The sequence below is a fragment of the Oncorhynchus keta genome, chromosome 26, assembly GCF_023373465.1.
Source record: "Oncorhynchus keta strain PuntledgeMale-10-30-2019 chromosome 26, Oket_V2, whole genome shotgun sequence".
Taxonomy (NCBI): Eukaryota; Metazoa; Chordata; class Actinopteri; order Salmoniformes; family Salmonidae; genus Oncorhynchus; species Oncorhynchus keta.
The window spans coordinates 20,368,553-20,440,641 of NC_068446.1; the positions used below are offsets into that span (position 1 = coordinate 20,368,553).

General features: G+C 46.0%; 2 protein-coding genes across 5 annotated transcripts in view; one reads left to right on the top strand and one right to left on the bottom strand.

Moving 5' to 3' along the window:
* Positions 1-10,206: 10,206 nt before the first annotated feature.
* Positions 10,207-52,570, bottom strand: plpp3 (phospholipid phosphatase 3). Of its 2 annotated transcripts, none has more exons than XM_035757230.2 (7): positions 52,015-52,570; positions 26,516-26,670; positions 23,746-23,838; positions 23,435-23,622; positions 23,245-23,302; positions 19,164-19,340; positions 10,207-12,756 (listed from the first exon to the last, which is right to left on the bottom strand). In XM_035757230.2, the coding sequence occupies exons 1-7, from the start codon at positions 52,121-52,123 to the stop codon at positions 12,628-12,630; spliced, it is 909 nt and encodes a 302-aa protein (XP_035613123.1). In that variant the 5' UTR covers positions 52,124-52,570; the 3' UTR covers positions 10,207-12,627. The 2 variants fall into 2 exon arrangements, with proteins under 2 accessions (XP_035613123.1, XP_052336283.1); XM_052480323.1 differs by lacking the exon at positions 26,516-26,670 and adding an exon at positions 25,912-26,069 and having other exon boundaries at positions 52,015-52,569.
* A 6,055-nt stretch (positions 52,571-58,625) lies between these two features.
* Positions 58,626-72,089, top strand: part of prkaa2 (protein kinase, AMP-activated, alpha 2 catalytic subunit) — a 21,519-nt gene continuing 8,055 nt past the window's right edge. Inside the window, exons 1-9 of one of the 3 annotated variants that reach the window (XM_052480354.1) lie at positions 58,626-58,994; positions 60,246-60,387; positions 60,938-61,031; positions 67,926-68,070; positions 69,092-69,179; positions 69,283-69,507; positions 69,719-69,881; positions 69,988-70,155; positions 70,368-70,523. In XM_052480354.1, coding sequence (XP_052336314.1) covers positions 58,895-58,994; positions 60,246-60,387; positions 60,938-61,031; positions 67,926-68,070; positions 69,092-69,179; positions 69,283-69,507; positions 69,719-69,881; positions 69,988-70,155; positions 70,368-70,523 — 1,281 coding nt within the window. In that variant the 5' untranslated portion in view covers positions 58,626-58,894. Of the gene's footprint in view, positions 58,995-60,245; positions 60,388-60,445; positions 60,888-60,937; positions 61,032-67,925; positions 68,071-69,091; positions 69,180-69,282; positions 69,508-69,718; positions 69,882-69,987; positions 70,171-70,367; positions 70,524-72,089 lie in introns of those variants that run through there. The other 2 variants (XM_035757229.2, XM_052480355.1) reach the window with 2 other exon arrangements.

Genomic DNA, 72,089 nt, shown 5'->3' on the forward strand with positions numbered 1-72,089 from the left:
GCTACCTAACGTTAGTTAGCTACTAATACATCGTACTTGCCAGTATATTAACTATATATGCTATCTAACTAACTAGCCAATGTGCATTGACTTGATTATTTACATCATTCTTAGCTTAGCTAAGTGGTATAGTCATTGTGCGTTGCCAATGGACATTGTTAATTAAGTCATAAGATGTCTAGCTCGTCATTTGCTATGCTAACAAGCTAGCAAGAAGTTGCATAACAACAGCATCAACTTCCGTCAGACAGGCGAAGCGCCAGTACACTCAACTGAAATGAAACCGTTCGTTCATGCGATATACTCATTAAGTATGTAGTATACAGCATGTTAGAATGGGTACTCAAACACAGCTTAGGATTCTGCTCTATTTTTCAAGCGGCGCCGTTGGTGTTGATCACAGCAGAAAACGTAGCCTGTGCGGTGATACGTCAGCACATGTGTCCAACAACAGGACCATCTAACTTGCCCACTCTAGCTATAGCTAGATAGCTAGCTAGTGACATATTTCATTACGCCGTAAATAATCTTTATGCAATCTTGTTCTGCTAATGGACAGAGAACACAGGGTTTCACAGCGCAAGACAAGGTGGAGGAGAGTCTCTAGTCAGAGATCACATTTATTTTGGGAGATTGCGAAGTATGACATTTTCATTCAAGACAGGAGAAACAGATTGTTTCAGTTGATAATAAAATAGGTTTAATTTAGTTACTTTTTCCTAAAGTTGTTTCCAAAACGTTCTAGCAAGTCAAGTTATCATACAAGGCAGCTAGCTAGCTAGCTAGCAACCTCCACCTAATAATTATAATCTAAAACAAACGTCATTTACCATCACAATAAACTAAAACGGGAGACAACAGTCAAAGTATAACTGGCTTAACAGCCAATGTGTATTATATTTTAACATAGTATTATTATATTTCTCACTTATAGGAATTGGCCATTGTTTACAAGTTGCTAGATATCCCATAAACCCATTCCAAACACGTAAAATACGCACCCTTTCCCCTCAGCCCTCAAATTAAGTGGAGACTTCTGATGACATATCATGACGTCTGACGAGTTTACACTTGCAGGGCAAGGGGCGGGGGAGGGGGGAATTCATTTTAAATGGACTGCTCTTGCCTGGAAAATAGTCACTCGTTTGTCCCGCAACGATTGTGTTTTTAGCCATCGGTAGCTTGTGGGTGCTTTATATGCCCTACAGTCAATTATGATTACATTTATTTACATTTAAGTCATTTAGCAGACGCTCTTATCCAGAGCGACTTACAAATTGGTGCAAACACCTATGACAACCAGTGGAACAGCCACTTGCATCTAAATCTTGTTGGGGGGTGAGAAGGATTACTTACCCTTACTTACCCTATCCTAGGTATTCCTTGAAGAGGTGGGGTTTCAGGTGTCTCCGGAAGGTGGTGATTGACTCCGCTGTCCTGGCGTCGTGAGGGAGTTTGTTCCACCATTGGGGGCCAGAGCAGCGAACAGTTTTGACTGGGCTGAGCGGGAACTGTACTTCCTCAGTGGTAGGGAGGCGAGCAGGCCAGAGGTGGATGAACGCAGTGCCCTTGTTTGGGTGTAGGGCCTGATCAGAGCCTGGAGGTACTGAGGTGCCGTTCCCCTCACAGCTCCGTAGGCGAGCACCATGGTCTTGTAGCGGATGCGAGCTTCAACTGGAAGCCAGTGGAGAGAGCGGAGGAGCGGGGTGACGTGAGAGAACTTGGGAAGGTTGAACACCAGACGGGCTGCGGCGTTCTGGATGAGTTGTAGGGGTTTAATGGCACAGGCAGGGAGCCCAGCCAACAGCGAGTTGCAGTAATCAAGACGGGAGATGACAAGTGCCTGGATTAGGACCTGCGCCGCTTCCTGTGTGAGGCAGGGTCGTACTCTGCGGATGTTGTAGAGCATGAACCTACAGGAACGGGACACCGCCTTGATGTTAGTTGAGAACGTCAGGGTGTTGTCCAGGATCACGCCAAGGTTCTTAGCGCTCTGGGAGGAGGACACAATGGAGTTGTCAACCGTGATGGCGAGATCATGGAACGGGCAGTCCTTCCCGGGAGGAAGAGGAGCTCCGTCTTGCTGAGGTTCAGCTTGAGGTGGTGATCCGTCATCCACACTGATATGTCTGCCAGACATGCAGAGATGCGATTCGCCACCTGGTCATCAGAAGGGGGAAAGGAGAAGATTAATTGTGTGTCGTCTGCATAGCAATGATAGGAGAGACCATGTGAGGTTATGACAGAGCCAAGTGACTTGGTGTATAGCGAGAATAAGAGAGGGCCTAGAACAGAGCCCTGGGGACACCAGTGGTGAGAGCGCGTGGTGAGGAGACAGATTCTCGCCACGCCACCTGGTAGGAGCGACCTGTCAGGTAGGACGCAATCCAAGCGTGGGCCGCGCCGGAGATGCCCAACTCGGAGAGGGTGGAGAGGAGGATCTGATGGTTCACAGTATCGAAGGCAGCCGATAGGTCTAGAAGGATGAGAGCAGAGGAGAGAGAGTTAGCTTTAGCAGTGCGGAGCGCCTCCGTGATACAGAGAAGAGCAGTCTCAGTTGAATGACTAGTCTTGAAACCTGACTGATTTGGATCAAGAAGGTCATTCTGAGAGAGATAGCGGTAGAGCTGGCCAAGGACGGCACGCTCAAGAGTTTTGGAGAGAAAAGAGAGAAGGGATACTGGTCTGTAGTTGTTGACATCGGAGGGATCGAGTGTAGGTTTTTTCAGAAGGGGTGCAACTCTCGCTCTCTTGAAGACGGGAGGGACGTAGCCAGCGGTCAGGGATGAGTTGATGAGCGAGGTGAGGTAAGGGAGAAGGTCTCCGGAAATGGTCTGGAGAAGAGAGGAGGGGATAGGGTCAAGCGGGCAGGTTGTTGGGCGGCCGGCCGTCACAAGACGCGAGATTTCATCTGGAGAGAGAGGGGAGAAAGAGGTCAGAGCATAGGGTAGGGCAGTGTGAGCAGAACCAGCGGTGTCGTTTGACTTAGCAAACGAGGATCGGATGTCATCGACCTTCTTTTCAAAATGGTTGACGAAGTCATCTGCAGAGAGGGAGGAGGGGGGGGAGGATTCAGGAGGGAGGAGAAGGTGGCAAAGAGCTTCCTAGGGTTAGAGGCAGATGCTTGGAATTTAGAATGGTAGAAAGTGGCTTTAGCAGCAGAGACAGAGGAGGAAAATGTAGAGAGGAGGAGGAGTGAAAGGATGCCAGGTCCGCAGGGAGGCGAGTTTTCCTCCATTTCCGCTCGGCTGCCCGGAGCCCTGTTCTGTGAGCTCGCAATGAGTCGTCGAGCCACGGAGCGGGAGGGGAGGACCGAGCCGGCCTGGAGGATAGGGGACATAGAGAGTCAAAGGATGCAGAAAGGGAGGAGAGGAGGGTTGAGGAGGCAGAATCAGGAGATAGGTTGGAGAAAGTTTGAGCAGAGGGAAGAGATGATAGGATGGAAGAGGAGAGAGTAGCGGGGAGAGAGAGCGAAGGTTGGGACGGCGCGATACCATCCGAGTAGGGGCAGTGTGGGAAGTGTTGGATGAGAGCGAGAGGGAAAAGGATACAAGGTAGTGGTCGGAGACTTGGAGGGGAGTTGCAATGAGGTTAGTGGAAGAACAGCATCTAGTAAAGATGAGGTCAAGCGTATTGCCTGCCTTGTGAGTAGGGGGAAGGTGAGAGGGTGAGGTCAAAAGAGGAGAGGAGTGGAAAGAAGGAGGCAGAGAGGAATGAGTCAAAGGTAGACGTGGGGAGGTTAAAGTCGCCCAGAACTGTGAGAGGTGAGCCGTCCTCAGGAAAGGAGCTTATCAAGGCATCAAGCTCATTGATGAACTCTCCGAGGGAACCTGGAGGGCGATAAATGATAAGGATGTTAAGCTTGAAAGGGCTGGTAACTGTGACAGCATGGAATTCAAAGGAGGCAATAGACAGATGGGTAAGGGGAGAAAGAGAGAAAGACCACTTGGGAGAGATGAGGATCCCGGTGCCACCACCCCGCTGACCAGAAGCTCTCGGGGTGTGCGAGAACACGTGGGCGGACGAGGAGAGAGCAGTAGGAGTAGCAGTGTTATCTGTGGTGATCCATGTTTCCGTCAGTGCCAAGAAGTCAAGGGACTGGAGGGAGGCATAGGCTGAGATGAACTCTGCCTTGTTGGCCGCAGATCGGCAGTTCCAGAGGCTACCGGAGACCTGGAACTCCACGTGGGTCGTACGCGCTGGGACCACCAGATTAGGGTGGTCGCGGCAACTATATAATTATTAATATACACCTACTGTATGATAGCTGGCAAATTAATTTTCTAACTAACGTTAGCCTGTCTAGCTACTTCTGAAGAAGGATTTTTTCCCCCAAACATTTCCAAAAGCTAACCAAACAAAAACATAAGACGTGTTTGTACATTAGTAGCACAAGTTCTAACTTATTTACATTAGTTTTTACTTACACGTGTATGTCGACTCCATATTGACGTTGTGGTTTTAATTTTTGGCGGACATTTCTTAGCAGATGTACAGTCATCACAAATTGAATTATGGGGCTTTTCAGGCCCGAAGTGAACATAATTGTACACTCACACACTCCATTAAAAACGACGGCTGAGGGGCTTACATTGCAAACTTCCCTTGCTTGGCTAATCATTTGGACCAACGCCAAATATATATATATATGTTTAACCTTCATTTAACTAGGCAAGTCAGTTAAGAATAAATTCTTATTTACAATGACGGCCTACACCGGCCAAACTCAGACAACGCTGGACCACTCCATGGACGAGTGTGTCTTTTATGCCTTTGAAACGCAACCATAGTAATAAAAAAAACATGTGTTTTCATGTTCTTCTGTGGTTTGGTGACTTCCTGTTCTTCATTGGACTCTGGCCAGACTGAAGAAGATTAAGAGTTTTGAAAAATACGAAGTACAGAGAACGTATATAAACAGAGCCTTCAAATGCAAGGAGGCGTTAAGATTTCACTCTGTTGTGGACGCTCCCGATTCAAATGAATGACATTTGGCGCAATGCAACGGGGTGCTTATGGTTCATGTGAATGAGGCTTCCCGCCTCAATCACACCTACGGCATCATTGTGCAAAATGGTACAACAGCATCATCTGGATATGTGTGCAACAAAAGTTCAACGGTCACCTTCTGTTAACATTTCTGTCAATTCGTCTACAGGTACAATTTGATGCATACGTTCGATAGATAACTCCAACGTATGCACCACACATAACGCACTGAAAGTGCCACTGCAGCAAAAATCGTTTGGCGTGATTGTAACGGCTGTCAAGGAGGAGTAGTAAGAAGGATCGGAGGACCAATGCGCAGCGTGGTAAGTGTTTATATATTTTAATTAAGTAATAGAACACTTGAACAAAACAATAAACGACCAACGAACAGTCCCGTGCAGACACACGACGGAAAATAATCACCCACGAACCACAATAGAAAACAGGCTAACTAAATATGGTTCTCATTCAGGGACAACGATTGACAGCTGCCTCTGATTGAGAACCATACCAGGCCAAACACAGAAATAGCAAATCATAGAAAACGAACATAGACAACCCACCAAACTCACGCCCTGATCGAGGTTTTAGGTTTCTATTCAATGTGTATCGCAGAAGTTCAGCATTACGGCGTGTTTTAAATATAAGGACAATGTTCCCTCTTTAGCAGCTGCATAATAGGAGAATTACGGTTACATTTCTATGACCGAATTTGCTTCAGCATTACAGATTGAAAAGAACCCGTAATATGCATCATTGTAGGATTATAGTTTTTTTAGGGCTTTGGTGGGTCCAGTATAATCCAATACTGTATGTACTGTGTTTTGTTATGACATTGTGTAACTATTGTTTTATGGTAATAAAGATGAGACATTAATGTCAATGTTTGTGTTAGGTAAATCAGACAGACACACAAAACACACAAGTCGGCCTCTCTTACACATCACTTCCTTTTCCAAGTCTATTGTTTGTTCAGATGAACTTGGTACCTTCAGGCGTTTGGAAATTGCTCCCAAGGATGAACCAGACTTGTGGAGGTCTACAATTTTTTTTCTGAGGTCTTGACTGATTTCTTTTCCATTTCCCATGATGTCAGGCATCACTGATTGGGAACCATACTTAGGTAGCTCTGATTGGGAACCATACTTAGGTAGCTCTGATTGGGAACCATACTTAGGTAGCTCTGATTGGGAACCATACTTAGGTAGCTCTGATTTGGGAACTACTTAGGTAGCTCTGATTGGGAACCATACTTAGGTAGCTCTGATTGGGAACCATACTTAGGTAGCTCTGATTGGGAACCATACTTAGGTAGCTCTGATTGGGAACCATACTTAGGTAGCTCTGATTGGGAACCATACTTAGGTAGCTCTGATTGGGAACCATACTTAGGTAGCTCTGATTGGGAACCATACTTAGGTAGCTCTGATTGGGAACCATACTTAGGTAGCTCTGATTGGGAACCATACTTAGGTAGCTCTGATTGGGAACCATACTTAGGTAGCTCTGATTGGGAACCATACTTAGGTAGCTCTGATTGGGAACCATACTTAGGTAGCTCTGATTGGGAACCATACTTAGGTAGCTCTGATTGGGCACCATACTTAGGTAGCTCTGATTGGGAATCATACTTAGGTAGCTCTGATTGGGAACCATACTTAGGTAGCTCTGATTGGGAACCATACTTAGGTAGCTCTGATTGGGAACCATACTTAGGTAGCTCTGATTGGGAACCATACTTAGGTAGCTCTGATTGGGAACCATACTTAGGTAGCTCTGATTGGGAACCATACTTAGGTAGCTCTGATTGGGAACCATACTTAGGTAGCTCTGATTGGGAACCATACTTAGGTAGCTCTGATTGGGAACCATACTTAGGTAGCTCTGATTGGGAACCATACTTAGGTAGCTCTGATTGGGAACCATACTTAGGTAGCTCTGATTGGGAACCATACTTAGGTAGCTCTGATTGGGAACCATACTTAGGTAGCTCTGATTGGGAACCATACTTAGGTAGCTCTGATTGGGAACCATACTTAGGTAGCTCTGATTGGGAACCATACTTAGGTAGCTCTGATTGGGAACCATACTTAGGTAGCTCTGATTGGGAACCATACTTAGGTAGCTCTGATTGGGAACCATACTTAGGTAGCTCTGATTGGGAACCATACTTAGGTAGCTCTGATTGGGAACCATACTTAGGTAGCTCTGATTGGGAACCATACTTAGGTAGCTCTGATTTGGAACCATACTTAGGTAGCTCTGATTGGGAACCATACTTAGGTAGCTCTGATTGGGAACCATACTTAGGTAGCTCTGATTGGGAACCATACTTAGGTAGCTCTTGCCCACATGGGTTTTGTGGGTAGTTGTTTTCTGTATTGTTAGTTTCCTTACAGAACTGTTTGTTTTCCTCTTGGTTATTGTTTGTTCTGGTGTTCTGGTTTGAATAAAATATCATGAACACGTCTCACGCTGCGCTTTGGTCCAGTCATTCACACGAAGAGGATCGTTACAACTTGTGTGTGTGTGTGTTGTCTCTGTCAGTCCTCTGTGTCTGTTTCAGATAACAGGATTTTCTCAGATTCATGTCAGAAAATATCCACTGTTGATTAGAAATGCTAGAATATAATTTCAATTAAATCTCAATGTGCTTTTTGGATTAATACAACAGCAAAAGCATTATTGGAATTTAAAAAAAAAACATGAACTCTATTTCATGTACAGTATTTTGGGAAACTGGAAGATGTAATTTTCCCATAAAGATCCTGCTTTTGGAACATAATCTTGGGTAAACCAGATTATCACTACTCCCTCATGTTATTGTTTGTCTCTGATCCACCACCTACGCATCTAGTCTGTCAGAGAATTGAATGAGATCATGGAAACCATTCAACTGTCTTCATTGTAATCTAATACCTACACATAATTGGATTTACTAAAACTATGTCAGCACCTTTAATACCCTCTACATTTCCCCATGAATCTGCCTGTAGTGAGTAGATGTGTTTAGACTGCTGTTGTCTTCTGTCTGGTTTGAAACACAAACATGTTAGATGGATGCAGGTGAGAGGTGGAAGGCCATGGTACTAACACCACTGTCCTCTCAGAACCTGGGTTCTAACACCACTGTCCTCTCAGAACCTGGGTTCTAACACCACTGTCCTCTCAGAACCTGGGTTCTAACACCACTGTCCTCTCAGAACCTGGGTTCTAACACCACTGTCCTCTCAGAACCTGGGTTCTAACACCACTGTCCACTCAGAACCTGGGTTCTAACACCACTGTCCTCTCAGAACCTGGGTTCTAACACCACTGTCCACTCAGAACCTGGGTTCTAACACCACTGTCCTCTCAGAACCTGGGTTCTAACACCACTGTCCTCTCAGAACCTGGGTTCTAACACCACTGTCCTCTCAGAACCTGGGTTCTAACACCACTGTCCTCTCAGAACCTGGGTTCTAACACCACTGTCCTCTCAGAACCTGGGTTCTAACACCACTGTCCTCTCAGAACCTGGGTTCTAACACCACTGTCCTCTCAGAACCTGGGTTCTAACACCACTGTCCTCTCAGAACCTGGGTTCTAACACCACTGTCCTCTCAGAACCTGGGTTCTAACACCACTGTCCTCTCAGAACCTGGGTTCTAACACCACTGTCCTCTCAGAACCTGGGTTCTAACACCACTGTCCTCTCAGAACCTGGGTTCTAACACCACTGTCCTCTCAGAACCTGGGTTCTAACACCACTGTCCACTCAGAACCTGGGTTCTAACACCACTGTCCTCTCAGAACCTGGGTTCTAACACCACTGTCCACTCAGAACCTGGGTTCTAACACCACTGTCCTCTCAGAACCTGGGTTCTAACACCACTGTCCTCTCAGAACCTGGGTTCTAACACCACACTGTCCACCCAGAACCTGGATTCTAACACCACACTGTCCACTCAGAACCTGGGTTCTAATACCACACTGTCCACTCAGAACCTGGGTTCTAATACCACACTGTCCACTCAGAACCTGGGTTCTAACACCACACTGTCCACCCAGAACCTGGAATCTAACACCACAACTATTTAGTTATGTTCAGTTCTTAAAAGACTTCTCTCTCCCGAGCTGAAAACAGACTTTACTGCAGAGAAAATTACATTGCCCTTTCCTCACTCCGTCACACAACATGACACTGTACATACACACTCACACATTCACACACACACCCAGGCACGCACACACATACACTTGCTCCTCTGCTCTGCCAAAGTGGGAAATCAACTCCTCTGAGCCCTCTCGAGTTCACTGTGTATGTGTGTGTAAATTACACCCGTATGACCTAAATACTTATAATTACAGTACTTCCAGTCCTATTTCCTATGGTGTCTGTGGTGTTTGTTGTTGACTGGAACTGTTGCTGGTGTCTGTGGTGTTTGTTGTTGACTGGAACTGTTGCTGGTGTCTGTGGTGTTTGTTGTTGACTGGAACTGTTGCTGGTGTCTGTGGTGTTAGTTGTTGACTGGAACTGTTGCTGGTGTCTGTGGTGTTTGTTGTTGACTGGAACTGTTGCTGGTGTCTGTGGTGTTTGTTGTTGACTGGAACTGTTGCTGGTGTCTGTGGTGTTTGTTGTTGACTGGAACTGTTGCTGGTGTCTGTGGTGTTTGTTGTTGACTGGAACTGTTGCTGGTGTCTGTGGTGTTTGTTGTTGACTGGAACTGTTGCTGGTGTCTGTGGTGTTTGTTGTTGACTGGAACTGTTGCTGGTGTCTGTGGTGTTTGTTGTTGACTGGAACTGTTGCTGGTGTCTGTGCTAACACATTTTACCTTCAAGAAATGTATAAACACTATTTTAAAAATGGGAGGTTCTTCTCGAGTCCAGCTCCTGTGCCAAGATAGATGTGTGTAGAATACTACTTTCAGTAACAATTTGCTTTTAAAGTGTTGTTCATGACATAAGTGTTGTCGATATCTTACGATGCTAATGTAAAGAAATATAGACAAATATGACTCTCAAGTTGTTGCAGTTGACATAAGCTTTTATAACATTTTGGTCACGTTTTGAATCGTGTTATGACACTTATGGACGCTCTTAAGACACGGTTACGGAGTTGTCATGAACAACACTTCAAGTGTTACCTTATTTTCATTAGACTCAGTTCAGACATGAAACTGACACTACAGACCATCGACATAAACCCATACAGTCAAAGACTAGACTTAGACATAGTTGTGTTTATAACGGGATTTTATTTAAAACCACATGTAGTAGAGCTAAGTACATTAAGCAGAAACAAAAATGTTGCTAATATTTATTTTGTACAAAATGAGACAATACAAAAATACTAATAGTGAATTTTAATACAATTGTAGGTTTGTTTTCAATGCAGATTAAAAACTTACTACCACAAATCTACAATATTTGAGTTAACTAAATTTAAAAAAATCTGTAAATCAATGCTTTTTAAGCAGCACTTGGTAGAGAACAGAGGTTGTCGTTTCATAGTGGACAATAGTTAAACATAAGAAATAATATCTTACACAGTTAATTTTTGTGAACTATACATTATTTATATATTTATAAAATGAAAAGGAAAGTGTTTGCCAAAAAGATAGGACGGACTAAACGTGATTAGAAAGATGTGCAACGTTTTGAAGTGGTGTTGTTGAGAAGATGTCTTCGGCTCCATCCAAAATGGCACCCTATTCCCTATCTAGTGCACTTATTTTAGCCAGAAGTGCATCCTATAGGGAATAGCATGCCATTTGAGATTTGCCCTGAGTAAGCTGAAGTGTAAAATAAAATGACTGATGGGGAGCAGTTAGTTAATGACATGACTGGACTAGCACTGAACATGTTAAAGATGCATCGTAGCAGAAAATAAAAATATTAAATCCACACTTTTCTAACGTTCTCTGGACAGGGTCTCAGTCCTCCACCTCTGGCCCTCTCTGACACACACACACACACACACACACACACACACACACACACACACATATAGTGGCACACATTCTTGGCACAGACAATGGTGTGTGTGAGGAGGGTTCATTCTACACACACACTACCCGGTTCATCAAAGACACACACACAAATACACAGGACACACAAACCTATACACGTCACACACACAAAAGCAGACACACTGGCAGGCACCAACACAGTGACACACAGGACACATACATACATACCGCTAATGAGTGATTAGATGGGCCAGAGCCCCTCCCTGCCAGCGGAAAGAGCCCCTATCCCATAATGTCCCAGTTTAGCTGTCAATCAACCCTGTGTCCATGGTGACAGACCACACCCCCACATACGCAGCCAATCAAGCGGCAGCATGGCACAGCCACGCCCCCAGACAGGGTGACAGGTGGCTGAGAGATATTTACCTCCCCCTCCTCTTCCTCCCCCGAATCCCCCAAACTAATACCAATCAATATCCCTACTCTTTTAACATCTCTCTTTCAAGAACCCCTGCTTCATCCACCCCGCTCTTTCAGAAAGCATCATCCCAGGTTAGGTTACTCAGAGGGGCAGCTAGAAGAGCCTTGTCGAACTGAGAACTAGACTAAGTCCAAACTTCTACTTGGTGGTAGGAGCTAGAGTAGTATGGGTCTGGTTCCTCTCCAGGTCTCTTCCTTCTCTAGTAGTAGTCAGTAGCTGGTGGACAAGTTAACTATTTACAGCCTTACTTTATCCGTCTACGTCACGTGTCACACTCATTCAACGGAGGGCAGAGTGCCTGCGGGTTTCCGCTCCTCCCTTGGACTTGATTGATGAATTCATTAATAAGTCACTCATTCTTAAGAAACTCCGCACACCTGGTCGTCTAGGTCTTAATGGAAAGGAAAGACCAAAAACCAGCAGACACTAGACCCTCCATGGAAAGAGTTTGACACCCCTGCTCTACGTGATCATCAACAAGTGTTCTAATAGCTGCTCCATCTGGTGGCGAGTAGTGATAATTGACAGTCAACTGGATTATAGTGCTGTAAGTTATTCTGCTCTATATATTGTTACTCATATACTGTACGTGTCGTTTGCTAGTCATTTTGCAGTAATATCGTTCCTATCACTAAGGAAGTTGTTATCCTATGTCAAGGCCTCAGACAGAGACGGTCTTTCTTTCCTAGCTTCATTCATTCACTCATTCATTTATTTCTTTTACACTTCTTTCCCTTTGTGTAGTTACAAAGTGTTCTGTTTCAGTGGCTCTGCACTGCTGTCTGTAACTTCTTGTCTTTCAGCTTTTGAGTCTTCTTTTTGCTCTAACTTGGGCTCAAATCAGAATAGTAGTATTAACAATAGTAGTTAAAGAATCTGGATAGTGAGAGTGGTCTCTGCAGGGCAGGTCTCAAATAACAGGCTATTTCCTAAGTAGTGCACTACTTTGGACCACAGAGCGTGATAAGTAGTGCACTACTTTGGACCACAGGGCGTGATAAGTAGTGCACTACTTTGGACCACAGCACGTGATAAGTAGTGCACTACTTTGGACCACAGCATGTGATAAGTAGTGCACTACATAAGGAACAGAGTGTGATATGAGACACGGCGACAGTCTCTCTGGTCGCTACATTCTACTGTCCAATGGGAGGCAAACAGTGCTGTGATTAGGCTCCTCGGTCATGGGAAGGGGCGGGGCCTGTCTCACACCATGTTGTGGTGGTTGTTCCGCTCGATGATGTCAGCAGGGGGGAGGAGCTCCTTCTTGATGGGGGAGGGAGGGGGTGAGGCAGGCTTCACCCTCGGCTTGAACAGGTCAGATACATAGAACACCTAGAGAGTGATAGAGAGAGAGAGAGGTAGAGGGAGAGAGAGGTGGAGGGAGAGAGAGATAAAGTACCTACACATAATAAGCAGCTATAGTGAGGAATTTGACCAGAGGAAATGACTGAATATGGCTCACAGTGACCACAGCCCTACATCATCATCATCATCATCATTAGGACGAGAACACAGTGAGCCAGGCGTTTCTCCCTTCCTCAGCCCTCTCTCCACCCTCTTCCTCCCACTCCCCCTCAGGTAGTGAGCTCACTGTGCCCTAGCGTGGGAGGCAGAGGGAGGAAGAGAAACGGAATTGCCAGTCTCTTCCTGAGGTCACCGCTCTATCCTTCTCTTTCACCCATCTCCTCCCTGAGAACTAGACTAGTCCCCTCTCCTCCCCACTCTTTCCACCATCCGCCTCACCCTTGGTCTCCCGAGAGGGAGGAAGAGATATGGAGGTCCTGATGACATCATCGGGCCAAACAGGAAACCGGGAAGACTGGGCAGGAAGTGGGCGTATGGAAAAGGCTCTTAGCAACGGGATATATCAGCCCTTAGCAACGGGATATTACGACTTAAGCCCTGAAGACCCCTTCTCTCCTCCTTCCTTCACTTTCTCTCCATTCTTCTCTTCCTCTTTTCCCCTTCTTTCTCTCCCCCTTACTTCTTTCCTTCTCCCCCACATTCAAACAGGCTCAGCTGATGCCGACCGATATAAAGGTGAGGGGTCATATTACAAACCGCCTGCTGTCAGAGCATGACCTTTAACAGCCTTTACTAATGACCTTTGACGGAGTCATGACATCATCATAGAGAGACCCATAATAGACTCTACCAGCTCAACAACACAGAAAGACACTTCACTAGAAAAAAAGGCCCTGTGTGTGTGTGTGTGTGTGTGTGTGTGTGTGTGTGTGTAGAGTCGTACTTACAAATGTAAATTCATATGTGGCGTGTTTGAGTTTATTTGTATTTTTACAAGGACAGTGCACATTAATCAATGTTTCAGTAAAAGGGCCGGTTGCAATAACAATACAGACAATCAATGAGCAGTGAGCCCATGCAGAGCAACATAGGACAAGCAAGACGTAGGACGCAGACAGAGCAACAAGACAAAATCCATAAAAGCAACAAAGTGTTTCCACACCTCACAAGCTACAGACAACAGACAACATGAAAAGCGGCAACACACTACTAGGGATTATGTTCACAAGTCTGATTAGCCATGTCTTCATGTGATAGGTGGTGCAGTTATGTGTGTCTGATGGCAGTGTATTCCAGACATGGGAAGCTCTCACAGAGAAAGCAGATTGACTAAAGGTGCTTTTCCTTAAGGGAACTATACAGTCACCTCTCATGGCAGACCTTGTGGATCTGCTGCCATATGTTTGGGTTTTCTGTTTAACAAAAGTACTGATTGGAGGGGGAGCCAGGACATTTAGGATCTTGAATACAAGACATGCATCGGTGTATTGCACAAGATTTTCCCAACTCAGGAGCTCATCCTTTCTGAGGATGTAACAGTGATGATGGCTATTGGGCTTCCTATCAAGCACTTTGAGAGCCTGTTTGTAGACAGACTGAATAGGTTTTAATGTTGTACAGCAAGCTTGGGCCCAACTAGTCAAGCAGTATGTTAAGTGGGGGAGTATCATAGATTTAAAGTACAGTTTTTCTACCTCTGAAGTCAAACAATTTCGTATAAATCGGAAATGATCTAGGTTGAATTTGGTGATTTGAATGACCCTTTTCACCTGCTTTTTAAAAGAGAAGTTGGAATCAAGTATGATGCCAAGGTACTTAAAATCAGATACCACCTGGAGCTTCTCCCCTGACACATAGACATCTGGCTCAGTAACATCAGTTGCCCTCTTTGTGAGGAACATGCAGACTGTTTTTTTCACATTGAGATGCAAACACGAGTCACTGAGCCACTTTGTGACCTGGACCATTACAGTAGTGAGTTCTTGTGCAGCTTGTTGTTTGCTCTTTGCGTGCACATATATCACTGTATCAACTGTGTGTAGCAGCGCTTTGAGCAGAGTGGTGAATGGTATCACATATCTGCTCACTACAGTTAAAGATGTGGGCGGCATTGCAAAACCCTTCCTCAGACGGGATGCATTCCAAAACACTGTCCTCACAAGGACCTAGTCATCCAATCAGAGCAGGCCTTGTCCTCCTGCTGACCACCTCTGACCTCTCACCCCTGGCTGGTCGTAGCATTATCACAGCAAAGAGGCTTCCTGTGCACACACACACACACACACACACACACACACACACACACACACACACACACACACACACACACACACACACACACACACACACACACACACACACCACCTTCCAGCCTATTGTGTGAGAAATGCAGACTCAGCAGCAGACACCAGGAGAGTAGGGGAATGTGTGCTCCTAAATATGGTCCTACTGGAAACATGCCAGCGGAACATTTAAAGGGGGCACACTGTCTCAGGGAGTCAGGGAGAAGTCTGGTGTGTATAGAGTGTGATAGATAGAGGATACAGTCATCCCCACTGATGGAGGTGTTTTGTCCCTCTATCCCTCCTTTCGTCAGACCGCTCCATCACTGCGTACAGCCTGGCACGGGTCTGCATTTGCCTTGGCGAGATTGCAGTCATAATACTATTTTTGATGGCAGTCTGCTAGTCATGTTTAAAGTCCTCTGTCACACCATGTGAATCACGCAGACACTGAGTCAGACATTGTGGCATGGCAGGAAGGAAGTGAGCATGTCTAAAATGAACAAGCACAGCTCACTGTGTTTTATAGAATACAGCGCCTGACACAACCTGTGGCTTTCATCAGAACCTACCACAGCTCATAGCGTGTCTAAGGCAAACCTCTTGCTCCAACAGCTTGGTGTGTGTGTTTTTCTAAAGCAAACCCCTCGCTCAGAGACCGCATGAGATAGCAGTATGGGGAATTGTCAGATTATATATAGAGACCTTCAACATCACTAACAGAGAAGCCTCTATACACCGAGTATACTAAACATTTGGAGCACCTGCTCTTTCCAGGACATAAACCAGATGTATTCAACTCTTACCCTACGAAGTCCGGAGCCTGCTGGTTTTCTGTTCGACCTGATAATTAACCCATCAGTCGAAGCCGGGGGAGGGGGTTCTGCTAAGCTATACGGAATTGTTTTAAGAAGGTCATACCAAGGATCATTTAGCTATTTGATTTGGGATTTTATATTCTACCAACCTTATTGCTATTAGCCCATACAAACGCATTGAATAACATATTCACTACATGGAACAACAAATAATCCCCCCCCAAAAAATCTAAAGGAAGTTCATTCTGAAGTGTCTCTCCTATATCTGAGAGATAAAATAAAGATCAGGAGGACATCGACCTTAGTGCATTAATTGCGCACACCTGGTCGAAATCAGTCCCTGATTAGAGGGGAGCAATGAAAAAATGCAATGGAACTGGCTTCGAGTTGAGTTTGAAGGACATGCAGTAGACTGACCAGGTGAAACCTATGATCCCTTATTGATGTCACTTCTTAAATCCACTCCAATCAGTGTAGATGAAGGGGAGGAGACAGGTTAAAGAAGGATCTTTAAGCCTTGAGACAATTGAGACATGGATTGTGTATGTGTGCCATTCCGAGGGTGAATGGGCAAGACAAAATATTTAAGTGCCTTTGAACGAGATATGGTAGTAGGTGCCATGCACACCAGTTTGAGTGTGTCAAGAACTGCAACGTTGCTGTGTATCAAGAATGGTCCACCAACCAAAGGACATCCAGACAACTTGACACAACTGTGGGAAGCACTGGAGTCAACATGGGCCAACTGTCATGCCCTGACTATAGAGAGCTGTTTATTCTCTATGTTGGTTGGGTCGGGGTATGATTTAGGGTGGGTTATCTAAGGGAATTGTATTTCTATGGTGGCCTGATATGGTTCCCAATCAGAGACAGCTGTTTATCGTTGTCTCTGATTGGGGATCATATTTAGGTAGCCATTTTCCCATTGTGCTTTGTGGGATTTTGCCAGTGAGCATTATTATTAGCGGTTAGTTTTTTATTTTTGTTCTTTGAAGTTTTCATTTCCAAAATAAAGGATGGAAACCTACCACGCTGCATCTTGGTCTACTCCTTATGACGAATGTGACACCAACATCCTTGTGGAACGCTTTCGTCACATTGTAGAGTCCATGTCCCAGACGAATTGCGGCTGTTCTGAAAGTGTTCCTACTGTTTTGTAGACTGACATGTCTGTGTGCTTCTGTAGAAGTTCTTCAGACATCAGAAAAGGCCAGTGGGTGAGAGTGGTATGAACACGCAGGTACCTTCATCTCTCCACTGTAGCTTATTGAGAGGGTTAAATACCTCTAAATTGCTAGAATCACCCATATCTCCACCTCCCTTCCTCCCCCTCTCTTAACAGCCCCTCTAAAGTGATCCCAGATGTTGCTGTGTTTCAACTCTGATTGGGGAAGGCAGCAGTGTCGTTAAACTAGCTAAGCCGATAGCCGCGACCTGCAGCAGTGTGTATGTGTGTGCAGGTCTCTTGGCTGTCGTGCTGAAGAGTAGCTGAGCTCTCTATGAAATACACATATACACAGAGCTAAGAACTCCTCCCTCTTCTCCTTCTGCCTTTCTCTCCTCTTCCCTATCGCTCCTCCCCCTGTCCTCTCATTCGTACAGTCTTAGAAAAAAGGGTTCCAAAAGGATTCTGTGGCTGCCCCTATAGAAGAACCCTTTCTGGTTCTAGGTAGAACACTTTTGGGATGCATGTAGAACCCTCTGTGGAAAGGGTTCTACTTGGAAGCAAAAGGGGTTCTTTAAAGGGTTCTATGAGGACAGCCGAATAACCCATTATCTGAACTAATTTCAGTATATGTTGTTGTTTCTCTTATTAATATTTATATTGTTCCAGATGATTGACAGGGCAATAAGAACAGCTTACACAGTTTTGATTGGACCAGAACCTCTCCCACAACCTCTCCTACCTAGTGGAGTTTTGGGCAGGGAAGGGAAGGTTCTCTAAGTTCAGCCTGGTAGAAAGTTTCTAAAAACGAAAAGGGGTGCTGTCAGTACCCCAGCCCAGCCCTGGCAATATGTGTGTGTGTGTAAAGGTTGCCAGAGTGGTGTGTGTGGCAGTGCCAGAGATATGTCAGTAGCTGAGTCTAGGCGCCACCATGGCCTCTCCCACTTTATGAATCTAACCATTTCCATTCCTGAACTGAATGGGGGCAAGGCAGGAGTGTGTGTGTGTCATGCTGAGGTGATAAAACCAGAGCAGCCAAATAAAAAACAAACAAATAATTAACAACCTCATTTTTGTTTCAAAGTCCAATCTCCCCGATCTCTCTCTCTCTCTCTCTCTCTTTCCCCTCACCCAAATGTTTTCCTTGGCAACATACGGCTTATAAAGCTATGATGGTTACAGATTGTAGGGACTCTCGCTCTCCCTCTCTCTCTCTCACACACACACACACACACACACACACACACACACACACACACACACACACACACACACACACACACACACACACACACACACACACACACACACACACGCACACACACACACACGCACACACACAGACACACACACACTCCTGGGGAGCTGGCTCCAGGCAATGTGCTATTCATTAAAGGGAATCAGATTCTCTTCACTTCGGAGCCTGTTTTTTTCACAGAGGGGTAGAGAGAGAGAGAGAGGGAGGTAGAAGGAGGTAGCGAGAGAGAGAGAGTGAGGTAGAGAGAGAGAGAGTGAGGTAGAGAGAGAGAGGGGGGGGTAGAGGGACAAAGAGGGAGGTAGAGAGAGGTAGAGAGACAGAGAGAGAGAGAGAGAGAGGTAGAGGGAGGTAGAGGGAGAGAGAAAGAGAGAGGTAGGCGAGAGAGGTAGATGGAGAGGGAGAGAGGGGGGTAGAGGGAGGTAGCGAGAGAGAGGGAGTGGGAGAGAAAGAGAGAGAGAGGTAGGGGGTAGAAAGACTGAAAGAGAGAGCGCGAGGAAAGGGGAAAGGCGGAGTTGAGAGAGAGAAAAAGTAGGGGAGAAGATCTGGAGAATGTCTTGTAGTAGTTTAATGCCTCAATACATTCTCTCTCTCTCAGCCCTAATATCTCTGATTACCTGATCTGGCCTGACTCACAGCAGACTAACCTTGACCTCTGACCTCTAACCCTAACCCTTACAGTCACAATACAATAGATTACTAACAGTGACTCATCATGCAGTAGGCCAGCGTTTATTAGTTCTGATCCTGGGGACCCAAAGGGGTGTTCAGTTTAGTTTTTTTCTCTAGAACTACACACCTGATTTAAATAATCAACTCATCAAGCCTTTTAAACTGGGACTGAGTGGAATAAAGGTGTGCAGTGCTAGGGCAAAAACTAAAATGTGTGTGTGTTTGTGTGTGTCTGTACTCACTATGCAGTAGGCCACCAGGGCGCCCTGTACAAAGCCGGCCAGTACATCTGTGGGGTGGTGCTTGTGGTCGGAGACACGTGATAGGCCGGTGTAGAATGCCATCATCAGCAGCGTGAACTGGACCAGGGGGCGGAGCAACCGGGCACCTCTCCACGTGAACCTGGACTGGAGATAGAACTGATGGAGAGAGGGAGAAAGAAAGAAAGAAAGAAAGAAAGAAAGAAAGAAAGAAAGAAAGAAAGAAAGAAAGAAAGAAAGAAAGAAAGAAAGAAAGGGAGAGAGAGAGTGAAAGGGATTATTATTTGAGTGGATGACCACAGAAAGACATTGAGCAGTATGTGTTTGATCTTACACAGACAGATTTATAGTGTTACACAGACAGATTTATAGTGTTACAACAGACAGATTTATACATCAGATATGAAGCACATGTGTAGATATGTATTTCATCAGGAGAAATTCCTTGGGAAAAGGGAATACGTGTGAAATATATTGTGTTATATTACTGAGATGAGTGTCTTTAAGAAGCCAAGGTCTCCCTCACCCCCTCTCTCACCCAACCAACCACTCTCACCAAGTCCTAATAAGCAGACCTACAATAACAACAGCCCTGCCTAACTGCCGCTCCTCCCCCATAATGCCATGGATTCCCAGAGGAAGGTATGGAGGAGGCTGCTGGCTCTTCCTGGAAGACAAGCTCATCATTATTGTTGTCTTCGAGGAAGGAGAGGAAGGCACCCTCCCATTCCTCTCTCCCTCGCTCCTCTCAGGGATGTTTAGAGTTCTGGCTTCCGCAGGCAGTGGTGGACTTACCATTAGACAGAAGAGGCAATTGCCTCAGGCCTGACATCATCAGGGGCTTCGTGAACTGGTCATTATAATAAAATAAAATAAAAATTGTAATCAAAACTGAATATAATAATAATTTATCAGCACGAGGCCCCGCCTCATACAGCCGAATAATAATTCATCATAAAATCAATGATTTCTTTCCATACATATCAATATTAATATAATCCACGTTTTTCTAATAGCCGCCTATTGAAATGCATGAATGTAATGCTGCGTAATAACATGAATGTAATGCTGCGTAATAACATGAATGTAATGCTGTGTAATAACATGAATGTAATGCTGTGTAATAACATGAATGTAATGCTGTGTAATAACATGAATGTAATGCTGCGTAATAACATGAATGTAATGCTGCGTAATAACATGAATGTAATGCTGCGTAATAACATGAATGTAATGCTGTGTAATAACATTAATGTAATGCTGTGTAATAACATGAATGTAATGCTGTGTAATAACATGAATGTAATGCTGTGTAATAACATGAATGTAATGCTGTGTAATAACATGAATGTAATGCTGTGTAATAACATGAATGTAATGCTGTGTAATAACATGAATGTAATGCTGTGTAATAACATGAATGTAATGCTGTGTAATAACATGAATAAGTGATTGATTGAGACATATTGAAGCAGGTTACGATAAAACAGGACAGTTCGATGGTGGACAGATTATACTGTATGAGGCTACTATAGCCGATACAAGAGTCAAGAGCAAAATAATACAATTGATTACATTATTACGTGCTAAATGTTTCTAATCAGTGATGAGCAAACTAATGAATGAGCTACCACCTCCACTTATTTGACCAGCCAGAATTCAATTAACAATTGATTATCAGATAAGTTACTAAGTCCCCCCTGTCCGCAGGCCTAGGGGGGGGGACGGTGAAGGGAAGGAGGGAAAAGGTGGAGACCAGGAAGAGGGTAAGACAGGAATGTCTGTCCTTCACAGCCATGATGTTTACTAGGCCTACTGTAGCAGTGTCAAGGGCTGTCCAGGTCCTAGAGAGATAGAGGCTGGAGTTCCAGTCCTGGTCCTAGAGAGATAGAGGCTGGAGTTCCAGTCCTGGTCCTAGAGAGATAGAGGCTGGAGTTCCAGTCCTGGTTCTAGAGAGATAGAGGCTGGAGTTCCAGTCCTGGTCCTAGAGAGATAGAGGCTGGAGTTCCAGTCCTGGTCCTAGAGAGATAGAGGCTGGAGTTCCAGTCTGGTCCTAGAGAGATAGAGGCTGGAGTTCCAGTCCAGGTCCTAGAGAGATAGAGGCTGGAGTTCCAGTCCTGGTCCTAGAGAGATAGAGGCTGGAGTTCCAGTCCAGGTCCTAGAGAGATAGAGGCTGGAGTTCCAGTCCTGGTCCTAGAGAGATAGAGGCTGGAGTTCCAGTCCTGGTCCTAGAGAGATAGAGGCTGGAGTTCCAGTCCAGGTCCTAGAGAGATAGAGGCTGGAGTTCCAGTCCTGGTCCTAGAGAGATAGAGGCTGGAGTTCCAGTCCTGGTTCTAGAGAGATAGAGGCTGGAGTTCCAGTCCAGGTCCTAGAGAGATAGAGGCTTCTGTGTGAGTATGAGATACATTTTCCCACCACAGACTGAGGAATGTCTTAGATAATTTGTTTTGTGTTTGTGTCAGCAATAAAAAAACAACAATAGTCTTCTCATAAGTTTAATGGTTTCTTAGAAAATTCTACTCAAGAAGAGAGATGTTTTCTCTCTGACTCACATAATAACTCCGGGACAGATATAAAACACACAACTGAGAAAGAGATAGAGAGAGAAAGAGATTTCCTGCCTTCATTCCGCACCAGCACAAAATGCCTGTAATATTGTTTACTAGCCATCTATTTGAAAAACAGGATCCTTGGAGTGTGTGCTGATGCGTGTGTCACTGTGTGTAGTGTACAATCTGACTTGTTGGTCAGTTTCTATTTCCTAGGAGAGTTGGCTATTCTCTCCTCGCTCTTTTCCTTCTTCCCTCTCTTCTTGCTCTTCTGTGACTTCACCACACTCCACCTCCCAGAAGACTTGTTCGTGGTTTAAATATCAAGCCTGTGCTCTGAAAGCACCACCTCTCTCCTTCCCTCCCTCTTTTCCACTCCCTCTCTCCATTCTAACCGAGAGGCTGCCATAGAGAGGCTGCCAGAGAGAGGCTGCCAGAGAGAGGCTGCCAGAGAGAGGCGGGGATATTACCAGAGCTCGCCACAAAATACCACACAATACCCCAGGAGGCATGGGCCAACCAACCATGCACACCCAACAGCCTGTACAACCCAGCTCAGCCAAGCTAAACCTAACCTAGCCCAGCCCAAAACACTGACTGAGTCACACTAGGTCAGTAGTGAGCATAGTTATGGAAATATCTGCAGTTGTAATAGAGGAGAAGAGGGAACGAGAGATGGAGGGGATAAAGAAGGGAGGGAGAGACAAAGAGATAGGGGGAGAGTGGGGGTAGTGGATGTAATTCTAATTTGTGTGTTGGTAGGATGGAGGCCCCCCGGGGCACAGAAACTGGCCTATGAACCACAACAGGTGGAGAGAGGAGAGAGAGAAAGAGAGAGGAAGTGAGTTCAGCTGTTAAGAGGAAAAGAGGTGGAGAGCATCCATCCATCCATCTAGCCATCCATCCATCCATCCATCCATCCATCCATCCATCCATCTATACATCCATCTAGCCATCCATCCATCTATCCATCCATCTATCATCCATCTATCCATCCATCTAGCATCCATCCATCTATTTATCCATCTATTTATCCATCCATCCATCCATCCATCTAGCCATCCATCCATCCATCCATCCATCCATCCATCCATCCATCTATCCATCCATCATCCATCTAGCCATCCATCATCCATCTAGCCATCCATCTATCCATCCATCTAGCCATCCATCCATCTAGCTATTTATCTATCCATCCATCCATTTAGCCATCTAGCCATCCATCCATCCATCCATCTAGCCATCCATCCATCCATCTACCCACCCACCCATCCACCCACACATCCATCCATCCATCCATCCATCTATGAAGAGGAAAAGAGAGAGACTTCAGCGCATTAAACCTACTTCCCATAATGCTCTCTGTCATCTGCACTCCATTGTTTCTGTGTACCACAGTGTGTGTGTGTGTGTGTGTGTGTGTGTGTGTGTGTGTGTGTGTGTGTGTGTGTGTGTGTGTGTGTGTGTGTGTGTGTGTGTGTGTGTGTGTGTGTGTGTGCGTGTGTCTTACTCACAGTCAGGTAGAGCATAGTAAACATAGAGAAGGAGGCATGTCCTGAGAAGAAGGATTTCCTGAAAAACAAACAAACGTGTACCACCATGAGGGCAGACACCAACAGAGCACAGTATGGAGTATCACATAGTAGAGGGGGCCAGGACTCAGTGTGTGTGTGTGTGTGTGTGTGTGTGTGTGTGTGTACTGACCTGGCCTCCTGTACTTTGCTCTCAGGGCCATTACAGGTGTAGGAGGTGATGTATCCAAGGGAACAGTTGATGGCTGACCAGTCAGGATTACACACATCCAGGAAATGAGGTCTCATTCTGCCCACTGACACCTTGGCAATGTCTGTGAACGACTGGCTGATGGCACATCCAAATATAAACACTCCAACCTGGAGGATGCAAACAACCATTAGTACCACGATGTACAACTATTAGCATGAAAACATTTAGGTATTTTTTTGTGTATCATTTATGGTCCGTCTCTACCCTCCCACACCTCTACTGGTACTCACCTGTTTGTAGAGCGATGAGACATAAGGGTTCCCAATGAAAGACTTAGATCCCTCTCTGCGATGGTGAATCCTGTAACACTCTCCTATAACAATCTATATAGAGGAGAGGAGAGGATTTGCAATGAAAAGGTGGAAAGAATTGAACCTTACAAACAAACTCTTGATGATGCTCCGATGAGTGATAATGTCAACTCTCATGCTGTTAGGTCAAACACGCATCATGCATGGACACATTGACAACCTATCGTTAATCATTCTCATGTTGAGTAAGTGAAGACATGGATAAAACAGGGAGGATGGAGAGACAGAGACAGTGAGGATGGTGAATAGATAATAGACAGATGGAGAGATGAGCATGGCCTGACGTTCCCTCAGGCACCACTGGTATGATAACTAATGACGAGGCTTTAATGACAGAGGAGCTGATGGAGGGGAGGAGGAGGGGATGAGATGGACAGATGACACCTCTAACAGAGACAGATAGAGATAACACAGCTTATATCTATGGCTCTGGCCTTAGCTCTGTGGGTTAACACTGTCTCATACGATCCTGCAGTGATGTTGTAACACTAGAGCTGAACTGTTCTAGCAAGGCTGGGCTGCGGTGGGGTACAGCCTAACCCCCCCAAGAGACACAGGGGCATGCCATCCCGTTTGTAGACCCCCTGGATCTCCGAATGTCCACACACAGCCCTCTGTGCAACAACCACCCACCCTCTCCTCTCTCACTATATCTCTCCTTTCCTCTGAGACAGCTAGAGATCTACTGTACCTCAACATTCTCCTCATATACTGCTATTAATCCAGCTCTCTCTCTCTCTCTCTCTCTCTCTCTCTCTCTCTCTCTCTCTCTCTCTCTCTCTCTCTCTCTCTCTCTCTCTCTCTCTCTCTCTCTCTCTCTCTCTCTCTCTCTCTCTCTCTCTCTCTCTCTCTCTCTCTCTCTCTCTCTCTCTCTCTCTCTCTCTCTCTCTCTCTCTCTCTCTCTCTCTCTCTCTCTCTCTCTCTCTCTCTCTCTCTCTCTCTCTCTCTCCCTTCCACTCTCCATCACTCTCCACGCTGCCTATCTCATCCCACTGTGCAGACAGAATCTGTCAGGGATGGCAGCAGGAGATGGAGGGAGAGAAGGGGGTTTCCCTGGGGAAAACACAGCCAAGAGGCCATGCTAGGAAAGTGTGTGTGTGTGTGTGTGTGTGTGTGTGTGTGTGTGTGTGTGTGTGTGTGTGTGTGTGTGTGTGTGTGTGTGTGTGTGTGTGTGTGTGTGTGTGTGTGTGTGTGTGTGTGTGTGTGTGTGTGTGTGTGTGTGTGTGTGTGTGTGTGTGTGTGTGTGTGTGTGTGTGTGTGTGAGAGAGAGTTTCTGCATGCGTGTGTCCGTGTAGGATTGGTGTCAGAATCACAGGAGACACCACTAATGATATACAGATGTGTGGACTCCACCAGCTTACCCACACCATGAGCTGTGAGAACACACACACACACACACATACACTCCTGGTTTGAATAAGCCGAAGCGCTGAGCTGGTAGCTAGATTGTACCACCATGAGGGCAGACGCCAACAAAGCACAGTCTAGGGTCTCATATAGTAGACGGGGCTAGGACTCAGTGCAGGGTGTGTGTGTGTGTGTGTGTGTGTGTGTGTGTGTGTGTGTGTGTGTGTGTGTGTGTGTGTGTGTGTGTGTGTGTGTGTGTGTGTGTGTGTGTGTGTGTGTGTGTGTGTGTGTGTGGTGAGCGAGGGCACTGGGGGCACCAAGCCTTGAGGGCAGGCAACAAGAGGCATGGAAATGAAGTGTATCACATCAACAGCTCAAACCAGGAGTGTATGTGCGTGGTTCAAATGCACAAGCACACACACACACACACACACACACACACACACACACACACACACACACACACACACACACACACACACACACACACACACACACACCCTCCCTCCCTCACTCATCAGAAGAATGGAAACAGTCTGGAGCCAATGCTGGTATGGCGATGGAAAATTACTTCACACAGAGAGCACACAACACAGGAAACAACACATACATAGAGAGACAGAGAGACAGACAGACAGACAGACAGACAGACAGACAGACAGACAGACAGAGACATGGAGGGATGAGTATGGAGTATGAAGTGAGGGAGAGGAGTGATAGTAAGAGAGGTAGACTTACAGAGAGGATGGCAATAAGAATGCCAGCAGCACAGAGCACAGCATCGCTGATAGTGTCTCCATTTTTATATGGGTACCGGATGGACTCGTCAGAACAGTAAAAACCTCTCTGGTACGGCCGTATGGTGCTAGACTCTATTATCAGGAAGGGCAGGCCAGCTGCACAGAGAGAGAGAGGTGGGAGAGATAGAGGGGGAGACAGGCGGGAGAGAGAGAGAGAAAGGGGGAGATCGAGAGGAAAGGGGGAGAGAGGGAGGGAGAGAGACATAAGGTTAGTGACATGGACACAAACGGGAGGTCGAGGTAGGGGGCTGGTTGCACCAGGGGAACATGGGAGAGCAAAGGAGGAGAGAGAAACAGAGGTTGGTCCAACATGGTCGTCTGAGTCTAGAAGAGTGACGGTTGTTGGAGCTCAAATCAGCCAGAGATAGTGATTTAATCACCACCCAGTTAGCTCCAAACTTAACCCACTATTTAAATCTTTAATCTAATATGGTCACTCTGTCTGACCCAGTTGACCATGCACACCTCTAGACCTCCAGGCGTACCCCCTCTCTCCTTCCAGCCTTCCCCAGGCAGAGTGCTCTGTGGTAGGGCAGACTTACGGCCACAATGGGCACAATGAGCCCCACAGCAGTGAGGACGGATGAGGGGATGATGGAGTTCTTGTAGGAGTAATGCAGACTGACATCGCTGCAGTAGAATCCACGCTGGTATGGACGCACTGAGGACCGGTGGAGAACCAGGCTTGGCAGCATGACTGCACACACACACACACAGGTCACCACACACCTGGGACAACTCTCAGACTACACACCAGAGCACGCAACACACACAGTCAACTTACCTGTGACCTGTGGGGAGAAGCCTACTCTGGTACACAGTGTGTGCTGATTAGTGGTTAGCAGGACATTCATTAAACCCTTTGTTTACATTGTCAACAACCTCCTGTTGATTTGTTCTGTACTGCGTCAGTCTGTCAGTTATATGTGTCGATTTTCCTTCCTTCTCCCTCCCTCTGAGTAGAGAGAGACAGGGGAGAGAGAGACTGGGGAGAGAGACTGAGGAGAGAGAGACTGAGGAGAGAGAGACTGGGGAGAGAGAGACTGGGGAGAGAGAGACTGGGGAGAGAGATACTGAGGAGAGAGAGACTGGGGAGAGAGAGACTGGGGAGAGAGAGACTGGGGAGAGAGAGACTGGGGAGAGAGAGACTGGGGAGAGAGAGACTGAGGAGAGAGACTGGGGAGAGAGAGACTGGGGAGAAAGAGACTGAGGAGGAGATACTGGGGAGACTGAGGAGAGAGAGACTGGGGAGAGAGAGAAGAGACTGGGGAGAGAGAGAGGGAGACTGGGGAGAGAGAGACTGAGGAGAGAGAGACTGGGGAGAGAGAGACTGGGGAGAGAGAGACTGAGGAGAGAGAGACTGGGGAGAGAGAGACTGGGGAGAGAGAGACTGGGGAGAGAGAGACTGAGGAGAGAGAGACTGGGGAGAGAGAGACTGGGGAGAGAGAAACTGAGGAGAGAGAGACTGAGGAGAGAGAGATGGGGAGAGAGAGACTGGGGAGAGAGAGACTGAGGAGAGAGAGACTAAGCGTGGGGATCTCTCAGCCTGACGACTCACACTAAAATGATTCTGGTGCTCTGTCATTCACTACATACTTTAGTCTGAGACCGCCATCATTGAAGTTGTTTGTGGTGACGAGTAGCGTTGTACAAAACAAAGTCATCGGCGATTGCATATCAAAGCCAATGATTCATTTTCAAAGCACTGCTTTACCCACGTGTGTTCTGGCTCTGGCCCAACCCATCGGATTCTGGACCAATCAGACGGCCCCAAATGTGTTCGCAATCGGTGAAGGGTCGGGGAGGTACTCAGATAGCAGGTTGATGGTTGTTGTCATGAATCTTGCCCTGAAGGCAGAACCGAGCGATTTCTGCTAGATGGTTAGGTTTAGTGGTTCGGTTTATGGTTAGGGTTAGGCATTACGGTTAGCAGTGTAGTTAGGGTTAGGTTTAGTGGTTCGGTTTATGGATAGGGTTAGGCATTACGGTTAGCAGTGTAGTTAGGGTTAGGTTTAGTGGTTCGATTTATGGTTAGGGTTAGGTTTAGTGGTTCGGTTTATGGTTAGGGTTAGGTTTAGTGGTTCGGTTTATGGTTAGGGTTAGGTTTAGTGACCACTCTACAGAGCTGCCTCCAGGGCAAGATTCATGACAATAGATGCCAACCTACACTCAGATCCAGACTCATTGCGGAGAAGCAACTAACATCCATGGGCGCGGCATAGCGTTTGGTCGAAGCAAGAAGTCTGGGTAGCCAGGCAAGGATTCTGTCACCCATGTAGATAGCTATCTCAATGCTCTGTTGAGCCTACTTTCAATACACACACCCTGTGAGACTTCCACAGATCCATATGGTAAACAGCCAAGCCCATTCTGAGGACTCTCTCCCTCTTTCGCTCTCTTTCTCTCTCTTTCTCTCTCCCTTCATACTCGCCGGGTCCTCGGCGGGAGGGGGGATTCACATGCTAATGAGGAGGAGTGAAAGGAGGTCATGGGCTTAGCAAACGTGGGAAACACACACACATACACACACACACACACACACACACACACACACACACACACACACACACACACACACACACACACACACACACACACACACACACACACACACACACACACACACACTGTCCTGACCTCCACTAACCTACCTAAACCACTCAAAGAGCTGGGAAGCTCAAGAGGGTGACACAAAAAAACGGATGAGGAGAGAGAGAGAGAGAGAGAGAGAGAGAGAGAGAGAGAGAGAGAGAGAGAGAGAGAGAGAGATAAAGAGGAGGGAGAGAGGGAGAGAGAGAGAGCAGTGGGATAAAGAGGAGAGAGAGAGAGGGGGCAGTGGGATAAAGAGGAGAGAGAGAGAGAGAGAGAGAGAGAGAGAGAGAGAGAGAGAGAGGGCAGCAGTGGGATAAAGAGGAGAGAGAGAGAGAGAGAGGGGGCAGCAGTGGGAGAGAGAGAGAGAGAGAGAGAGAGAGAGAGAGAGAGAGAGAGAGAGAGAGAGAGAGAGAGAGAGAGAGAGAGAGAGAGAGAGAGAGAGAGGGCAGCAGAGAGAGAGAGAGAGAGAGAGAGAGAGAGAGAGAGAGAGAGAGAGAGAGAGAGAGAGAGAGAGAGAGAGGGCAGCAGTGGGATGGGATAAAGAGGAGAGAGAGAGAGAGGGGGGGGGAGCAGTGGGAGAGAGAGAGAGAGAGAGAGAGAGAGAGAGAGAGAGAGAGAGAGAGAGAGAGAGAGAGGGGGCAGCAGTGGGATAAAGAAGAGAGAGAGAGAGAGAGAGAGAGAGAGAGAGAGGGGGGGGGCAGCAGTGGGATAAAGAGGAGAGAGAGAGAGAGAGAGAGAGAGAGAGAGAGAGGTTGATGTCGGACACTCTCCTCTCTGCCTTGAATGCCTGTTTTTAAAAGTCTCTCTGTCCGTGCTGTATCCACCCCCTTTCTCTCTCCCTTCGACCCTCTCTCTGCCCAGTAGATGCCCAACAAGATATCACCGTTTTATCAATTTCACTTCAGATTCTGACGTTTATCCACATTTCTCCAAATGTCAAACTTCAACGTGTTTTTGACACCGTGGGCTGCTCCTCCTGCTCTGCATTGTTCTGAATGGTCAGGTTAAGAGTTAAAGCTTTTGGATAGGCTAAAACATGACGTTTAGGCATTCACTCCGACTGGTTCACTTAAGGGTTAAGATATGGGATAGGGTTGAAATAGAAAACGAGTGTCTACCACTGCGATTGAACACGCGACCTTCGGCTATGGAGTCATGGGATTACGGCCATCCACCACCCTCATCCACGACACAGTCAAATCGGTCAATCGGCCTTCTCTGTTAGCGCTACAATATACTGGAATACAAAGCCCGTGGACTTGAGAAGCTGCACTGATTATTGTATTTTTACATTTAAATGGGCTCAAATCTATCCAAACCTTTACACATCAAATCAAATGTTATGTTGTCACATGCGCCGAATGCAACCTTACAGTGAAATGCTGACTTACAAGCCATTAACCAACAAAGCAGTTTTAAGAAAAATACCTAAAAGAAAAAAGAAATAAAAGTTACAAATAATTAAAGAGCAGCAGTATAATAACAGTAACGAGACTATATACAGGGGGTACCGGTACAGAGTACGGGGGCACCTGTTAGTCGAGGTAATTGAGGTAATATATATATACATGTGGGTAGAGTTATTAAAGTGATTTTCGCATAGATAACAACAGAGAGTAGCAGCAGCATAGGGTTGGGGGCTGGAGTGTTTGACCATTTTTAATTGCCTTCCTCTGACACCGCCTAGTATAAAGGTCCTGGATGGCAGGAGGCTTGGCCCTACTGATGTACTGGGCTGTACGCACTACCCTCTGTAGTGCCTTGCGGTCGGAGGCCGAGCAGTTGCCATAGCAGGCAGTGATGCAACCAGTCAGGATGCTCTCGATGGTGCAACTGTAGAACTGTTTGAGGATCTGAGGACCATTGCCAAATCTTTTCAGTCTCCTGAGGGGGACTAGGTTTTGTAGTGCCCTCTTCACACATGAGTTACTGTATCTGTGGTTCCTCATATGTAAGACAACAGCAGATGATAGTGTTGTTGTTGTTGTTAGAATGATATATTATTGGATGTAATGTATTTGTATTTTGTATTGTTTTAGTGAGTATTTGTATAGTGGCTGTGTAAAAGCCCTTACCTGCCCAGGGACAACGGGTGCGAATGATCTTTTGGCTAACCCCGGCACATTTACATGGGTGTTGCATTATTGATGTTAATGTGCATTGTTTCCTATAAATAAAATAAATAAATAGTGGCCGGGTCTGAAGGCATTTCCCGACGTTCTCAGGACATGGACAGACGTCCAGTTTCGAAGTCAATCTTGAGTGATCTAGCTGAGATGCCAGTCCTGTATTATCCTGCCCACCATCTCTATGAGAGCAGCCTGGTATGTAGGCATTCTCTTCATACCCCCAAAGTGAGTGAGAGAGAGGCGAAAAGAAAGAAAGAGGTGGGCAGGGCTGCTGGCGAGAGCCCAGCTGGACTTGAGTGAATTAAATAAAGATCTTTCATGGGGTCACATCCAGAGATATGGGAGAAAGAGGGAGAGAGAGACAGAGGAGAGAATGGAGGGAGGAGGGAAGAGGGACGTGGGTGGTTTTACGAGCAGAGTCGTGGTTGTGCTCAGTGGAAAGTTTCTATTAGTCTTATCGGATTCTGGTATGCACTTCTCTCCTCTAGACTGAGAGCGAAACCGCAGAACACGCGTGAGAGAGAGAGAGAACGGGAGAGTGAGAGGGGGAAGAAAGCTGTTTACACACAATTATATTTCCAATATCCAATTTTTAATCTACTGACAACAATATGAGCAATTACCAACCGCAGGACCTGTAGGTGTGTGTCTGTGTGTGTGTGTGTGCGCGTGCGTGCGTGTGTGCATGCGCGTGTGTGTGTACATGCATGTGTGTTGTGTGAGCGTGTATGAGAGAGATTACAGCTGGCGCCTGTTTGATTGGCTTTGTGGTTAATTTTGCCGCTGCCAATTAGAGGACCGATTCCTCTCTGAAACTCTAGTGGCACTATACAGGGCTTTAGACCTGTACCCTGAACTACACCCTGATGAGGGAGGGAGGGAGGGAGGGAGGGAGGGAGGGAGGGAGGGAGGGAGGGAGGGAGGGAGGGAGGGAGGGAGGGAGGGAGGGAGGGAGGGAGGGAGGGAGGGAGGGAGGGAGGGAAAGGGGAGGATGGGGGTGAATGAGGGTGAATGACGGGAGGTGTAGAGCAGAGGAAGAAGCATTGTGATCTGCTCTAAACAGAGGATTTCCTCTTGTGTCTTGCTGTCTCAGTCATACCAGCCCTGCCTGCAGAGACAGGGGGCCAGGGGTCAAGGATAGAGGGGGAGGGGAAGAGACTAAAGGGTTTGACCCTGTTCGCCCTGCTAGTCTATTAAAGCTACAATCCTCCTCCTCTTCTCCTCCTCCTCCTCCTCTTCTCCTCCTCCTCTGCATGAAGATGGATCCGCTCAGCATTAGTGTGCATGCAACTCCGTGTACGTGCGTGTGTGTGCGCACGTCATTAGTGATGCGCGGGTTGACTCATAACCCGCAGTCCCAGCGGTTATATCCACGGGGCAGGCGGGTTTAGGTTCATTAAATATTGTATGGATGAAGGGCAGGTAGGTAGGTGGCTGGTGGATTGAATAAAGAGAAAACAATACCTGAAAAAATCCATAAATGTATAATTCTTGTGCAATTTATATCTATAGGCTACTTCGAGGTCTGTCTTTCGTTATTTTAGGCTATCTGGCATTAGTGCGTATGGCTAAACTTCAGGGCCTAACTGTACACACACCAAATAGCCTACACGCCAATAGCCAAATGCTTTTGGGAACGGGCAGAAAAAGTTCACATCAATCCACAGAGGACAATGTCAGAGTTTAATTTAGGAAGAGAAAAGCTGCGAAATTGGAGAGTTGAAAATAAAGAGATGGGAGGGAGAGAAAAGTCATGTTTGGGAAAGATCTGATGAACTGGTAAAAGACGATGATAGCAGTGACGATTGTGAGGCGATATACACATTTAACAGTCACAAGATGGGGACTGCAAATAGGGAAGTTCAAGATGTCTGCTGTTCAGATGGGTTAAATGGAAACTGACATCTGGACCGCCTGTGGAGGCGCTATCTTTATCAGCATCGTAAACGCTGATAGTATTTCCAACCGCATAAAATATGCATCGAAGGCCCACTGAAATCTCATCGGAAAAATAATGGGTCGTTTTTGCAGGTTTCTACTTCCTTACAACCAAACTGATTTTGTAGAGAATATTTTTTTCAATTTTTTTTTTGTAATGGTGCTTTCAACGGGCCCTAAGCTTCTCTGCTCTGTCGAAAGTGAAAAGGGGGATACTTAGCCAGTTGCACAACTGAACGCATTCAACCGAAATGTGTCTTCCGCATTTAACCCAACCCCCTCTGAATCAGGGGTGAAGTTAATCAAAAACAGCACTATGAAAAGCTCATCCAGCTGACAGAGAAAACTACCGATGTCAACTAGATTGAAGCGTTCATTCTACTGATTAATGGATTTACTTGGTCTTCTAGGGCTACATATCATGAAAGAAGAGAAGCTGCATGTATCTAATTATAGACAAGTTGACTATTAGAAATGAGAAATTATGAGCAGAAACATACTGTATCTAAATCAGGCAACAACAACTAAAACTGAAACCCCTGTCCAAAAATAATTGCGCCGTCTCTGACCGTAGCCTACAGCGCATTTTCTATACTGGCGGTTTAGGGTCGAATGCGGGCCTAAGATCGTCACTTTATCACAAATAGTCTGGCGGATGCGGACGGGTTGTTAGCAATTGCGGGTGAACAAACAGCACCACAGCACCACTAGCGTGCGTGTCTACTCGTGACAAGGCTCTTTGAGACAGACTGGGGAGAAAAAGGGAGGGAAATGACAGGGAGAGAGATAGAGGGGTTGAAAGAGTTCAGGAGGCTACCTGACAACTTTCTGAGGAAGTGAACATTCTCCCTGCTCCTTATTGATGACGTAATAAAGGTCTGCTAATCCAATCGTTAGCTAAGCTCCAGTTCCGGATTAGAACAAAGGGTTAAAACTCCCTAGCAACTCGATTCACACAGGTACCACAGCTCTAGTGTGTCTGGTCCATTAACTGCGTTATCAGGGCCTTTCTGAGCCCAGGGCAGTTGGGGGCCTGGTCGCTGGTCTGCTCTGATAAGCTGTGTGTACGTGTGTGCATGTATCTGTGTGTGCGAGTGCATGCGTGTGCGTGCGTGCGTGCGCGCGCGCGTGTGTGTGTGTGTGTGTGTGTGTGTGTGTGTGTGTGTGTGTGTGTGTGTGTGTGTGTGTGTGTGTGTGTGTGTGTGTGTGTGTGTGTGTGTGTGTGTGTGTGTGTGTGTGTGGCAGGAGGAGGAGCTGTATGAAGAATGGGTGGCTGGGCACCAGTTCCGCTAGCCCGGCGGCATTGTTCTGATCTGACCCGTCAATGCCAGCGTGTGTGTGTGTGTGTGTGTGTGTGTGTGTGTGTGTGTGTGTGTGTGTGTGTGTGTGTGTGTGTGTGTGTGTGTGTGTGTGTGTGCTACATGGGCATTAAGGTACGGTATGTGTGGACCCTGAGGAACTCTTTAAGAGTGTGCTATTCCACTTTGCAAGGTTAGAGGTCAGGGATCAGGGGTCAGGGGTTATGGGTTAGGAGAGAACCCTCACGTGAGATCAGAGCAAGCCTGAAATACTGTACTACCAATGACTTGAACAGCTTTAGCATAGAAGCTACAATCTCTCCTCTCCCTCTCCTCTACTCTCTCTGCTCTCATTTTCAATTCTACTTTTCAATTCTACTCCATAGCTGATCTGTGTATGAGTGTGTTTGAGAGAGTTTTGTCTGTGCAAGCTGCTGATGTCACTCACACAAACACAAACACACACACAGAGAGAGACAAGCCGCTGCATCAGCAGAGCACTGTACAGTGTGAATGGCCTCTTTTCTCCTGCAGTGAAAGGGCAGCCAGATAGGCAGGGTTAGAGCTAGGCAGGGTTAGAGCTAGGCAGGGTTAGAGCTAGGCAGGGTTAGAGCTAGGCAGGGTTAGAGCTAGGCAGGGTTAGGGCTAGGCAGGGTTAGAGTTAGGGCTAGGCAGGGTTAGAGCTAGGCAGGGTTAGAGCTAGGCAGGGTTAGAGTTAGGCAGGGTTAGAGCTAGGCAGGGTTAGAGTTAGGGCTAGGCAGGGTTAGAGCTAGGCAGGGTTAGAGCTAGGCAGGGTTAGAGCTAGGCAGGGTTAGGGCTAGGCAGGGTTAGAGTTAGGGCTAGGCAGGGTTAGAGTTAGGGCTAGGCAGGGTTAGAGTTAGGGCTAGGCAGGGTTAGAGCTAGGCAGGGTTAGAGCTAGGCAGGGTTAGAGCTAGGCAGGGTTAGAGCTAGGCAGGGTTAGAGCTAGGCAGGGTTAGGGCTAGGCAGGGTTAGAGCTAGGCAGGGTTAGAGTTAGGGCTAGGCAGGGTTAGAGCTAGGCAGGGTTAGAGCTAGGCAGGGTTAGAGCTAGGCAGGGTTAGGGCTAGGCAGGGTTAGAGCTAGGCAGGGTTAGAGCTAGGCAGGGTTAGAGGCAGGGTTAGGGCTAGGCAGGGTTAGAGCTAGGCAGGGTTAGGGCTAGGGCAGGGTTAGAGCTAGGCAGGGTTAGGGCTAGGCAGGGTTAGGGCTAGGCAGGGTTAGAGCTAGGCAGGGTTAGGGCTAGGCAGGGTTAGAGCTAGGCAGGGTTAGAGCTAGGCAGGGTTAGAGCTAGGCAGGGTTAGGGCTAGGCAGGGTTAGAGCTAGGCAGGGTTAGAGCTAGGCAGGGTTAGGCTAGGCAGGGTTAGAGCTAGGCAGGGTTAGGGCTAGGCAGGGTTAGAGCTAGGCAGGGTTAGGGCTAGGCAGGGTTAGAGCTAGGCAGGGTTAGAGATAGGGCTAGGCAGGGTTAGAGCTAGGCAGGGTTAGAGCTAGGCAGGGTTAGGGCTAGGCAGGGTTAGAGCTAGGCAGGGTTAGGGCTAGGCAGGGTTAGAGCTAGGCAGGGTTAGAGCTAGGCAGGGTTAGGGCTAGGCAGGGTTAGGGCTAGGCAGGGTTAGAGCTAGGCAGGGTTAGGGCTAGGCAGGGTTAGAGCTAGGCAGGGTTAGAGCTAGGCAGGGTTAGAGCTAGGCAGGGTTAGGGCTAGGCAGGGTTAGAGCTAGGCAGGGTTAGGGCTAGGCAGGGTTAGAGCTAGGCAGGGTTAGGGCTAGGCAGGGTTAGAGCTAGGCAGGGTTAGGGCTAGGCAGGGTTAGAGCTAGGCAGGGTTAGAGCTAGGTAGGGTTAGAGCTAGGCAGGGTTAGGGCTAGGCAGGGTTAGGGCTAGGCAGGGTTAGAGCTAGGCAGGGTTAGGGCTAGGCAGGGTTAGGGCTAGGCAGGGTTAGAGCTAGGCAGGGTTAGAGCTAGGCAGGGTTAGAGCTAGGCAGGGTTAGGGCTAGGCAGGGTTAGAGCTAGGCAGGGTTAGGGTTAGGGCTAGGCAGGGTTAGGGCTAGGCAGGGTTAGAGCTAGGCAGGGTTAGAGCTAGGCAGGGTTAGAGCTAGGCAGGGTTAGGGCTAGGCAGGGTTAGAGCTAGGCAGGGTTAGAGCTAGGCAGGGTTAGGGCTAGGCAGGGTTAGGGCTAGGCAGGGTTAGAGCTAGGCAGGGTTAGGGCTAGGCAGGGTTAGAGCTAGGCAGGGTTAGGGCTAGGCAGGGTTAGGGCTAGGCAGGGTTAGAGCTAGGCAGGGTTAGGGCTAGGCAGGGTTAGAACTAGGCAGGGTTAGGGCTAGGCAGGGTTAGAGCTAGGCAGGGTTAGAGCTAGGCAGGGTTAGGGCTAGGCAGGGTTAGGGCTAGGCAGGGTTAGAGCTAGGCAGGGTTAGGGCTAGGCAGGGTTAGAGCTAGGCAGGGTTAGGGCTAGGCAGGGTTAGAGCTAGGCAGGGTTAGAGCTAGGCAGGGTTAGAGCTAGGCAGGGTTAGAGCTTGGCAGGGTTAGAGCTAGGCAGGGTTAGAGCTAGGCAGGGTTAGAGCTAGGCAGGGTTAGAGCTTGGCAGGGTTAGAGCTAGGCAGGGTTAGGGCTAGGCAGGGTTAGAGCTAGGCAGGGTTAGGGCTAGGCAGGGTTAGGGCTAGGCAGGGTTAGGGCTAGGCAGGGTTAGGGCTAGGCAGGGTTAGAGCTGGGCAGGGTTAGGGCTAGGCAGGGTTAGAGCTTGGCAGGGTTAGAGCTAGGCAAGGTTAGGGCTAGGCAGGGTTAGGGCTAGGCAGGGTTAGGGCTAGGCAGGGTTAGGGCTAGGCAGGGTTCGGGCTAGGCAGGGTTAGGGCTAGGCAGAGGGTGCAGGGGGCTTGCTCTGAGAGATTGCTCTGAGACACACAGGCACCTGATAGGACAGCCTTGGGCCAGGGGTCTTTACAGACAGGCACCTGCAAAAGACAGCCTCTGAGGTCCTTGCTTCAGCTCCCTTTACCCCTGACCTCTAAGCCTTAATCCTACATACATTTTTGGTACATCAATTTCTGTACTTATAAATGAATGACACATACCTATTGATTCTTGAAGAATATGCCTCATTAGCTTAGATCAACTGTCCTACCCCATCAGAACCCAAGATATAAGCTTGTTTTACTCCAATGTTTGTAAACAACGTAAATGTAAACAAACACTGCATAGCCTCAAACATGGTTAAAACTATACATTTGATATCATGGATGGTCAGTCCTTGATTTTCTGTCACTGATTTTGTTTGGTGCAGTATTTCTCAAGTGAAAAACGTGCATGAACACGATTCGTCTCTCCTTGAATGACAACACACACTTAATTGAAGAATCCCTAATATTGACCAATCGTAGACTTTGGGGACCGACTTCGGCTTGCCTCGAGAAATGTTTTGTGCGTGCAGCCAAAAAAAACATCCTTGCCAAAGACCAAAACGAACCAAAACGTCACAAAATGTCGTCATAATATATGCACGAACTGTTCCGAACTGTTTTGGATGGGAGGCATTGATATCATGGATGGTCAGTCCTTGATTTTCTGTCATTGATTTTGTTTGGTGCAGTATTATATACCTTTAGTCTTCGTTTCATAAGGGGGGGAAAGACGGCATGTTTTCCATAGGAGGGGGAACTCAACATGGTACTTTTGAGGCAGAGCTGCTGTGCTCAGAGATCAAATGATATGATCTTCCACCCGGTCCTGTGCCAGACCCCCTGGGGACTGGCGAGTCCAGCACACTGCTTCCATCATGTTATATCTGCTTTAGGAGGGAAACCCGAGACCCCATAGGACCCCAGCAGCACACAGATCCCAGGGCTTTATGGTATAGAGAATAAAGGACAGTGTGTAGAATAGAGCCGTCTGTCAGGCCTGCTGGGCGTTCCTCTACATTACCCTGTAGGACAAAGACCTGGTCTGGAAAGTAGGGCTGGAGGCCCTTTGAAAGCTGATGACTCCCCCCGCCCTCCCCCCACCCCCACCCCATTCCTCTATTTCTCTACTCGTTCCCCTCTCCTCAAACCCTCCTCCTTTCTCCACCCATCCGCACCAGAGCGCCAGCTGTCACTAAGGGAAGAGTGTACCGTCTCTGTCTGGGCTAGAGATCAGGGCCTACTACCCCGGTCAATTCCATTCAATTCAAGAAACATATGTTAACATTGCCAAAGCAAGTGAGGTAGATAATATACAAAAGTGAAATAAACAATAAAAATTAACAGTAAACATTACACTCACAGAAGTTCCAAAAGAATAAAGACATTACAAATGTCATATTATGTATATATACAGTGTTGTAACGAAGGTTGTCTCTCTCTCTCTGTGTGTGTGTGTGTGTGTGTGTGTGTGTGTGTGTGTGTGTGTGTGTGTGTGTGTGTGTGTGTGTGTGTGTGTGTGTGTGTGTGTGTGTGTGTGTGTGTGTGTGTGTGTGTGTGTGTGTGTGTGTGTGTGTGTGTGTGTGTGTGTGTGTGTGCTTGCGTGCTCAAAGAAGTAAGTGTGAGCTTCTATTTCTATCAAGACAATGGATGTTAAATCCCGGCTATAGTGTGAGCGGCCTCAGTATTGTTCTCCAGTTTAGCAGTGACCCTCTCCTCTCCAGCCCTCTGTATGTAAACAGGACAGAGAGAGTGTCAGAGAGAAGGATAAGAACTAACAGCCTTATAACAGCCTTTTAACCGCCTCTTGCTGGATAAGACTACATCCAAACAATAGAATCACAAAGTCTGAAATACAGCCCCAGAAAGCCTCTGTAGCATGTATCTCCTGTCAACTAAATAACCAGCCAATGACAAGGCGGAAGGGCGGGAGTATCTGAGAGATACACAAGCAGTGAGGAACTAACTCTCTATCTCCCTCTATCTCCCCTTTCTGCAGCTCTCCCCTCCATCCCTCTCTCTCTCTACCCCGAGGACTATTAGTGCTCGTTAGCGGCACAAAGAGCCCAGACGCATCAAAAGAACCATTGTTCCCCAAAACAGTGAATATCTCCCCACCCCCAGAGAGAGAGAGAGGGAGTCCGTATTGAGGCCAGAGGGGCCAGTGTGACAGTGAAGAGAAGAGATGGAGAGATGAGGCCCTGTCAAGGATGGTAGGGACAAAGCGAAGAGAGAGGGAGAGACTGGAGAGAGAGACAGAAGGGGCTGTCAGATGTTTATGTGTGATGCCCACACACAGAATTCCACAGAACACACACTCGAAACGTCAACTTGAAACCCACACTTAGAACATACAGCTAAACACCCTGGAATTATAATCAAGAGTTCAAGACGCATGCACGATTAGACACCCACACACACACAGACAGAGGAGTAAGATCAGACACCCACACACACAGACAGAGGAGTAAGATCAGACACCCACACACACAGACAGAGGAGTAAGATCAGACACCCACACACACACACAGACAGATGAGTAAGATCAGACACCCACACACACAGACAGAGGAGTAAGATCAGACACACACATACACAGACAGAGGAGTAAGATCAGACACCCACACACACAGACAGAGGAGTAAGATCAGACACCCACACACACAGACAGAGGAGTAAGATCAGACACACACACACAGACAGAGGAGTAAGATCAGACACCCACACACACAGACAGAGGAGTAAGATCAGACACCCACACACACACAGACAGAGGAGTAAGATCAGACACCCACACACACAGACAGAGGAGTAAGATCAGACACCCACACACACAGACAGAGGAGTAAGATCAGACACTCACACACACAGACAGAGGAGTAAGATCAGACACCCACACACACACAGACAGAGGAGTAAGATCAGACACCCACACACACAGACAGAGGAGTAAGATCAGACACCCACACACACAGACAGAGGAGTAAGATCAGACACCCACACACACAGACAGAGGAGTAAGATCAGACACACACACACAGACAGAGGAGTAAGATCAGACACCCACACACACACAGACAGAGGAGTAAGATCAGACACCCACACACACAGACAGAGGAGTAAGATCTGACACCCACACACACAGACAGAGGAGTAAGATCAGACACCCACACACACAGACAGAGGAGTAAGATCAGACACCCACACACACAGACAGAGGAGTAAGATCAGACACACACACACAGACAGAGGAGTAAGATCAGACACCCACACACACAGACAGAGGAGTAAGATCAGACACCCACACACACACAGACAGATGAGTAAGATCAGACACCCACACACACAGACAGAGGAGTAAGATCAGACACACACATACACAGACAGAGGAGTAAGATCAGACACCCACACACACAGACAGAGGAGTAAGATCAGACACCCACACACACACAGACAGAGGAGTAAGATCAGACACACACACACACAGACAGAGGAGTAAGATCAGACACCCACACACACAGACAGAGGAGTAAGATCAGACACCCACACACACAGACAGAGGAGTAAGATCAGACACACACACACACACAGACAGAGGAGTAAGATCAGACACACACACACACAGACAGAGGAGTAAGATCAGACACATACACACACAGACAGAGGAGTAAGATCAGACACACACACACAGACAGAGGAGTAAGATCAGACACACACACACACAGACAGAGGAGTAAGATCAGACACACACACACACAGACAGAGGAGTAAGATCAGACACACACACACACAGACAGAGGAGTAAGATCAGAGGAGCAGAGGACAGGTCATGTGAATCGGCATCATTATTCCTATCACACACGCTGGCTACAGAAAGCACAAGGGGCACCGCATATGGCAAGCACCAATACGCTGCCCGCACAGCCAGTCCAGTCTGTTACACTAACATATCTAATGACAGCCCTGAGGCCTCAGAAACCCCGCAAGTGTATCATTATCATCTAGCCGTACAACCAGTAGCCTCAAACACCAGCTGTGACCGTGTGTGTGCGTGTGTGTGTGTGCGCCCGTGCGTGTGTGTGTGTGCCATATGCCGTCCTCTTGTGTATGCTGTCACGTCCTGGTTGTACAACCAGCAGCCGGAGACCAGGTGGCTGTTTAGGAGAAACACATCAGCCTGGGCATGATGCCACTTAGATTATAAACACGCACTCACACTCTTGGAAGTCTGGGTGCCCTATATGAAGGTTGGCGTAGACAACATGCAAGGAGCTAAGTCTAGTTATGTAAGGCAGTAATACTGGAGCTAAAGCCTCAGGAGCTAACTCACCTTCTACACAACAGAACACAGGCTCTGAATAGAGAAGGAATCCATACCATAACAAACGCATCGGCCCAACCCTAGCCCCATAGCAACTCAACCATAATACCACCATATCACAATACCAAACCAGAAATGTCCTGTATACTATAGACATCATGTTCACATGCGCGACCCTCTACAGCAGGGTTATTCAACTCTTACCCTACGAGGTCCAGAGCCTGCTGGTTGTCTGTTCGACCTGATTGCACACACCTAAATATCAAAATAAGTCCCTGATTAGAGGGGGAAATGAAGAAAGAAAACGCTGTGGAACTGTCTTCAACGTCCAGAGTTGAGTTTGAGGGCTCTATAGGTTATTTTGGCCCTGTATCAATGCACAGAACTGTAAATAATGGAGTTTGTGTGTGTGTGTGTGTGTGTGTGTGTGTGTGTGTGTGTGTGTGTGTGTGTGTGTGTGTGTGTGTGTGTGTGTGTGTGTGTGTGTGTGTGTGTGTGTGTGTGTGTGTGTGTGTGTGTGTGTGTGTGTGTGTGTGTGTGTGTGTGTGTGTGTGTGTGTGTGTGTACTTACAATAAATGTCAATAATAACACTGCAGGCCTCCTGTCCTCTCTCAGACTAAAACCTATGTAGCAGAATACAGCCATGGAATAGCAAGAAGAGGAATGAGTGGAGGTGTACATAGCATATCACATAGATGACAGAGATGATTTACCATCTCTAGTCAACCCAATAATGGTTTATGTTCTCTCTTGATGGAAAGAGGTCTGTAAACATACCGGTTTACATGAGTTTAAACCCAGCTCCCCTTCCCATATCAGCCTGACGACTCCCATTCGAACTGCTGTCTGTCTGTAGTGCGTGAGCCAAGTCACTGTGTGTCCTCTAAAACAGGGCTCTCCGACCTTGTTCCCTGACAGCTAGGGTTGGAGGGACCTGGACGAGAGTAGACCCGTAAAAAGATGTAATACTGTACTTCCTGGAACGACCCGATCTGTAAACACAACTGTGTTTGGTCTACCGGAGAATAAACAGCACCACTCACAACATTAACCCAAAATCCGTTTGGTATGTGTCTGTTACTGTGTGTTTACAGTTGTGACGTGAGCCACCTATGGTTAGATTAGTCATCCATCCAACAGGCGCCTGGCTAACACTAGGGCTACCAGCCTGCAAGTAAACTACTCACATTCCTCCCTCTACAGGGTCCCACTACCACCATCACTCCACTGATTGAGCTAGGGAGAGGGAGAGGGGGCTGGCAAAGTGGGGTTAGAGGGAGGTAGAGGTGTGGAGGAGGGAGGAGGCTGGAAATCGGACAGTATTACATTTCACAGCAAAGTGAGACACACCTACATCCGACTCACACTACCTTTCCCGTTTCCCACCCTTTCCTGAGTGCCCCTACACACACACACACACACACACACGCACACACACACACACACACACACACACACACACACACACACACACACACACACACACACACACACACACACACGTGCATACACACACACACAATTATGCCAGATGTCAAGAGAGTTCGGTACTGCTGGCTGATGAGGAATGTAAGAAATCCTGTTAAATATGTATAGAGCCGGTCAGTCAGTCAGAATAAAGTGTCTGAGGAGGGATACTCATACTGGGGAGATAGAGTATAGGGTTAAAGTTAGGTACGTGATTGAATGGGTTAAAGTTAGGTACAACTGCTGTAATGTATTGCTGTAAGTCTTAATGGGAGGTAGAGACAAGGGTAACAGCCGCTATAGGTGGTGAACGTTAGTATAGGCTAATTCCCCTGGACTCTAATGCTATTCAGAGACTGACGTCAGGCTGCACACACAAACACACATTACCTCAAATCTCAAATTCAGCTAATTCAGTGACATGAGGAAATGTTAATAATAATGAATATGTACCGCCTGTTCCCGCTCTTCCCCCCCTGGCGCTCGAGGGCCCTGCATTACACACTCCTGCCTTCCCTCGTCACCTTCCCAGTCCCCTGCTCTGCTCCCCACTGCTGTATTGACTGTTGTTTGTCATTGTGTATCTGTGTTCGGACGCTGTTTCTCTCTTGCTCTTCGTCTGTTCATAATTAAATGTCAACCTGCTTCTCATCTCTGGCCTCGGTCCTTACAGAATAAGATTGGTCGCTATAGAGACATTTGCTTAGCTACATTTACTTAGCATTTACTTTCACTGTTTGTTGCCTTCTGAGCAGCCAACTGGATTAAAAGTCAGAGTGGAAAGGAGAGAGAGAGAGAGAGAGAGAGAGAGAGAGAGAGAGAGAGAGAGAGAGAGAGAGAGAGGGAGGGACTGGAATTTATATTCTGAGAAAGATGCCAACCTTGAATAGTTCCCCAGCTCTAGTCTGAACATGAACACACAGACACAGACAGACAGACAGACAGACAGACAGACAGACAGACAGACAGACAGACACGCACACACACACACACACACAGTGCTCCAGTCCCGCAGCATCTCTCCACCGAGAACACGTCTTCTAACAAACATCTGCAACATCTGCAATCTCCCCCTCTCAACCAGCCCTTGGATGTGTGTGTATTTCCCATTTTCGTGCATGCTCTTTCCAACTATGACAATCAGCAGATGCTGTAATATGTGTCCAACAGCCAGTATGGGATTAAGGACTAGAGCTCAACTGTTTACTGTCTGTCTGTCTCAATCCCTCTCTGGGCCGCTGTTCTCTCTGACAGTATAGAAGCTGATTTATATATTATCTCTGATTTATACAAGAGGAACAGGAGGGTCTATAAACTGTCTGCCTAGACGGTGTTCACCAGAACCCTGCATGTGTTGGGGGAGTGGCAGGTAGTACTCTGTCTTATCCCTGAGGTTCTCCTGCCACTTAAACATCACCATCGGACGCCCTCACACACACACACCCACTTGCAGCACACACTCGGGTAAGGACAAAGCCCATTCCCAATCGTACATTCTTCAAGTCCTCCACACTCGCATTCCGACCCCTTTCATTCCCCCTGATAGCCCCCCTCTATCTCCTCTTCTCTTTCTCTAGATTCATCCCTCCCTCCCTCCCCCCCTCCCTCACCCCCCCCTCCCCTCACCCCCACGCCACTAAACCAGGCCAGTGAATAAAAACAGACAGCTTGTCCAAGTTTAGCATCACAAAGAAAGAGAGTGAGAGTGTGTGTGTGCGTGTGTGTGTATGTGCATGTGTGGGTATGTGCACGTGTGTGTGTGCGTACCAGCCTGTATTTCTAAAGTGGAAGAAGTTGGTTTGTGGAGGAAATGTACTCCACATGGATTCAAAGTCTCAAGGAGTTTATATGAAACAGTGAATCTGTTTCTGAGTTTATATGAAACAGTGAATCTGTTTCTGAGTTGATATGAAACAGTGAATCTGTTTCTGAGTTTATATAAAACAGTGAATCTGTTTCTGAGTTTATATAAAACAGTGAATCTGTTTCTGAGTTTATATAAAACAGTGAATCTGTTTCTGAGTTTATATAAAACAGTGAATCTGTTTCTGAGTTTATATAAAACAGTGAATCTGTTTCTGAGTTTATATGCTATGTTGCACATAGTTGAAACAGTGTGTGTGTTTAGGGTTTTTTCAATACCAAACCACTAGAAATGTAACTCACTGGTTGTAAATCAACTGTTTCTAGACTGAATTCAGCTATGTTTATGAAGCAAATGCTACACTGAGTGTACAAAACATTAGGAACACCTGCTCTTTCCATGACATAGACTGACCAGGTGAATCCAAACAGATCTTAGAAGGGTCTTAGACAACATCTACCAGAAAATGTCTTAAAAGGTATTAGAAATACACCAAAACATAATAATGTTGAAGTAAAGACCCCTGACAACTAATATCAACACTTATGTTTAGTTATGGAGAAATTATTTATCTTCTGTAAGTTTAAGAAAAGGGACCTTCTGCCTTGTAATTCTGTTACCACATATCTTGAAAATATTTATTTACCTCATAAGGAAGGAGAATAATGAAAGTTCACTGAAGTGAAAGGTAAAGGTAGACCTACCAATTAATCATAGTGTTTTTACTGATATCAACTTTATGATTTATTAAGTGATTAAAACTTGTCATTCTGTTACCAAATCGGTGATAGAATTACCCAAAAAGGCTACAATGGGAAATCACAGTTGTGTCACCTGCTTCTGTCCTCCCTTCCACTGGCATACTGTTATGTTCAGCTCATAACTGTTTTCTTTCACTTTCTATTGTCTCGTGGTTAAAGCAAGAACGTGAAAACTGTCGCTCTCTCACTCTCTGCCACTCTCTCTCTCCTCCCAGTTAATGTCACCTCTCAGACTGACACCTACCATGACACCTACCACCTACCCTCTTTCCATTTACTGTAACAAGCATCTTCACCCACTGAGCACCGACCGACACCGGACGCCCATCGATGTTGAAAAGTAGTTGAAACTTGGTCAGTCCGCCCTGGCTGGACCAAATCTGAACCAATCATAGGCGCCTACGTTTCCCAGGATTGGACAGCACAGTAGAGTACGATAGAGAACCGTATGAAAACAGTTGTGAAAACAGTACTGTATTTTACTGTACATATCTACTTGACTACTTTACTGTACTCTACTCTAAATGGTTTACGTATTCAGCAGACACTTATCCAGAGCGACTTACAGGAGCAATTGGGGTTAAGTGCCTTGCTCAAGGGCACAACGACTTATTTTTTACCTAGTCAGCCTTTGATTTGAACCAGTAACCTTGAATTAAAAAAAAAACGTATTTGTATTTATTTAACTTTTATTTAACTAGGCAAGTCGGTTAAGAACAAATTCATATTTACAATGGCGGCCTACACGGTTACTGGCCCAACGCTCTTAACTGCTAGGCGACCTGCCACCCCCTTCCTACCTGTGCTCTGCTGTGCTGTTCTGTTTTTTCACTCTGCTTCCATCCAGCAAACGGTACCGGAGCATCACGGCTCTCGGACCAACAGGCTCCGGAACAGCTTCTTCCCCCCGGCAATAAGAGTGCTACACCCGGACTATCGGCATTGACATAGACGTTTATGATTGTTCCAGATTTGGAGTTCATTACAATAATAGCCAGTGTGTATAACAATACCCACATTTGCAAAAGAAGGCTATTGCATATTTCTACCTTTGTGTACCTATTAAGGATACATCACCATGACGAGAGTGATATTCATGTCCATAATTATGCATTTCTGTATAGTAAAGATAAGAGACCCATGATGTAATTCTGTAACCGTACTTCCATTACCGGACGTAAATCCACTTCACCTACTGTAATTTAATAACCCAAATATTATTTTCAAGGTGTTATGTAATAACTGATAGCCCATTCTTTCTGCAGAATCTTAATTCATTGCAGATATTTAACAGAGTTTTTTTTGAAAATGTGGTTGCATAACAAATCTGTGGGAGATTTTACCGTAATTCTGTTACCGAACTTTGCATCTGCACAGTTCTTCAAGTAAATGTGTTTTTGTGAAATTTTCTGTGTAAATTGTTCAAAGTAGTCCTTCTGCATAGAGTTGTATGGTTTTGTTAAACTTTGAAATCAATGTTTTTTCAAAGAGTAATTTGGTTGTCGTGGAATTGCCCATCTATCTCTGTGCACAGAGCAGGGTTTACAGTTGAGAGACCTTCCCCCTGACTCACAACACATGTTTAAGCAATTAGAGAGAGAGAGAGAGAGAGAGAGAGAGAGAGAGAGAGAGAGAGAGAGAGAGAGAGGAGGAGAGAGAGAGAGGGGAGGGAGAGAGAGAGAGGGGGGGGAGAGAGAGAGAGAGAGAGGGGGAGGGAGAGAGAGAGAGGGGAGGGAGAGAGAGAGAGAGAGGGGAGGGAGAGAGAGAGAGAGAGAGAGAGAGAGAGAGAGAGAGAGAGAGAGAGAGAGAGAGAGAAAGGGGAGAGAGAGAGGGAGAGAGAGAGGAGAGAGAGAGAGAGGGAGAGAGAGAGAGAGAGAGAGAGAGAGAGAGAGAGAGAGAGAGAGAGAGAGAGAGAGGGGGAGGGGAGGGAGAGAGACAGAAAGGGAGAGAGAGAGAGGGAGAGACAGAGAGAGAGAGAGACAGGGAGACAGAGAGAGAGAGAGAGAGGGAGAGAGAGAGGGAGAGAGAGAGGGGAGAGAGAGAGAGAGGAGAGAGAGAGAGAGAGAGAGAGAGAGAGAGAGAGAGAGAGAGGAGGGGAGGGAGAGAGACAGAGAGAGAGAGAGAGAGAAAGGGGAGAGAGAGAGAGAGAGAGAGAGATAAAGAGAGAGAGATAATCTGCTGTAGAGTGATGGGGTACGGACAGCTGAAGGGGATTTTCTGGAAGGTTGTGGAAGAGAATGTGTAAAGTTAGGCTTGACTCCCTAATCCTGCTCTCAGAGAAAGAGGGTGAGAAAGAGGGAGAACGAGAGAGAAACAGAAGAGATGGCTGGCATTGGTAACACTCAAGGGGGTCTACAGTTCAAACGAGCCATCATCACCTCAGAAACACACAAACACACACACACACATTCCATGTCTATTTCTATTCCAATTCCACACCATTCCTTGTATATTTCTCAGCAGGTAATATGAGCAATAAGGGAAAGGGAGGATGGCTGGAGTGGAGAGGGCCTGGCGGGCTATTTAATTAAGGTGCAGTAAAATGTGCAAGTTACAGCACTTTAAAACATCTGCAACATCTCTCCCCCTGGACACACACACACACACACACACACACACACACACACACACACACACACACACACACACACACACACACACACACACACACACACACACACACACACACACACACACACACACACACACACACACACACACACACACACACACACACACACACACACACACACAGAGCCCTTCAGGAGGTTGAAAAGTTATACAGCTGCACCATCGAGAGCATCTTGAAGCTGCACTTGACGCATTTATGAAAGTACTTATTCCAGTTACTAATAAGAACGCACCCATTAAGAAAAAAACTGTAAAAACTGTTAAATCCCCTTGGATCGATGAGGAATTGAAAAATTGTATGGTTGACAGGGATGAGGCAAAAGGTATGGCAATTAGGTTGGCAGACCAACTGATTGGCAAACGTACTGCAAATTTAGAAATCATATGATTAAACTAAATCAAAATAAACTACACTATGAAACAAAGATACATTATTTAAAGAATAATAGTAAAAACCTTAGGCGCACCTTAAATTAAATTTCGGGGAAAAAGCCAACTCGGTTCCTTCATTCATTGAATCAGATGGCTCATTCATCACAAAGCCCACTGATATTGCAAACTACTTTAATTACTTTTTCATTGGCAAGATAAGCAAACTTAGGGATGACATGCCAGCAACAAACGCTGACACTACATATCCAAGTATATCGGACCAACTTATGAAAGACAACAAGTATACTTTTAAATTCCGTAATGTCAGTATGGAAGAGGTGAAAATATTATTGTTGTCTATCAACAATGACAAGCCACCAGGGTCTGACAATCTGGTTGGAAAATTACTGAGGATAATAGCAGACAATATTGCCACATCTTTAATTTAAGCCTACTGGAGAGCGTGTGCTCTCAGGCCTGGAGGGAAGCTAAAGTCATTCCTGCTACCCAAGAATAGTAAAGCCACCTTTAATGGCTCAAATAGCTGACCAATCAGCCTGTTACCAACACTTATTAAACTTCTGGACTAAACTGTGTTTGACCAGATACAATGCTATTTCACAGTTAACAAATTGACAACAGAATTTCAGCATGCTTATAGTGAAGGACACTCAACAAGCACAGCACTTACACAAATGACGGATGATTGGCTGAGAGAAATTGATGATAAAATGATTGTGGGGCCGTCTTGTTAGACTTCAGTGCAGCTTTTGACATTATCGATCATAGTCTGCTGCTGGAAAAAACGTACAGTATGTGTTATAGCTTTACACCCCCTGCTATAATGTGGATAAATAGTTACTTGTCTTGTCTAATAGATCACAGAGGGTATTTTTTAATGGAAGCCTCTCAAATATAATCCGGTTAGAATCAGGAATTCCCCAGGGTAGCTGTTTAGGTCCCTTGTTTTTTTTTCAATTTTTACTAACGACATGCCACTGAGTGTCTATGTATGCGGATGACCAAACACTACACACGTCAGCTACTACAGCGACTGAAATGACTGCAACACTTAGCAAAGAGCTGCAGTTAGTTTCTGGGCAGGTGGCAAGAAATAAGTGATCCCTACATATTTCTAAAACTAAAAGCATTGTATTTAGAACAAAGAAGAAGAAGAGAAGTCTGTCTATAACAAAACTTAACAACAGTTTCAACAAGGCATGTCCTACAGGCTCTAGTTTTGTCGCATCTTGACTACTGTTCAGTCGTGTGGTCAGGTGCCACAAAAAAGGACAGGAAAATTGCAATTGGCTCAGAACAGGGCAGCACGATTGTCACTTGGATGTACACAGAGAGATAATAGATAATATTAATAATATGCATGTCAATCTCTCCTGGCTGAAAGTGGAGGAGAGATTGACTTCATCACTACTTTTATTTATGAAAGGTATTGTTGAGGTATTATTGACATGTTGAATGCACCGAGCTGTCTGTCTAAACTACTGGCACACAGCTCGGACACCAATGCATACCCCACAAGATATGCCATAAGAGGTCTCTTCACAGTCCCCAAGTCCAGAACAGACTATGGGAGGCACAAAGTACTACATAGAGCCATGACTACATGGAACTCTACTCCACAGTACTACATAGAGCCATGACTACATGGAACTCTACTCCACAGTACTACATAGAGCCATGACTACATGGAACTCTACTCCACAGTACTACATAGAGCCATGACTACATGGAACTCTACTCCACAGTACTACATAGAGCCATGACTACATGGAACTCTACTCCACAGTACTACATAGAGCCATGACTACATGGAACTCTATTCCACATCAAGTAACTGACGCAAGCAGTAAAATTAGATTTAAAAAACAAACAAAAAAACACCTTATGGAACAGCGGGGACTGTGAAGCAACACAAACATTGGCACAGACACACACACAACACACACACACACACACACACACACACACACACACACACACACACACACACACACACACACACACACACACACACACACACACACACGCACACACACACACACACGCACACACACACACACACACACACACACGGATTTAGTACTGTAGCTATATGGTAGTGGTGGAGTAGGGACCTGGGGGCACACAGTGTGTTGTGAAATCTGTGAATGTAATCTTTTTAAAATTGTATAAACTGCCTTAATTTTAATAAATACAAATGCAAATATCAGTCGGTTTCAGAGGAAGGCCCGAAAAAAATGACAAAGACTTCAGCCACCCAAGCCATAGACTGTTTACTCTGCTTCCATCCAGCAAACACTGTACCGGAACATCGCGGCTCTCGGACCAACGGGCTCCAGAACAGCTTCTTCCCCCTGCTCATAAGACTGCTAAATGGTTACCCGGACTATCTGCATTGACCCTATCTTGCACTGACTTTGCACACTCACAATACTATACAGTATATACATTATTTAACACACTCACATACACGACACTGACACTCTCACATAAACCACCACGCAATCACATACACTACATACACACACACACACAAAACACACACGCATGTCGATGCCACACACACATACATACAATTTCACACACATCCTTTCCTCCTGCTACTTTGTTCGTTATTTTACTCGTATTATTATCTATCCTGATGCCTAGTCACTTTACCCTGCCTTCATGTACATTTCTACCTCACATACCTCATACTGCTGCACAGTGATATGGTACTGGTACTCCGGGTATATATCTTCATTCTTGTGTATTTTATTCATTGTGTTACGATTTGTATTTTTCTGGTTTTTAAAACTCTGCGTTGGGTAGGGCTCATAAGCAGCATTAAAGTCTACACCTGTTGTATTCGGTGCATGTGACAAATACAATTTGATTTGACACACACACACACAAACACACACACACACACATATACACACACACAGGGACCTTTCCTACTGTTAATTGAGATAATCTAATATCCAATTCCAGACTCTGAAAACTGTAGAGTTAATAACATTTATAAACGATTTGATTTAACTGCAACTTAATAAATTGAGTTAGGTTAATGTTCAGAGTCAGAGTCTTGTTCAGTCAGACAGTGGTGTTTAGGACACCATATGCCATGTTGGCTGACCACTTCACATCATGTCAACAACCACAATGTGTTCTCTCTCAGTGGCACTTAAAGTAGTCCCATGGTCCTGGTTCTCACTGTCTGGCGTCTATTTCACGGTCTGACTCTGATCACGTTAACGAAGTGTGTTAGGTGGACATGGTGCAGGTTGTTAACATATTACATTATTTTAAATATAGTATGTTAACATATTACATTATTTTAAATATAGTATGTTAACATATTACATTATTTTAAATATAGTATGCCCCTTTGGACATATTGGATGCAGTTGTGTTCACTCTCTCGCTCTCTCTCTGCTCAGGGTTGCGTGCCCACTCCCGCCGTCTCTCTCTCTCTGCTCAGGGTTGCGTGCCCACTCCCGCCGCCTCTCTCTCTCTCTGTTATGACACACTGACAGTTGTTCTGTTTTCACTGATAGTACATTATAGTGAGCGCAGATTTTTACATATTGGTCACACCCTTTAACGTGTTGAATATGTTATGTAATTGCCCAATTTGTTATAGGCCGCGCTTTTCCCTGGTGACATTACTGTGTGACACTATTGTCACGTTCTTGTCACCTTATAGTTCATTCCGTGCTGTCAAGTCATTTCATTTGTTTACAGTTGGGACTAATATGTCTTTGAAACTCACCTAGTAGCAGGCAGAAGAGGTCCAGTCCTATCAACAGTTTCCTCTTGGTGTTATCGATGCCGTTGTTGTTGTTTAATGACGTCCCTCCGTTTCTGTTCTGTTGTGCCATGGTTTTCTCATACAAAATACTGTTGCATGTAAAGAACTCCGTCTCCAGTTAAAATCCCACAAGCGTGCTAAACACAAACTAAATCACGTTATTTAGTCCGTCAAGGTTTCCAGCCGAAAAGATGCGAATGTCACTGAGTAGCCAACGTGCCAACTAACTTCCCAACTAAGAAGAGGTTCTGCAAACGTATCAGTGCTGCAACGATGCGATGCCTCGTCTTAAACAAATACAACATATATTTTAGCCTACTATTAGAGACGTTTAACTTTTCCACTGAAGTCGCCTCTTCAGATCCTGGATAAAAAAAACTTTACGTCTGTCCGGTCCACGCTTTAGGGATGGTAAACGTGTGTAACGGCGCTATAATGAATGAAGCCTGCTTCTCCCTCTCCTCTCTCTCAGTCCGCTTCAAAGCCTGGCAGAAAATAGCGCTCTGAGCGCTGGGAGAGAGACCGTAGTTTTATCAACCCCCCTACAGCCCAGTAATAAGCTCCAGACCTCCTGCTAGAAAACTTTCTCTGGACCTGGATAAAGAGCAGTCCGACATTGCTCCCAGCGGTGGTTGCGGAGAAGCCAACACAGAACACATCATAAAAGGGCGTTTGTAAGCAGTGGCGATTTTAGCATGTGCATCTTGATGGGGCAAACTGAACCCATTTTATTTTTTAGATGCATGCCAGCAAAGCCACTACGCAACATTTTATTATTTTATTAGCCCCGTGTGGTCTACAAAGGAACGAAAATACAATCACGAGGATCCACTTTTATATACAATATTCCAGCGCAAAGACAGCACATTGCGCAACAAAAAGAACCCTTGAAATATCAACTGGAATTATATTTGAATGGGAAGAGACTGTCACTGGTTACAGACCCAACAAGATTATATAGTATCCCCTCCTCGTGAAGAAAAGCACATGAGCTAATTATAATACACAAAGTAGGCAAAACAATTCAATAATTCCAACATTCCCTAAAATGATGACTAAGAGACTAATGAGAGACCTATATAAGCAATATAACACTTGAGATGTACAAACTATGGCATCGGTGGTGACCCGTCATTCAGGGCAGAGGCCCACCTGTTTTGAGCCCCACATTTTTGGCAAAAATGATGTCAATGATCTTCAGGATGACCGTTCAAAACGTATTTTCCCAGTCCAAGCTCGTATTTTCCCAGTCCAAGCTCGTATTTTCCCAGTCCAAGCTCGTATTTTCCCAGTCCAAGCTCGTATTTTCCCAGTCCAAGCTCGTTTTTCCCAGTCCAAGCTCGTATTTTCCCAGTCCAAGCTCGTTTTTTCCCAGTCCAAGCTCGTTTTTTCCCAGTCCAAGCTCGTTTTTTCCCAGTCCAAGCTCGTATTTCCCCAGTCCAAGCTCGTTTTTTCCCAGTCCAAGCTCGTATTTCCCCAGTCCAAGCTCGTATTTTCCCAGTCCAAGCTCGTTTTTTCCCAATCCAAGCTCGTTTTTTCCCAGTCCAAGCTCGTTTTTTCCCAGTCCAATCTCGTGTTTTCCCAGTCCAAGCTCGTATTTTCCCAGTCCAAGCTCGTATTTTCCCAGTCCAAGCTCGTATTTTCCCAGTCCAAGCTCGTTTTTTCCCAGTCCAAGCTCGTTTTTCCCAGTCCAATCTCGTATTTTCCCAGTCCAAGCTCGTATTTTCCCAGTCCAAGCTCGTTTTTCCCAGTCCAAGCTCATATTTTCCCAGTCCAAGCTCGTTGTTTCCCAGTCCAAGCTCATATTTTCCCAGTCCAAGCTCGTTTTTTCCCAGTCCAAGCTCGTATTTTCCCAGTCCAAGCTCGTATTTTCCCAGTCCAAGCTCGTTTTTCCCAGTCCAAGCTCGTATTTTCCCAGTCCAAGCTCGTTTTCCCCCAGTCCAAGCTCGTTTTTCCCAGTCCAAGCACATATTTTCCCAGTCCAAGCTCGTCCAAGCTCGTTTTCCCAGTCCAAGCTCATATTTTCCCAGTCCAAGCTCATTGTTTCCCAGTCCAAGCTCGTATTTTCCCAGTCAAGCTCGTTTTTTCCCAGTCCAAGCTCGTATTTTCCCAGTCCAAGCTCGTTTTTTCCCAGTCCAAGCTCATATTTTCCCAGTCCAAGCTCGTTTTTTTCCCAGTCCAAGCTCGTTTTTTCCCCCAAGATCCCAGCTGTCTTGAATGCATTGAAGTTTGAGTTTTACCAGTTCTGAGTTTTCGGTTGTTTTGAATGTGGTGCAGAAGTCATGCTGGATTGGCAGCATGGCCAACGTATTCAACCTTTTCTGGCCCATGGTGTTGAATGTGAATGCTTATCCTTTTAAGCTTGGAAAATAAACCCTTTCAGATAGATGTTTTAAATCATTCAACTCAGACTTGGACAACACACCGTCTCCACTGAACAGCAGGCAGGGGAACCAAAATAGTGATAGCTTTGAGATGCTTGCAGTTAGCCATTGATTCCTTCTAAACCACTCATTGTTGTATTTGCAATTTCCCGACTTGTTGTGTGATGTTTATGTCCAATGGCTGATGATCACCGATATGTTTTATCCGTAATTTCTCTTCATATGACAAGGATTGACAAGGATATGCCAGAAGATTGTCGACTGGAATTGTGATACAGTGAATTATAAGTGAAATAATCTGTCTGCAAACATTTGTTGGAAAAAATGACTTGTTTCATGCACAAAGTAGATCTCCTAACCGACTTGCCAAAACTATAGTTTGTTAACAAGAAATTTGTGGAGTGGTTGAAAAACAAGATTTAATGACTACAACCTAAGTGTATGTACATTTCCGACTTAAACTGTATATTTACATCGTTTGCAAACTGATATGTGACACAAATGAATGCCAAAATAACATGCGAAACAGGCAACCAAAGACATAAAACTGCTACTGTGGCCTATAGGATATTGTGCTACTGATGGAGAAAACCATCGGCCAAATACCATCAGCCAAATATCTGGGTCGTGTCCAGTTGGCATGAAATGGAAGAAAACGCCCAGAAATTGAGTGAAATGGGTGTATCTGAATGTGTGAGAAGAAACGTTTGTTTTCATTTCCAATTTATTTGCCAAATGTTTTGAAACATTTGGTTCGGTGTGCCCTAATGTACACGCTTGTAATTTGCACAGAAACTACTTTGTCACAATTTTGTTTTCTAACACTTTCCCTGGTTGCTACTACTCTTAATCAACAAAACATTTTTTCTGTCTGATCAAAAAAAAAGTAAGTCACTACAACAAAACGATTTTGAGGTAGCTGTATCTAATCATTCAGAATTTGGAAAAAGTTACAAATGTAATCTAAAGTTAGATCTATAAACTATAGATCCACTTATGGGAGCCTAAAGATAAATAATCCACTTGTATAGAGAGAAAATATATATTTTTAAATAAAGCAGTCAAATTTAAGGTAGGTAAATTGTCTTTATCTTACCCGGCAAACTAGACCCACTACAATTTGCATACCGCCCCAACAGATCCACAGACAACACAATCACCACTGCACACTGCACACTGCACACTGCACACTGCACACTGCACACTGCCCAATCCCAGCAGGACAAGAGAAACATCTATGTAAGAATGCTGTTCATTGACTACAGCTCAGCCTTCAACACCCTAGTGCTCTTCAAGCTCACCACTAATCTCAGGGCTGAGCTGTAGTCGGGGGTCTGAACCCCTCCCTGTGCAACTGGGTCATGGACGGGCCGACCCCAAGTGGTTAAGGTAGCCAACAAAATCTCCACCACACTGATCCTCAACATGCTCAGCCCCCTCCTGTACTCCATATTCACCCATGACTGCTTGACCACACACGTCTCCAACTTAATCATCAACTTTGCAGAGGACACAATAGTGTGTCGTCTGCCTGATTACCAACAACGACAAGACAGTCTTACAGGGAGGAGGTGAGAATCCTGGCTGAGTGGTGCCAGAAACATAACATCTTTCTCAACATCAACAAAATGAAGTAGCTGATCGTGGACTATAGGAGACAGCAGACAGATCACGGCCCCATTCACATCGACAGGGGCGCAATGGAAAGGGTCAAAAGCTTCAAGTTCCTCTGCGTGAACATCACTGACGACCTGAAATGGTGCCTTCACACTGACAATGTGGTGAAAACTGTGCAACTGCGCCTAATTCAACCTCAGGAGGCTGAAGAAATGTGGCTTTGTACCATTGAGAGCATCCTGTCAGGCTGTACCGACACCTGGTATGGCAATTGCACCAACCACAACCACGGGGCTCTCCAGAGGGTGTGAGGTCAAGCCCGACGGGGGCACACTGCCTGCCCTCCAAGACATCTACAGCACCCGGTGTCACAGGAAGGCCAAAAAGGTCATCAATGACCTCAGCCACCCAAGCCACGGCCTGTTCACCTCGCTAACATCTAGAAGAAGGAGACAGTACAGGTGCAAGCTGTTTTACCCACTTTATATGTATATACAGGGCCTTCAGAAAGTATTCACACCCCTTATCTTTTTCCACATGTTGTTGTGTTACAGCCTGAATATTAAATGGATTACTGGCCTACACACAATACCCCATGATGTCAAAGTGAAATCATGTTTTTCGATATGTTTACAAATGAATTAAAAATGAAAAGCTGAAATGTCTTGAGTCAATCAGTGCTCAACCCCTTTGCCCCGCCATGGGACAGTTGGAGATCGAATTTGAATATTAAAACAATGTTGCAAATGTCAGAGAGACAGACAGACAGAAAGGTTATATAAATCTCCACTGTTGAAAATGACATTTTAGTTGAAAAGAAATGTGAGATAAAGTCTAGATGTTTTTTATAGTGGAGATCTAGTTAATACTTTGCCTGGCTGGGCTGATGAGAGTGGATCAAATGGAACAGAGTAAAAAAAGAATTTCTCCCCAATTGGTAGTTACAGTCTTGTCCCATCGCTGTAACTCCCCTACAGACTCGGGAGAGGCGAAAGTCAAGAGTCATGCGTCCTCCGAAACACGACCCTACCAAGCCACACTGCTCACTTAACCCAAAGCTAGCCGCACCAATGTGTTGGAGGTAACACCGTAAGACTGCAGGCGACCGGTCTGCCACAAGGATTCGCTAGAGTGCAATGGGACAAGGACAACCCTCCCCTAACCTGGACGACGCTGGGCCAATTGTGCGCCACCTCATGGATCTACCGGTCATAGTCGGCTGTGACACAGCCTGGGATCGAACCCGGGTCTGTAGTGACGCCTCGAGCACTGCAATGCAATAAGGATGCTACACAACCCCTTCTTCAATATCTCATGTCCTTCAGCACACCTCCAATGATCTCAGTGTAGCACCATTTGGAGGTATTCAGGCCCCCGATAGTCTCTTCTGTCCAACACCTTCTTAGTTATTATGTCCAAACCTCATGATGTGGTCTCTGGCGTTGTACTGTAAAGTTGTTGAAGCCAAAATAGATACTGTCTGTCTGTGTAGAGTTCAGTTTAGAATAAGTCTATGTCTTTTTTTCTGTCTGCATATTGAGAGTTTCATCGGTCGGTCGGTCGGTCTGTCTGTCTGTTTGTCTGGCTGTCATTGACAGTTGAGTAGTGTTGTCTTCAGTCTGTTTGTGAGGCTGATAGACATAACACGAAGGGCAGCGATCCCAGGCATGAAAGTGTGTGACTGATCAACACCAATGAGGCCAGGGGATCAGCACTGAGCTCTGTCTGACATCTAGTGGTGGTGGAAATACTTAACTACACCCAGTAGAGGTACAGATTTTTCTATTGTGTTAGTGACTGTACATTTGTTTATTCCATGTGTAACTCTGTGTTGTTGTTTTTGTCGCACTGCTTTGCTTTATCTTGGCCAGGTCACAGTTGTAAATGAGAACGTGTTCTCAACTGGCCTACCTGGTTAAATAAATGGGAAATTAAAAATTAAAAATCCTCACCAATACATTGCTCGGTTCAGAAACAACCCCTGTTCTCCAATCTGGACAGAGTACTGATGTTTGAATCAGTCCCTGATTAGAGGGGAAGAAGAATGAAAAACAGCAGTAGTGTTTGGGATTGTGCCTCTCACAAATGTGAGGCATCCAGCCCACTAATAATGCTGTAGATGTGTAGTATATGGGCCATTATCCGTAACAACAGGTCACATGAATTGGCATACATTAGGCCTAGCATCAATGACCTGTTCTGTAATAGAATTCTGACCCAATATAAATGTTAAGGTTATAGGCCTACTCTAGCCAACGGAGCACACTGTAATCGCTGAGATGATTGATGAGTGTGCAGACGTTGAGCCTAAATAGCATATGGAATGTTCATCTGTTTGGAATGTTTAAAAGCTCATGGCATGTTTTTACCTACACAAACCCTACCCCCCTCCTCCCCTCAACTGGAGCGATACTGTAGACCACACAGTCGGTGTTCGATAGGATATATGTTGCCTTGTCCAGTGCAGGTTTTCCCAACCCCAGGGCTGCGTTCAATACATTGTTTTACATTCTGGGACGTTCAATTAAACGGAAACGGCGCTGTACTGAATCACCAGTTAAAAAACGGGGAGCGTTTGGGGAACGCTGTCAGCATGGCCACTTGCCCTTTAAATAGGTTACTCTTTGCTTCAAGCCACAGCCACCAAACGGTAGCAAATGTACCTCAAAGTCTGTTCAAGAACGTTTTGGGGAAACGTGTCGTTTAGTACAAACCGTTCCGCAACGTAGCAAACGTTCAAGCGAACTGAACGCACAGGTCTAGTGTACCGCGGTCTCGCGCACCGTGCAGACAGCCAAGCTCGAGCCTACCGGAGCGGTGTAACGTTCTGAACGGTAAAGATGGCAGAACGACAGCAGAAACATGAAGGCGGCCGAGTGAAGATCGGACATTACCTCTTAGGAGACACTCTGGGCGTCGGCACATTCGGCAAAGTAAAGAGTTAAGTCGCGTGCTTGTCAACAGTCATGTCGTGGGAACATTTGTTGTTATTGATTGTAACTTTGCGGCGGACTATTTAAATAGCTACGCAAAATGCGTAGCTGTGGCTGCGTAGTTACGAATGTGCTAGATTATTGTTGTCTCGGTTGATATGTAGAGAATGTGGTTTAGGTTTGTTGAAAGGTGAATTATTCCAGCAACATATCTAGCTAACCTGTCTACTCCTTGTTATCAGTAATGATAGGCTAAAGCATGCACAATTACCCTCGACAACAATGATGGCGTAAAAACAAACAGGTCACACATAATTGTAACGTCTGACCGCCAGTGAATGTTGGAGGTTGACTTTGCAGGTGACAGTAACGTTAGACATTTAGACTTGCCCTATATGGCTATGGAAAGGACATTAAAAAAAAAATTAAAAATAAACATGAACGTTATAGCTTAATAGTGCTCATCATCACCAGTGTTCCCCGATTATGTAAACCATACAATGGCATGGACAGAATGAGAATCTAGAACGCCTCGTCAAGTGTCCTATTTTCTTGCAGTCTCAACGTGACCTTGTAGAATTCAGACCCCCTCCTCCTCTCCCCCTGCACTGCGGGAGGTGTGTTTGATTCGAGACATTAGTGTGACGGTGTGTAACAAGGAACTAGCCAACAATAATTGTTGCTACAGACAATATTGCTAAATTGTTAGACTGACTAACCATGAGCTACAGAGTGCAGACAGACTATCAGACAGACACACTTGATTTATCCACCTTGTAATCTATGTGTATGGCTTTAGGTTTACTGTAATTGCTGTGTTGTGTTTTCCCTGTTTACCGGTTTGTGATCTACGTTTCTTATTGTTGTGAATAGATAGATATAGCTAGTCCAGTAATATAAAAATAGTGATTAATCATGTCTTGTTGACTACTCTGAAACAGCTAGGGTTTTATTCTTTATCAGGCAATGAAAGTTTAGCTGAGGGTAGTGTACACATCACACATTCCCCGGCCTATCTCCTACCTCAGTGTAGTCTGTGTGACCTTGGCAACAGAGGAAAAGACTCAACTGTTTTTAATATTTGACCCATCAGCACAAATTGTGCCCTATAGCCTACATTGTAGCAGTTGAACACAATACATATTATTATACTCTTTTACAAACTACGGACATTCCAGTTAGTTCATGTGTGTGTGTGTGTGTGTGTGTGTGTGTGTGTGTGTGTGTGTGTGTGTGTGTGTGTGTGTGTGTGTGGTAGTTGGAGAACACCAGTTGACAGGTCATAAGGTGGCAGTGAAGATCCTGAACAGACAGAAGATCAGGAGTCTGGACGTGGTGGGCAAGATCAAACGAGAGATACAGAACCTCAAACTCTTCAGACACCCTCACATCATCAAACTGTGAGGATAACGCATACAGACTGTGTTTGTTTATTATGGGCCTAAAAGTACCCCCCTCTCTCTTACATACACATACACTCAGTGTTTGTTTACTATGGGCCTCAGGAGCACCCCCCCCTCTCCCCCACACACATACCCACACACACTGGGTTTGTTTACTATGGGCCTCAGGAGCCCGCCCCCCCTCTCTCTCTCCCACACGGAATTCCGTTTAGCGGAAATCTCTAGTTAAGAAGATGGAAGTTTATAATTCCTGCTTGGGTAAATCCCTTCCCACGTTTCTAGTCTCTCACCTCTATTGCTCGCTCACTCTCTCTCCCACACCCACCCACAAGGAATCAGTTTGCTCCGGTTAGCAGAAAGAAGTTTATAATTCCTATTTGGGTAAATCCCTTTCCAGGTGTCTAGTCTCTCTTTCCATGTTATTTTTAGGGTTAGGCCACAGTGACATTGTGAGCTATGGCAGACGTATTGGCGTGTGTGTGTGTGTGTGTGTGTGTGTGTGTGTGTGTGTGTGTGTGTGTGTGTGTGTGTGTGTGTGTGTGTGTAGGTACCAGGTGATCAGTACTCCTACAGATTTCTTCATGGTGATGGAGTATGTCTCAGGAGGAGAGCTGTTTGACTACATCTGCAAACACGGACGGGTGAGACATACCTCTGACTTACTGAAGACTGACTGTCTGAATGGCTGTCTATCTGTCTCTGACTGACTTACTGAATGACTGACTGTCTGAATGGCTGTCTATCTGTCTCTGATTGACTTACTGAATGACTGAATGTCTGAATGGCTGTCTATCTGTCTCTGACTGACTTACTGAATGACTGAATGGCTGTCTATCTGTCTCTGACTTACTGAATGACTGACTTACTGAATGACTGACTGTCTGAATGGCTGTCTATCTGTCTCTGACTGATTACTGAATGACTGAATGGCTGTCTGACTTACTGAATGACTGACTGTCTGAATGGCTGTCTATCTGTCTCTGACTGACTTACTGAATGACTGAATGGCTGTCTATCTGTCTCTGACTGACTTACTGAATGACTGAATGGCTGTCTATCTGTCTCTGACTGACTTACTGAATGACTGACTGTCTGAATGGCTGTCTATCTGTCTCTGATTGACTTACTGAATGACTGACTGTCTGAATGGCTGTCTATCTGTCTCTGACTGACTTACTGAATGACTGAATGGCTGTCTATCTGTCTCTGACTGACTTACTGAATGACTGACTGTCTGAATGGCTGTCTATCTGTCTCTGACTGACTTACTGAATGACTGACTGTCTGAATGGCTGTCTATCTGTCTCTGACTGACTTACTGAATGACTGAATGGCTGTCTATCTGTCTCTGACTGACTTACTGAATGACTGACTGTCTGTCTATCTGTCTCTGATGGCTGTCTATCTGTCTCTGATTGACTGACTGTCTGAATGGCTGTCTATCTGTCTCTGACTGACTTACTGAATGACTGAATGGCTGTCTATCTGTCTCTGACTGACTGAATGGCTGTCTATCTGTCTCTGACTGACTTACTGAATGACTGAATGGCTGTCTATCTGTCTCTGACTGACTTACTGAATGACTGACTGTCTGGTTGATTGATTTATTTACAGGGGACAATGCACATGAATCAATATAACAATAATGCAACACCCATGTAAATGTGCCGGGGTTAGCCAAAAGATCATTTGCAACCATAATCCCTGGGCAGGTAAGGGCTTTTACACAGCCACTATACAAATACTCACTAAAACAATACAAAATACAAATACATTACATCCAATAATATATCATATATAATTCCAACGACAACAACAACACTATCAAAGTGCTTTTTAAGATCCAAAAAGACTGTGCCGACTTCACCACCTATGTCCAGTTTAGATTTAATGCACTCCAGAAAATAGCAATTGGCTGTTTCGGTAGAATGGTTAGTTCTGAATCCAAATTGCATTTGATGTATGGAGTTGCCCTGAACGAGGTGAGTCAGTCAGATGATCAGCCACCCGTCTTTCAGCTACTTTTTATAGCACTGGAAGAATGCTTATAGGTCGGTAATGTCCCACCAGTGTTGGGTCACCAGATTTTAAATCGGGTATCACTGCAGCAGACTTGACTACCAAGCATTGGGGAAGAACCCATATTTGATGGACAGACTAACTAGATGTACAGTAGGGGTAATCAGAGAATATTTGTGTCTCTTCAGGAACACCATGTCTAACACAGTGTCTAGACCAAATACATTCTAGAGCTTCTGAAGAAGCTAATAATGCTGTCCACTGCTGACCCTGAGATTTCAGGAATTCTGAATATTGGTTTATTATTATCTATGGGAGTGAGAACTGTGGTCTTGGTTGAAAATCTTTGAGCCAGTTCCCTGACATAGTCAGAAAACAATTGTTAAAGGTGGTGGATATGAAATTGGAGTCTTAAATTAGAATCCCATGAACCTTTAATTCAGGATGTTTTTTTGACTTTTCAGCTCCTCTCCCTGGTAGATTGAGATTTTCCCAAATCACTTTGCCATTTCCTTTTGCTTCATTGATCACTTTAAGAAAGAGCTCTGCTTTTGCTTTTTAAAACATTCCTAACCACCTTATTTCTCAGTGACGTAAATATACGTCTGTCATCATTCTTACCAGACTTCAGTGCTTTTTTTCCCAAGGAGAAATCCCGTTCTCCAGAGGTCCTCGTTGAGCCGTCTTTTCCGTCTTGGCTTATGTTGAAATTTCCTGGTAAAAGAGGTATCCACTTTGTCAATAGCTGACAGAAATGTTCTGTATCCAGACTCTGGGACTTCATCGCTTCACAGATCAGACCAGTCAATTTGACATCGTAGTTACTCTGCTCACTTTTCTGCATTTTTTTTACCATACCGTTGCGTATTAATATGGTTCTTACATCTCTTGTTAGTGAGCTTTCTAATCACCAATGTAACATTGTGTTATACCCGTTAGTAAGTTACTAAACTTCATTATTTGATCAGGTCTGTTAATAAACACCAGATCAATTTGAGTCTGGGATGACTGTGTTACTCTGGTTGGATCTTGTATTGTTTGAGTCAGGTTGAAATAATCTGTGATCTCTTTGAGCTTTTTCCTGCAAGTTTTGTCTTCTCTGAAATTTGGAACGAGGGTCCCAGAGCCTTTTAGCCTGATTAACGGTTTGAAAAGGTTTCATGGTACAATGTTTCCTTATACCTGGGATAAAGGAACAGAGTTTCTGTCTTGAAGGCGGGTTTTGTTTGGGACAAAATGAAAAATGAAATGAACAGCAGATTGCTCATTCTTTTGAAAAGCCATGTTAGCGACAGAAGTTATGCTCACATACACGGAATGTGAACCAGATAATATAGGTTACTCAAATATAGATTATTTCAATCGTTCATCAATGATTTCGGCCTGGATGGCTAATTATGGGGACTTTTCTCCACCTCCCAGAATGACATCCTCCATATCAGACGTTTTGTCTGCAGGTGACCAAACTCCAGACTGATGGGGAGCTTGGTACCCCGGGGCGCTTGGGTGTATGTTGATTCCGGATTGTTTGAATGAAGGCCAGCGTTGATGATTGGCTGCCTTTTGTAATTCCCCAGAGAGTTGCACTGCCTTCGGGGTCCCTTATTAGCCTCCAGGTTTTCTATTGGGTTATGATTGTCACTGGTCTCAGTAGCCACTTTCCCAGCTTCATTTTGAGCATTTTTCCTCTTCTTTCTCTTGTCGCAGACTCTGGCTCACCAGGTACCAACTCCAATGTTTCATTCACTCTGTCTTTGTCCTTGGGAGCCGAGGAATCATCCTCTTCAACCTCAGTCTCACGTTCAGTCATTTCAGCTGAGATATGTGATACGTCTGCCCTACTCATGGGGACAGGATTGTTCTCCTGCACATAGTGTGAAAAAGTTTCCTTTATGCACCTTGTGTTGTCCAGTGTAGTAGGACTGTACTCTACCATCTCCTGACCCCTCTAGTGTGGGATTGTGTCATTATGTTGTCCAGTGTAGTAGGACTGTACTCTACCATCTCCTGACCCCCTCTAGTGTGGGATTGTGTCATTATGTTGTCCAGTGTAGTAGGACTGTACTCTACCATCTCCTGACCCCCTCTAGTGTGGGATTGTGTCATTATGTTGTCCAGTGTAGTAGGACTGTACTCTACCATCTCCTGACCCCTCTAGTGTGGGATTGTGTCATTATGTTGTCCAGTGTAGTAGGACTGTACTCTCTCCTGACCATCTCCTGACCCCCCTCTAGTGTGGGATTGTGTCATTATGTTGTCCAGTGTAGTAGGACTGTACTCTACCATCTCCTGACCCCTCTAGTGTGGGATTGTGTCATTATGTTGTCCAGTGTAGTAGGACTGTACTCTACCATCTCCTGACCCCTCTAGTGTGGGATTGTGTCATTATGTTGTCCAGTGTAGTAGGACTGTACTCTACCATCTCCTGACCCCTCTAGTGTGGGATTGTGTCATTATGTTGTCCAGTGTAGTAGGACTGTACTCTACCATCTCCTGACCCCTCTCTAATGTGGGATTGTGTCATTATGTTGTCCAGTGTAGTAGGACTGTACTCTACCATCTCCTGACCCCTCTAGTGTGGGATTGTGTCATTAGTGTGGGATTGTGTCATTATGTTGTCCAGTGGAGTAGGACTGTACTCTACCATCTCCTGACCCCTCTAGTGTGGGATTGTGTCATTATGTTGTCCAGTGTAGTAGGACTGTACTCTACCATCTCCTGACCCCTCTAGTGTGGGATTGTGACATTATGTTGTCCAGTGTAGTAGGACTGTACTCTACCATCTCCTGACCCCTCTAATGTGGGATTGTGTCATTATGTTGTCCAGTGTAGTAGGACTGTACTCTACCATCTCCTGACCCCTCTAGTGTGGGATTGTGTCATTATGTTGTCCAGTGTAGTAGGACTGTACTCTACCATCTCCTGACCCCTCTAGTGTGGGATTGTGTCATTATGTTGTCCAGTGGAGTAGGACTGTACTCTACCATCTCCTGACCCCTCTAGTGTGGGATTGTGTCATTATGTTGTCCAGTGGAGTAGGACTGTACTCTACCATCTCCAGTGACCCCCATCTAGTGTGGGATTGTGTCATTATGTTGTCCAGTGTAGTAGGACTGTACTCTACCATCTCCTGACCCCCTCTAGTGTGGGATTGTGTCATTATGTTGTCCAGTGTAGTAGGACTGTACTCTACCATCTCCTGACCCCTCTAGTGTGGGATTGTGTCATTATGTTGTCCAGTGTAGTAGGACTGTACTCTACCATCTCCTGACCCCTCTAGTGTGGGATTGTGTCATTATGTTGTCCAGTGTAGTAGGACTGTACTCTACCATCTCCTGACCCCCTCTAGTGTGGGATTGTGTCATTAAGTTGTCCAGTGTAGTAGGACTGTACTCTACCATCTCCTGACCCCTCTAGTGTGGGATTGTGTCATTATGTTGTCCAGTGTAGTAGGACTGTACTCTACCATCTCCTGACCCCCTCTAGTGTGGGATTGTGTCATTATGTTGTCCAGTGTAGTAGGACTGTACTCTACCATCTCCTGACCCCCTCTAGTGTGGGATTGTGTCATTATGTTGTCCAGTGGAGTAGGACTGTACTCTACCATCTCCTGACCCCTCTAGTGTGGGATTGTGTCATTATGTTGTCCAGTGTAGTAGGACTGTACTCTACCATCTCCTGACCCCTCTAGTGTGGGATTGTGTCATTATGTTGTCCAGTGGAGTAGGACTGTACTCTACCATCTCCTGACCCCTCTAGTGTGGGATTGTGTCATTATGTTGTCCAGTGTAGTAGGACTGTACTCTACCATCTCCTGACCCCTCTAGTGTGGGATTGTGTCATTATGTTGTCCAGTGTAGTAGGACTGTACTCTACCATCTCCTGACCCCTCTAGTGTGGGATTGTGTCATTATGTTGTCCAGTGTAGTAGGACTGTACTCTACCATCTCCTGACCCCTCTAGTGTGGGATTGTGTCATTATGTTGTCCAGTGTAGTAGGACTGTACTCTACCATCTCCTGACCCCTCTAGTGTGGGATTGTGTCATTATGTTGTCCAGTGTAGTAGGACTGTACTCTACCATCTCCTGACCCCTCTAGTGTGGGATTGTGTCATTATGTTGTCCAGTGTAGTAGGACTGTACTCTACCATCTCCTGACCCCTCTAGTGTGGGATTGTGTCATTATGTTGTCCAGTGTAGTAGGACTGTACTCTACCATCTCCTGACCCCTCTAGTGTGGGATTGTGTCATTATGTTGTCCAGTGTAGTAGGACTGTACTCTACCATCTCCTGACCCCCTCTAGTGTGGGATTGTGACATTATGTTGTCCAGTGTAGTAGGACTGTACTCTACCATCTCCTGACCCCCCTCTAGTGTGGGATTGTGTCATTATGTTGTCCAGTGTAGTAGGACTGTACTCTACCATCTCCTGAGCCCTTCCGGCGTGCTGATTGTGGCATACTTTGATCCAGTGACGGCCCGTCTTCACAGACCTTGTTATAGGAATGATGGGTGCTGCTTCAACATACACAAAACGATCTCCATTGGAGCAGATTGTAAGTTGACCCTTGTATCTTATCATGCGCCTCATCACTCTCCCCACCACCTTACATCCAGCTTTAGCCAGGAACTCAGCCACAACACTATCATCTGCTGATTCAGGTAGTTCTTTAATTGTAACTAGAGTTCTGGTCAGACATGTGACTTCAAACTGACCCGGATTATTCTCTTTGAACACGTTTTCCTCTGACTGTTATTCCTCCTATCAGAAGCTTTGCCTTTGCTTCCTTACTGAGAATATATATACGCCAGAGTGCACATACTCTCTGTACTGACCTCAAGTGGTTTGGATTAATTTCCTGTATGAGACCTGTGGTAGAGCTCCTCCTCCTTAATGGGGTTGGCTATGGCCTCCTCTGTCAGGATTTCTCTCTCCATGAAAAAAAGAGGTAAAACAGTCTCCTTTGGGGCATTTCCACCCATAACCTCGCTCCAGGTCTCATTTTCCTTGACATCAGTTTTAGCATCACTGGAATTAGCCACAAGTACAGTAGCCATTTTAATTGTAGTGTTAATGATTGATTAAAGTAATTTGTTTAACATTGAAATATATCAACACAACTATTCAGCATTATACAGTGAGGATATTTCTTACTTAAGAATTGGTGGATGGTTGATCCTCAGATATATGGGTTGAGTGGGTTCAGTGTTCTCCAGCAATTGAAGCTTCCCAGCCGGGCCGAATACCCAAACAAAAGGAGATATCAAAACACAACGAAACAAAATATGGATATATCATTCCGGACCTTACAGGCCTTCGGTCGATAGATCCACAAACTAATTAAACAAGTGAACAAGCCATCTGGGGAGTAGCGCACTCCTGTCCTGCAGTTGTCCAATTGATTGATGTAGACACAGGCCATTTGATGGTGCCATTTTTCATAGTGGAAGCATGTAGTCACATTAGAAAGGAATAATCTCCTAACCTCTTAATCTGTACCTCATGTTGTGTGTAGGTAGAGGACAAAGAGGCTCGTCGGTTGTTCCAGCAGATTATCTCCGGTGTAGACTACTGCCACAGACACATGGTGGTGCACAGAGACCTCAAACCTGAGAATGTACTGCTGGACCATTCCAAGAACGCCAAAATAGCTGACTTTGGTACACTACACACACATGCACGATAGAGAACACACACACACACATACATACATACATACATGCATACATACGTAACAAATTGAGTTGTCCACAAAGCCGTAGTAGCAAATGTCAAACCAAACCATTTGTGTTTTAAAATATACCGACACCTTAAACTGGAGACGGGGAGAGAGAGAGAGAGAGAGAGAGAGGAGAGGAAGGGGAGAGAGAGAGAGAGAGAGAAGGGGGAGAGAGAGAGAGAGAGAGGGGATAGAGGGAGAGGAGAGAGAGAGAGAGGAAGGGGAGAGAGAGAGAGAAGGGGAGAGAGAGGAGGAGGGGAGAGAGGAAGGAGAGAGAGAGAGAGAGAGAGAGAGAGAGGTGGGAGGGGGAGGAGAGAGAGAGAGAGAGAGGGATGGGAGAGAGAGGAAGGGAGAGAGAGAGAGAGAGGAGAGGGGAGGGGAGAGAGAGAGAGAGAGGAGAGGGGGAGAGAGGTGGGAGAGAGGGGGAGAGAGAGAGAAGGGAGAGAGGAAGGGGAGAGAGAGAGAGGGAGAGGAAGGGAGGGGAGAGGAGGGAGGGGGGGAGAGAGAGAGAGAGGAGGGAAGGGGGGAGAGAGGAAGGAGAGGGGAGGGGAAGGAGAGGGAGGGGAAGGGAGAGGGGGAGGGAGGGAGAGAGAGGGAAGGAGAGAGAGGGGGGAAGGGAGAGAGGTGGGAGAGAGAGAGGGAAGGGAGAGAGGGAGAGAGGTGGGAGAGAGAGAGGGGAAGGGAGAGAGAGAGGGGGAGGGAGAGAGGTGGGAGGGAGAGAGGGGAAGGGAGAGAGGGGAGGGAGAGAGAGAGGGGAAGGGAGAGAGACAGAGAGGGGAAGGGAGAGAGACAGAAAGGGAGGGAGAAAGAGAGGAGAGAGGGGAGAGGGAGAGAGGGAGGAGAGAGAGAGAGAGAGAGAGAGAGAGAGAGAGAATATCGTAACTTGTTTGTTTGGACAGTAAGGTTAGGTAAGGTTGGCATTTGAAGATAATGCTGAAAAACTGATTTGCTCTGGTCATCAGGGTTGTCAAACATGATGTCAGACGGGGAGTTCCTGAGGACCAGCTGTGGATCTCCCAACTACGCAGCTCCTGAAGTAATCTCCGGAAGGTGTGTGTGTTTGTGCGTGTGTTTAGGCTGTATGCAGATCCTTAGGTTGATACTATAGGCTACATGTTGTGGTGTGATCGTGTATTCTTTGCTTTGTGCACAGGTTATACGCTGGTCCTGAGGTGGACATATGGAGCAGTGGGGTGATCCTGTATGCGTTGCTGTGTGGGACTCTGCCCTTTGATGACGAGCACGTTCCCACACTGTTTAAGAAGATTAGAGGGGGCGTGTTCTATATGCCAGAATACCTCACTCGGCCCGTCGCTTCCCTGCTGCTGCTCATGCTGCAGGTCGACCCACTCAAGAGGGCTACCATTAAAGACATTAGGTGACCTCTAACCTTCCCTACTGATGATTATGCTCATGTTTTTAATGTGATTTAATAGAATTGGCAAACCTAACCAAAAGCTTGTGTGTGGTGGTTGAAGGTTGGTCCAGAGCAAAATAATAGAATAATAATTTTGTGTGTGTGTGTGTGTGTGTGTGTGTGTGTGTGTGTGTGTGTGTGTGTGTGTGAACGTTCAAACGTGTGTGTGTAGGGAACACGAGTGGTTTAAGCAGGACCTGCCAGGCTACCTGTTTCCTGAGGACCCTTCCTATGACTCCACCATTCTGGATGAGGAGGCAGTCCGAGAGGTGTGTGACAAGTTTGAGAGCACCGAGTCTGAGGTGATGTCCAGTCTGTACAGCGGAGACCCTCAGGTATGCACGCAACACAGGCATGTACGCTCACACGCTTAGTCATATAGTACGCACTCCCCCTCTTCTCTCAGCCTCTCTCTTACTCTCTCCCTCCGTCTCTTTCCAGGACCAGCTAGCGGTAGCGTACCATCTGATCATAGACAACCGGCGCATCATGACCCAGGCCAGTGAGTTCTACCTGGCCTCTAGCCCTCCCCAGGGCTCCTTCATGGAGGATGGCATGTCACTGCCCCCCGGGGTCAAACCACACCCAGAGAGGATGCCCCCCCTGCTGGTAGACAGCCCCAAGGCAATGATTTCTACCTGGTTCTATTCTATGTACTATGTTCACAGTATACACAATTGGATACAAGATCTCTGAAGTGTAAACACTTGATGATGTACTTCTTCCGCGATACCAGTGCAACATTGGCAGTATAGTTTTGTCCTCATGTATTTATGACTGCTTGTCGGGGATAATAAAGATTCTCTCCTCTCTGTCTGCAGGCGCGCTGCCCGTTGGATGCCCTCAACACCACCAGAGCCAAACCCCTGGCAGTGAAGAAAGCCAAGTGGCACCTGGGCATCAGGAGTCAGAGCAGACCCTATGACATCATGGCTGAGGTCTACAGGGCTATGAGACAGCTACAGTATGACTGGAAGGTGAGGCGCGGTGTGTGGAAAGCATTCGGAAAGTATTCAGACCCCTTGACTTTTCCCACATTTTGTTATGTTACAGCCTTATTCTGAAATTGATCAACATTTTTTTTATTCTCATCAATCTACACACAATACCTCATAATGACACAGCGAAAATGTTTTTTGACATTTGCTAATTTCTTATTTACATAAGTATTCAGACCCTTTGCTATGAGACTCGAAATTGAGCTCTGGTGCATCCTGTTTCCATTGATCATCCTCGAGATGTTTCTACAACTTCATTGGAGTCCACCTGTGGCAAATTCAATTAATTGGACATGATTTGGAAAGGCATAAACCTGTCTATACAAGGTCCCACAGTTAACAGTGCATGTCAGAGCAAAAACCAAGCCATGAGCTCTAAGGTATTGTCCACAGAGCTCTGAGACAGGATTGTGTCGAAGCACAGGTCTGGGGAAGGGTACCAAAACATTTCTGCAGCATTGAAGGTCTTCACGATCACTTTGGCCTCCATCATTCTTAAAAGGAAGAAGTTAAGAACCACCAAGACTCTTTCTAGAGCTGGCCGTCCAGCCAAACTGAGCAATCGGGGGAGAAGGGCCTGGGTCAGGGAGGTTACCAAGAACCCGATGGTCACTCTGACAGAGCTCTAGAGTTCCTCTGTGGCGATGGGAGAATATTCCAGAAGGTCAACCATCTCTGCAGCATTCCACCAAGCAGGCCTTTATGGTAGAGTGGCCAGATGGAAGCCACTCCTCAGTAAAAGGCACATGACTGCCTGGTTGGAGCCAAAAGGTGCCTAAAGGACTCTGGAAGAAAAAGAAACGCACACCTATTAAGACGAGGTGCTGGCTAGCGGAGTAGCACACCTATTAAGACGAGGTGCTGGCTAGCGGAGTAGCACACCTATTAAGACGAGGTGCTGGCTAGCGGAGTAGCACACCTATTAAGACGAGGTGCTGGCTAGCGGAGTAGCACACCTATTAAGACGCGGAGTAGCACACCTATAAAGACGAGGTGCTGGCTAGCGGAGTAGCACACCTATTAAGACGAGGTGCTGGCTAGCGGAGTAGCACACCTATTAAGACGAGGTGCTGGCTAGCGGAGTAGCACACCTATTAAGACGAGGTGCTGGCTAGCGGAGTAGAAAACTTGAAAATAAAAGAGAGCCGCACACTCTAGGAGCTCGGATGGAAAAATGTAATACCAACGTTTCGACAGCCAAGCTGTCTTCATCAGGGTATAATCACAAACACTGCGGGATGACTCGTTTATATAGTGTCAAAAGACACAGGTGTCTGTAATCATGGCCAGGAGTGGCCTAATATCATTGGTTAATAATCAAATATTAAAATGTCATACAAAGAACAGCATACAAACAACAAATGGATAGCATACGATCATAGATTAATTTGACTACACAAGCTTACAAACAATTACAATGGGAAAGTCACAATAATCACAAGAATGGCTTCAGATCAAAGTCTACGTTGAGACCGAAGGGAGCAAGGGTCTTTAAATTAAAGATCCCGGCAGCCTCTCGTTTTAACAATAAATTATCAAGGTCAT

Bases quoted from the DNA above. Each gene is read 5' to 3' on its own strand.
- plpp3 (XM_052480323.1), bottom strand. From the start codon at position 52,123: ATGGCACAACAGAACAGAAACGGAGGGACGTCATTAAACAACAACAAC. The intron at 26,070-52,014 runs GTGAGTTTCAAA...CTCTCTGTGCAG, and splicing joins CCTCTTCTGCCTGCTACTAG to CTGGCCTGCCCTTCCTGATA. The intron at 12,757-19,163 runs GTGAGTACAGAC...ATCACTCTCTAG, and splicing joins CCCTGGTGGCCTACTGCATA to GTGTTCTATGTATCTGACCT.